A 72089-nucleotide genomic window follows, 5' to 3' on the forward strand; every position below is an offset into this window, starting at 1 on the left:
TAAAGCAGGAGTTTTTTTTTCTGTCCTTTCTTTTTCCTTTTATTCAGGAAGAAAGTTTGACATCGCTTGAATATACTGTTGCAACGGGAGTGGGCATGGGGGATAACGTGAAGGCTCCCTCCAAATAAGTAGTGGGGAGGGGATGACAGGCACACTGCACTGTTGGGGAGGAGGGTAGTTCTAAGCCCATCATGAAAGGAGGCAGGGAGGGGGGAGGGAAGGAGGGTACGTAGATATAGGAATTGTATTAGTAGTTATAGTAGTTGGACGCAGATAGCAGTAGAACACAACATGCATCATGCATCACTTGGCAGAACAGCTCCGGAATCCCGACAAATGCATAACCACTGAGAAAGTAGGCGGCAATGACAATCACAATTAGATCTCATGTCTCCCACAACCATGCAACACCCACCAGGTAACATACACCTTCAGCTCCTTTCATGGAATGCGAACGGGGTGAAGGACAAACTGAAGAGAAGGCTGGTATTACAATATGTCAAATGACAAATACCAGATGTGGTCCTACTCCAGGAGACTCACATAGTGGGCACCTCCTGTAAAGCTCTTGACAGGTGGGGCTTTAAATTAGTGGTACACTCCAGTTTCACCTCGGACTTTAGATGGGTAGGGATCCTCATTAGTAATGCGCATGCGCGGGCGGCCGCGCATGCGCATTACTATCAAAGACGGCGGCGTGAAACGCGCGATGACGAGAGAGAGCCCCGGGGATACGGCCGCGGGGTAGGCGTAGTGTTGCCTGCTACACCTACTTCGCAAATGGCAAAGTAGGCAACACTACGTCCACTCCGTGGGCGTAGCAAAGTGCTACGCCCAGGGTTAGTTCTAAATTGTTTTCTCTTGCTTTTCATGTATCGTATCCTTTGGGCCTGGGAGGTGCTTACTACTCCATCCTGAAAGTCCATACTGCGCAAGTCACGTTGCGGAGGGAAAAGAACTCTGCAGCAGTGGAACCCAGCCAGCTGGCAGCCACAGCCAAGATGCTCCTGGGAACCTGACCTGCGACCTAGCTGAACGAAGTTGAACTGTACTAAAGTCGCAACAAATGTATACGAATATTGTATTCACCATTGTTAGCTGAACGGCATATGTCATGAGAACCTGGAATTTAAGGGGTGGGTACGGAAACTGAATATTAAGCCTGAGAAAGTCTAAAAATTAGGTGGTGTGATGTCCTAACCTTCTCCTTTGTCCAATCAAAATTGGGGATCCTTACACTTGCAACATTGGGGGGTGGTACACTGACCCCAAAACAGTATAACTAGCGTAGGTTTAGCTAGAGAAATTGTCCGACTTGTCCGACTGACCTGTCACTGACCCAACGCACTCTATAGGTGACTGAAACAGAGAGCTGCAGAGCACTCTGTTGGGAGGTTCCAGAAACCCATTCCGGGTTTTGCAAAATTGAAAGTGCTGGCGAAGCACTTTGCTGGGAGGTTCGAGAACCCAATCTGGGTTTTGGCAGATTCCTTGCACAGAGGGATTAGCGCAGGTGTTGCAACCGAAGCTGCGGGTGTTGGTCGTACCCTTTGGTGAACCCGATCCTGATCCAAATTCTGGGGTTATCCTGTCCTGACTGTCCATGAGCTGCACCTGCTCGCCTATTGGCACCTAAGTCCTTGGGGTTCTACCCGTCTTTTCCAACTGACCCGTGGCCAGGGTTGGTCTTCATTCTATCCTAGGTAAAATATAAAGTCTGTGTGGGTGATTTGCTTTTCTATAGTTGCATTCCTAAATTCTCAATTATTGCAAAATGTAATTGCATATGTTCCTTCTCTCCCCTATCCCTTGATAAATGAGATATTTTCATGTATTTCTGACCTTAGTATGTTCCATTTTTCAACCCTCCTTTAGTCAATGCTAAATTGTTTTCTATTTTACTATATGTTCCTTTTCTCCCCCTCCCTTTTAGGAGATAAGCTGAATTAATAGCATGTTCCTAATCTTACCTTCCCTGTAGTAATAGGTTTTCTTTAAACTGCTGTCTTTAATTGCGAAAGTCTTTGGGTTTAGTATGTTCCCTTTTTTTACCCTCCTTTAATCAATGTTGCGAAAGATTGTTATCTAAATATAGCATGTTCCTTGTTCTTACCTTACTTTTATTCAAAAGTTATTAAATGCTTAGCATAATCTATCTCTTGCATAGTTATACGTTACTTATGATTTTGATCATAGATAGTTTGATTTGCTTCAATTTGATGCTCATGACATATGATGATGATGATTAGATAAAGTTTTGAACCTACCCAGAGTCTGAGGTTATTTTCTTATATTGAAATGTTTAGAAATGTTTTGACTATGTAATTTACAACTCAACTCCCTGATCCCATTTGTTTAGCTTCCTAGTATCTATTTTGCTAGGTTATAGATATAGGAATTATAGTGAAGAATCTCAAGTCATACTGATAGTAGAGCGTGAGTTACCAAAGAGTTTGTTAAGGGATGTTAAGGTGTATTTGAAATTATGGGCCCAGGTGAGTATTAGTAAAATTGTCCTAGTTGGGTGACCTGCGCGCTCTTATCAGTATGACGTGGAGGAACTAAAATCTTTTAGAAGTCCAACCAAGGTTAATAAAACTAAAATAGAACTCAATTTAGCGCTTATCAACGCCAGGTCTCTGATTAGCATAAATATGAGATTTCGGATTTTATTATTGACAACAAGTTGGATATTTTGGACCAGATGTAGGAAGCCTAATACCGGTCGGTAACGGTCGAAATTACTGAATTTTGGCCGTTACCGACCGGTATTAGGCATTTGAGATGTAGGGGCCTAATTTAAGGATTAGGTAATTTATTGAATCAGTAATTTAAGGAATCGGTAAAGTACCGAATTCTTAAATACCGATTGGGTAAATTACCGAATCCTTAGACCCCCGGGACCACGCACACAATTCAGCAAAGACATCGCCGACTTCATCAGCCCGCAAGCCCTCCCCTCCGCTGACTACATCCTCCTCGGGGACCTCAACTTCCACCTGGAGAACAACAACGACCACAACACCACCACCCTGCTGGACAACCTCGCCAACCTCGGTCTCAAGCAGCTGGTGACCACCCCCACCCACTACGCCGGACACACACTCGACCCCGTCTTCTCATCCAGCAAAGACATCACCTTCAGCCACGCCACCGGACTCCACTGGACGGATCACAGCTGCGTCCACTTCAGCTTCAGAAGAACAACAATCCACCACCACCAGCAACAGGTTGCTCGCAGAAGCTGGAACAAGATCACAGCCGACCAGCTCGCCGCATCCCTGAGCCAGCACCTTCCAACCAGCTCAGCGAATCCCAGCCAGGCCGCCAACAACCTTACGAAGTGGATCAGCAACTGCGCAGACGACCTCGCCCCACTGAGTACCCCGCCTAACAGACCCGGCAGCAAGAAAGCCCCATGGTTCACCGACGAACTCAAGAGCTCCAAGAAGAATTGCCGAGCCCTCGAGAGAGCCTGGCGAAGAGACCCAACTCCGGACAACATGATCACCCTCAAACTCGCCACCAGAAAGCACCATCAACTAATCCACGCCACCAAGAAAACCGCATTCAAGGAACGACTGGACAACAACGCACACAACTGCAAGGAACTCTTCAACATCGTGAAAGAGCTCTCCAACCCCAACACCGGAAACAACGACATCACCCCATCTCAAGACCTCTGCAACTCCCTCGCCTCCTACTTCCACAACAAGATCGCTGACATACACAACAGCTTCAGCACGCAACCAACGCTCCCCACGACCGCACCAATGCCCCCCACCACCACCCTCCGCGCCTGGACCCCAATCAGCACCGAAGACACCATCCGCACGATGAACTCCATCCACTCCGGATCTCCTACCGACCCCTGCCCTCACCACGTCTTCAACAAGGCAGACGCTGTCATCGCACCCCACCTGCGGGACATCATCAACACCTCCTTCGACACCGCCACCTTCCCGGAGAGCTGGAAGCACGCCGAACTCAGCGCTCTACTGAAGAAACCAACAGCGGACCCCACCGAACTCAAAAACTACCGCCCCATCTCGCTCCTCCCGTTTCCAGCCAAAGTCACCGAGAAGACCGTCCACAAGCAACTGGCCGCCTTCCTCGAGACGAATGGATCCCTCGACCTCTCACAGTCTGGCTTCCGGGCCAACCACAGCACCGAGACGCCCTCATCGCAGCCACCGATGACATCCGAGCCCTGCTCGACAACGGAGAAACAGCGGCCCTCATCCTCCTAGATCTCTCCGCGGCATTCAACACTGTCTGCCACCGCACCCTAGTGCAGCGCCTCAGCAACGCCGGAATCCAGGAGAAGGCACTGGAGTGGATCATCTCCTTCCTCGCTGGAAGGACACAGAGAGTCCGCCTACCCCCGTTCAGATCAGAGGCCACCGAAGTCATCTGCGGCGTTCCTCAGGGCTCCTCGCTCAGCCCCACCCTCTTCAATGTCTACATGAGCCCCCTTGCGGCCATCGTTCGCCAACACAACCTCAACATCATCTCCTACGCCGACGACACCCAGCTGATTCTCTCCCTCACCAACGACCCCGCCACCGCCAGAGCCAACCTACACGAAGGGATGAAAGACGTAGCCGAGTGGATGATGACCAGCCGCCTGAAACTGAACTCAGACAAGACGGAAGTCCTCATCCTGGGCTCCTCGCCCTCTGCCTGGGACGACTCCTGGTGGCCCCCCGCCCTGGGCACCGCACCCAAACCGACAGACCACGCACGCAACCTGGGCTTCATCCTGGACCCCTCCCTCTCCATGACCAGACAAGTCAACGCCGTCTCCTCGTCCTGCTTCAATATCCTGCGCATGCTACGTAAGATCTTCCGGTGGATCCCCACTGAGACCAGGAAGATGGTCACCCAGGCCCTCGTCACCAGCCGACTGGACTACGGCAACGCCCTCTACGCTTGAACCACCGCCAAGCTCCAGAAGAGACTCCAGCGAATCCAGAACGCTTCAGCGAGACTCATCCTCAACATCCCCCGTCACAGCCACATCTCCGGACACCTGAGAGACCTGCACTGGCTCCCGGTCAACAAGAGAATCACCTTCCGGCTCCTCACCCACGTACACAAAGCCCTACACAACCAAGGCCCGAGTTACCTCAACAGCCGCCTCAACTTCTACGCTCCCACACGCCAGCTCCGATCGACCAGCCACGCCCTCGCCGCCGTCCCCCGCATCCGAAGAGCCACCACAGGAGGAAGGTTCTTCTCCTACTTGGCCGCCAAGACCTGGAACTCCCTCCCGACCCACATCCGCCTGACCCAAGACCACCTCGCCTTCAGGAAGCAGCTCAAGACCTGGCTGTTCGAGCAGTAGCGGACCCCCCCTCCCAAAGCGCCTTGAGACCCTCCGGGTGAGTAGTGCGCTATATAAATTCTATGATTGATTGATTGATTAATGTAGGAAGTTGGTGGTAAATAACAAAAACCGTTAAAAAAGCAGTTTTGTGCTTTTTTAACAGTGCCATGTGGCAGAAATACATGCCCTTAGGGCATGTATGTGTGCCACATGTGCACCCATGCACTATTCAGGGGTGCAACACGGTGTCAATGTGACACCCTGCCACCCTTGTAGGTCTTCACCCTTTTACCAATTCGGTATTTACCGAATCGGTAACTCCAATTCATTCCTATGGGCCTCCATTGGTAAAATTCGATATTTTAGAACCGGTAAATAGTATTTACCTACATCTGGCCCTTTGTTTGTTACGGAAACTTGGGGTGAGGAAACATCCGACCCAGATTTTAATATTGCGTTGCCGTGTGGGTGTAAAGCGCCAGATGTAGGAAGCCTAATACCGGTTGGTAACTGCCGAAATTAGGCATTTGAGATGTAGGGGCCTAATTTAAGGATTCTGTAATTTAATGAATCGGTAATTTAAGGAATCTGTAAAATACCAAATTCTTAAATACCGATTCGGTAAATTACCGAATCCTTAATGCAGGAAGCACTCAAGTGAGTGCTTTTCACTTGTAAGGATTCGTTATTTACCACCAACTACAAGTTGGTGGTAAATAACGAAAACCGTTAAAAAAGCAATTTTGTGCTTTTTTAACAGTGCCATGTAGGTGTGCCACATGTGCACCCATGCACTATTCAGGGGTGCAACAGGGTGTCAATGTGACCCCCTGCCAACCTTGAATGCGTTCCCTATTTTACCGAATCGGTATTTACCGATTCGGTAATTCCCATTCATTCCTATGGGCCTGGAGGCCCATAGGGATGAATGGGAAATACCAAATCAGTAAATACAGATTCTGAATTTACCGAATCTTACTGATTCAGTAAAAAATACCAAATGTATACCTACATTCCATTTACCAATTCTATAATACCAAATCGGTAAAATTCGGTATTTTAGAATCGTTAAATCTGGATTACCTACATCTGGCCCAAAGTCTTTAGGCACGACAGACCCATAAAAAAGGTGGTGGACTTCCAATTATTCACAAAAGTGAACTCATAATGCATTGCTCAACTTCTCCCTCTCCAGATTGCGAGGCCCTTTACTTTAATATTAGCTCCACTGAACAAGAAAGCCTCCAAGGATTATTAATTTATCGCCCACCTGGCTCTAAATTTGTTTTTTTTAACAATACTGTCTTCCTTGCTAGAACCAGGTATTCTATCCAGATGCTTTACCATGCTGGGGGATTTGAACTTTCACCTGGATATACTAGCGGATAAAGAAACTCAGGAACTTTTAGCTATCACATCGGATGTAGGCCTCCAAAGGCTTGTCGAAGGCTCCACACATCAAAGCAGGTCACACCTTGGATGGTGTGTTCACAAACAATCCAGCCATAGCTATTACATCCATTCTCCCCCTCACGTGGTCCAATCACTACGCTGTCTTATTTCATTGGGTCCTGCCTGGTTCCATAACTACTAACACGGCTAGCAACAAGCCTGCCAGGAGAGCCTGGCACGATATCGATTCAGTTGTACTAGAAACACACATAATACAAAGTATTCCGGTCTCAGAGTTGGAAGCAGAGGGATCAGCTAGAAGTTACACTTCCTGGCTAGACTCTAACTTTGCCAAACTAGCTCCTGTGACCGAGGCAAATAGAAATAGAAAACTTCCATCTGCTCCATGGTTTTCCGAAGCCCTAAGACTAGACAAAATAGCCTGCAGGAGACAAGAGAGAACATGCCGGAAAAACTATGATGCAGCTGAAAAAGAGCAGTATAAGCTCTTGTAGCAGACTATAAGAAAAAAAAAATACTGAGAAAAGCCAATATTATATGCTGAGAATAGAGATGGCGGGCAATTCTAGTTAGGAACTTTTTAAAGTCATAAATAATTTGACAACTGCTAAAAAGGACGGTACTGTGAATTGCACTCAAGATTTCTGCAATACATTGGCTCAGACGTTCAAAGCAAAGGTAGATCAAATCGGTGATCAATTTGCCTCACATATCCCTCACAGCACTGACACAACACCTTTTTTAAATGTTACTTCTACTTCCCCAGAGCAGATTGCTACCCTTCTCTTAAAGACTAATTCTGGCTCTTCTGATGACCCCTGTCCCCGAGGCTACTGCATAATATTAGTCACATTATCAGTCCACAGCTATCTAGCATTTTCAACCAAAAACTCTCACAAGGAACCTTCCCAACACTGTGGAAACAGGCCTGCATATTACCATCACTAAAAAAGCCCAATCTTGATGTAACGGATCCGGCCAATTATAGGCCTATCACAAGACTCCTGTTGCCTGCAGAAATATTTGAGAAAATTGTTAATATGGAACTTTCCACATACATTCTAGATAACAACGTTTTAGACCACAGTCAATTTGGTTTCCGTTCATGCCACAGTACCAAGACAGCCTTAATTAAGACTACGGAGGAGATTCGCACCGCACTAGATGGTGGGGGATCAGCAGCTCTGATCCTCCTTGATCTGTCCGTGGCATTTAAAACTGTGGACCCCAACTCACTGGTAGAACGGTTGAAAACTATCGGGCTAGGAGGAAAGGCCTTTTCTAGCTTTTAACATTCTGCTTAGCAGATAGATCACAGACAGTGCAATTGGGCGATTTTAAATCCAAACCTTTTATTTTGCGTTGTGGCGTGCCACAGGGCTCTTCCTTGAGCCTACACTTTTTAACATATACGTGTCCAATTTAGCACCTTTGATCAGAGGTTTTGATCTAATTCTGACCTCGTATGCCGAAGATACCCAATTGATTATTTCAACCATAGACAAGGATGTTGACCCCTCTAACAAACTGCATGATTGCATGGTATCCCCGAGCATCTGGATGATTTGTACAGAAGTAAGTCCTTCTTTGTTTGGTGGAGCTGCTATCTTATTCCTAGGCATCATGACCACTTCTACAAAACCGGCGGGAACATGCTTGGGAGCCTTTTTTGTAAGCTGTCCATCATCCTGGGAAAAAGGTGGGAAGATGTTGGATACCGCTAATTTATATGGAGCGGGAACAAATGGGCGGGGATTCTAGGCAAGTTTGTATACTACTAGTTTTTAAATATATAGAACACGATCTCTGGTCTCAGCAGCAGATGACAAGAAAGAACCCCCTCATCACAGACACTACATGAGACATTGCGCTCGAGAAAAGCAAGGATGCAGACACCTCCATCACTTAATACAGACAACTTGTTAGTGAAAATGCAGAGAAAGCACACTTGGATGATTTGCACTTTACAGAAGTAAGTGCTTCTTTGTTTTATTATGGGGAGGGGGCCGTGGGCCTCCCCTTACGTGACTGATTTTGGCCCCAAGAAACCTTATTATCTGGGGCCCAGCCATGTCACCTGGTTGCCCCCAAAAAAGAAAAATGCACTTCTCTGGACCAATATCTACCTTTATGCCAAATTGTGTGTAAATTCTGTTCAGCTGTATCTACAACTGTGTCTAAAATCTTTATTGTAAACAGCATTGGAAAATGCGTTTTAGGACCCCCCTTTTAACACGGTCCCCGCTTGACAGATCACCCGGTAACGCAGCTGAAATGAGTGGCAAACTATTTTTGAAACGTTTGTGAGGATTCGTCAAACGGCGCCAACGTTATTGGCAAAAAAACGCTTTTCCAATGGAAACTAGGTCCTGCCTATAACTACATACTGGTGGCCGCCAGTTGTTGATATATATATATATATATATATATATATATATATATATATATATATATATATATATATATATATATATATATATATATATATATATATGTATATATCTATATATCTATGGATTGGATTGGATATATGAACATATATATATATATATATATTACCTACTGGCGGTCGCCAGTAGGTATATATAGTTAGGATTTTTTCCCTATGGGATTTCTGAAAATTCTATGCCTAATAACTTTTGCGTTTGTGGACGGAATTGGCTGAAATTTTCAGGAAAATGGCACATTTTGTTTCTGAGCAGCCCTTGAAAATTTGGGGGGGTTTTGTGGAGGGGGGGCCGAGAAAAAAGGGGGGTCCCAAAACGCCTTTTTCCCATGTTAATTTCCATAGGGCGGTTGGACTCACTTTTAGCCCGAACGGCTGAATGGATTTTCACGAAACTTGGCAAAATTGTAGGGACTGTTAGCCCGATGTGCCTTTGCTAGGTCTCAATATATGTGCTTCAGTGGATTTTGAGAAATTAACGTTTAAATCAAGATATATATCTGTAACAGCGCTCCGGGCAGCGATCCGGTTCGCGAACCTTTCGCGTATCGGAACTTTGCGATGCGAAGCTGATTGGCCCTCCGGTGTCTGTCAACATTCTAAACAGTCCGGAGCGGCCGCCATCTTGTCTCTCGGTAGGATCGAGAGACAAGAGGAGGCCAAAACAAAGGGGGAAATTACCATAAGGGGGCATAGTAGATCCTCGTTGACCCCCTAGGTTTTATGTGGAGGTTTTAAAAGGGCCTAGGAGGGTCCAAAAAAAAAAAAAAAAAATTTTTTTTTGCGTGGTAAGCGCCAAGTTCGCGAACCGGAAAGCGTTCTGGGCAGCGAACTTTATGGATAAAAGAATGAAAGACTTTTCTAATACTGTATGTTAATTGTTTGTTGTTTTTCTTGTTTTTTTTTGTTTTCTTTTTTTTAAAGTGTTTTTTTTATTTTGATTCTTTTTCATAATTTATTAAACTTTCTAACATTTCAGTGTCTGAAATGTCATTATTTTCTTGAAATATTGTTTGCAATCTGTGAGGTTGCAAAATGTCCTCATTTGCAAGGAGGACATCTACTGCTTGGACACATTGCAGCAGTTCATTATCCAAGCTTTCATCCATAAATTCCATGTCAATTTGTTCAATTAATTCCTGGCTGCTCTCTTGCAGGTCCATCTCAAAAGAAACTTGCTGCTCGCCTTCCATTTTGCCTGAAATTTGGATTAAAAAAATATATATTAGTAGAGATAGGGCACTGTTGGGATTAATTTTAGATAGGCAGTTTTTATCAGTGAATTTATCTTTTGGCAGTGTATAGTATGAGAGTGGAAATAGGACTATAAAAAAGTGTATGTGATTTAACCAAGACAAGCCTTACTCCATTCATAACTATAACAGAGAAGTCTATCTAAATACATTACTACTACAGAGGGATAGTGTATATCTAGCAGAAAAAGTCTACTATATTAAGTTATAGTGCACAATATATTAAATTATAACTTACCTTCACAAAGAAGTTGAAGTTTTTTGAAGCTATTGAAATAGGAGGTACAACAAGAAGTAGTAGTCAAAATGGCTGTGTTTCCTTCTCTCCCTTTATATATATACAGGTATATAACCAATCAAATGTCAGGTAATAAATGTAGAAAATGAAAGTAACATTTTCATTGGTTGTCAATTCCAACAATTCAGATGTGTTTTGTGAAGTAATTTACCTCACGGTATTTGGAGAGGTCTACAGGCTAAATGGCTAAATGAAATTTCAATGAAATTTGTGAGAATGGAAGGGATTGTTATGTAGTATGAGCTAATCTATATTTGGTGAGAGTGTCTCTAGTCGTTTTTCTGTAAATTACTTTCCCACCTTTTTTTTTGGACCGCTTTCCGGGAAGCGGCCCGGTTCGCGAACCTTAAGCGTCACGGGAGTCCACCATTTTGTGTTTCGGTCGCATTAAGATACAAGATGGAGGGCAAATAATGTTTAGAATGGGTAGAAGGGGTCATGGTAGACTTATCTTGACCCTCTAGGTTTTCTGAGGGTGGCTGAGGAGGCTTATATGTGCGGAAAAAAACATTTTTTTTAAAAATTCCTCGAGGTTAGCTTTCGGTTCGCGAACCGGGTAGCGCCCCGGGGAGCGAATTTTGTGGAAAATTAATGAAAAAAGTTAGAAAAAAATAATAATTGTGAGTGATCAGATGAAGGGTAGCTCTGAGAAGAGCTTTTGGGTTTATGGTACATTTAGGTACTTATAAGTAGGTACCAATGCACAGTCTTAAATTCAGAATGAAAATTCTGTTGCCCTCATCTGAGAAGTGAACTCCATCTCCTCTGTAGATATCTTGCATGTAGTAACGCAAGTTATTGTTGTACAGAGAGCCCATTCCATGGTCTCTCATGAAAGCTGAAACAGATTTGTTTACATGCTTCCTCGCTTTCTCAATTTGTGGACAAAATTGGTTGGACCACTTCCATTTCTGTCTTTGGCATATATTGGAATATACCAAGGCAGTTTGAGGAAAAAGTGCCATTAATTGCTCAAAGGTGTCCTTTAAAAGCATTTCCAGACCTACCCCTGTCAAAGTGCCCAAATCATTACCTCCACAGTGCACAATTAACAGGTCAGGTTTTGGCAAATGCATAAAGGTTTTCACCAATGGTATCAATTGGTGACATTTTAATCCTCTTTGGCCCAACCACTTAATTTCCACATCTTGTAAATTGAGGTTAGGTAAATTTCTGTTCTCAGCATACCTTTGAGCCCAGTGGATGTAACTATGTCCAACAATCCAGACCTTAAACATGGTGGGAGAAGGTTGTTCTGCAGTCAGATGAAGTGTGGTAATGAAAGGGCAGTTGAAACAGTAGGAGTTTCTAAAGAAAAAAAACTGTGGATTTACAATGCTAATGATTCATTAGCAGTGATTGGTGCATTTCCATTTCTGAAAACAGAAAGTTAGGGTGCATGGATGTGTTCTTTGAAACATGTAATTTGAATGGTCAAGGAAGAAACATTTAATGAAAGATTGCACTGGATACGCAGGTGCACTGAGAGTTCAGAGTTCAATTGAAACATTGTTGTGTGAATTTGCAAACATGAGAGGTCTTCCAGGAGGTGGTTGCTATGGAAACAAGGCAGACAGGGCAGAGGGGGAAGGGTTTTGATTTGAAAAAAGTGAGGGAAGAGGTATGATTGGCTAATATGAGAGATATGTGAAATGAATATCTGTATTTCTGTGCTTTCAATAGCTGCAGCCTTTGGAGTGCATCCTTTTTCTTCTGCTGAAGACAATTTGGTGTATTTCTTAGACTGTTTTCAAAACTCAAAAAATATTTGCTAAGGTGAGAAAAGATTTATTTAATTTAGATAGAGAATAGTATGATTTAAGGAGAAAATGATGAAGAAAGCTGTGTTTTTAAAATGTGGTTTTGTCTCTAGTGATATAGTAATAGAATTAGTTTCATAGAGAAATTGTAATTGCATATTTGGTGTAACATTCTGGCATGCAGTAACACAAGTTATTGTGGTACATGGAGCCCATTCCATGGTCTGTTATGTAAGCTGAAACAGATATGTTGCTTTTAAAAACGATTTAAGAAATCAATTACATTTCTGGATATGTACTGCTAGAGCTTCATAGGTTGTTTTGAGCCATATTTATAAGGTATTTGAGTGTCTAAGATGTTATGTTTTTCTTTTAAAATGTAAAGTGTTCCTCATGGGGCAAGTGTCTTGTAAATACGCTCCCAGTTGTGCTTGGCAAATTTAGATTTTGATTATGGGAGTTACCTAGCCATGTTAATAGTGTCCCAAAAATGGTGCTAGGGAATTGCAGAAAACACTTTCATGTGTCTCAAGGACATTTTTAGTCATTTCTTCATGAATGCAGGTATACAATTGATTTATATGCTGTGTTTAAAAACGAATTTTGAAATCAATTAAATTTCAGGATATGTACTGTTAGAGCTTCATAGGTTGTTTGGGGTCATATTTAGAAGGCATTTTAGTGTCTTTGATGTTATTTTTCCCTTTTTAAATGGAAAGCGTTCCTCATGGGGCCCTGAGCAGTTCTTAGCCATGTTATTTAATAGGAAGTGGATAACATGGCTAAGAGCATTTGCTGGAAAATGCATGAATATCGCTGACTTTTCTGCGATGTTATGTTTACCTTTTTAAATGGAAAGCGTTCCTCTTGGGGCAAGTGTCTTGTAAATACGCTCCCACTTGCGCTTGGCAAATTTAGATTTTGATTATGGGAGTTACCTAGCCATGTTAATAGTGTCCCAAAAATGGTGCAAGGGCATTCCAGAAAACACTTTCATGTGTCTCAAGGACATTTTTAGTCATTTCTTCATGAATGCAGGTATACAATTGATTTATATGCTGTGTTTAAAAACGAATTTTGAAATCAATTAAATTTCAGGATATGTACTGTTAGAGCTTCATAGGTTGTTTGGGGTCATATTTAGAAGGCATTTTAGTGTCTTTGATGTTATTTTTCCCTTTTTAAATGGAAAGCGTTCCTCATGGGGCCCTGAGCAGTTCTTAGCCATGTTATTTAATAGGAAGTGGATAACATGGCTAAGAGCATTTGCTGGAAAATGCATGAATATCGCTGACTTTTCTGCGATATTCATGCATTGCGGCCGTTTTTTTTCGCATTTGCGAGCAGTTCTTAGCCATGTTATCCAATGGGAGGTGGATAACATGGCTAAGAGCATTTGCTGGATAATGCATGAATATCGTTGACTTTTCAGCGATATTCATGCATTGCGGCTGTTTTTAATCGCATTTGTGATAAACAATTACATTTCTTGATATGTACTTATAGAGCTTCATAGGTTGTTTGGGGTCATATTTAGAAGGCATTTTAGTGTCTTTGATGTTATGTTTACCTTTTTAAATGGAAAGCGTTCCTCTTGGGGCAAGTGTCTTGTAAATACGCTCCCACTTGCGCTTGGCAAATTTAGATTTTGATTATGGCAGTTACCTAGCCATGTTAATAGTGTCCCAAAAATGGTGCTAGGGCATTCCAGAAAACACTTTCATGTGTCTCAAGGACATTTTTAGTCATTTCTTCATGAATGCAGGTATACAATTGATTTATATGCTGTGTTTAAAAACGAATTTTGAAATCAATTAAATTTCAGGATATGTACTGTTAGAGCTTCATAGGTTGTTTGGGGTCATATTTAGAAGGCATTTTAGTGTCTTTGATGTTATTTTTCCCTTTTTAAATGGAAAGCGTTCCTCATGGGGCCCTGAGCAGTTCTTAGCCATGTTATTTAATAGGAAGTGGATAACATGGCTAAGAGCATTTGCTGGAAAATGCATGAATATCGCTGACTTTTCTGTGATATTCATGCATTGCGGCCGTTTTTTTTCGCATTTGCGAGCAGTTCTTAGCCATGTTATCCAATGGGAGGTGGATAACATGGCTAAGAGCATTTGCTGGATAATGCATGAATATCGTTGACTTTTCAGCGATATTCATGCATTGCGGCTGTTTTTAATCGCATTTGTGATAAACAATTACATTTCTTGATATGTACTTTTAGAGCTTCATAGGTTGTTTGGGGTCATATTTAGAAGGCATTTTAGTGTCTTTGATGTTATGTTTACCTTTTTAAATGGAAAGCGTTCCTCTTGGGGCAAGTGTCTTGTAAATACGCTCCCACTTGCGCTTGGCAAATTTAGATTTTGATTATGGGAGTTACCTAGCCATGTTAATAGTGTCTCAAAAATGGTGCTAGGGCATTCCAGAAAACACTTTCATGTGTCTCAAGGACATTTTTAGTCATTTCTTCATGAATGCAGGTATACAATTGATTTATATGCTGTGTTTAAAAACGAATTTTGAAATCAATTAAATTTCAGGATATGTACTGTTAGAGCTTCATAGGTTGTTTGGGGTCATATTTAGAAGGCATTTTAGTGTCTTTGATGTTATTTTTCCCTTTTTAAATGGAAAGTGTTCCTCATGGGGCCCTGAGCAGTTCTTAGCCATGGTATTTAATAGGAAGTGGATAACATGGCTAAGAGCATTTGCTGGAAAATGCATGAATATCGCTGATTTTTCTGCGATATTCATGCATTGCGGCCGTTTTTTTTCACATTTGCAAGCACTTCTTAGCCATGTTATCCAATGGGAGGTGAATAACATGGCTAAGAGCATTTGCTTCAAAGGTTGTTTGGGGTTATACACCATTTTTGGGAAATTATTAACATGCCTATCTAACTCCCATAATCAAAATCTAAATTTGCCAACCGCAGGTGGGAGCGTATTTACAATAAATTTGCACCATGAAGAACGTAAAATAGCATACTAGACACTCAAATGCCTTATAAATATGACTCAAAACATCTTATGAAGCACTAGTAGTGCATATTTCCAGAAATGTATTGGTTTTCATTTAATGATTTACTTCATTGGTAGGCCTTCACATGTTTTTTTACCTTGGTTTTTTTCACTGAAAATCTTATCTTCAACCATGTGTTGGCCTCACCTCAAATAAACAAAACAGGTGATGGACTGAATGTGGATCAATGACACACATTCACCCCAGTCTAAAGATCTGGGCCTAAACAAATCTTTAGATAGGCTACATCTTATCGTCATCCTGAATTAATGATTTAAAATATTATGGAGTGATTTATGAGTGTTGTATGCCTGTTTTGTACCATTGAGTGTCATTTTTGTGATGCAGTGCTGGTGGAAAATATTTGCTATGTTAAATAATTAGTACGGCATTAAGTTTTAGATGACTGTTATTTATTTACTGTTTGGTAATAGTGGTTAATAACATTTTATATTATATTTTTCCACAGATTCAACTGCAGATTCTTTCATAGTTTGGAAAATGCCTTCAAAAAGAAGAATAAGAAAGGCTAGAAAACGTCAAAGACAGCAGGATGATGTTTTATTGCAGCAGTCCTCTTCCCCAAATACTTGTCAAAACACCAAGAAAGGTCCGGGTAAGAGCACGAAATCATTCTTAAGAAATATTTGTAGTAAAAAAAGTTTTGCTCAAAAAAATGTTTCAGTTCACAAAAAGAAAAGTAATTTAAATGGAAAGGAGAGACCCATCACAAATGTTACTGGTAGAGGAAGAGATAACTCTGTGCATGATAGTAGAAGGAAACAACAGTTTAGGGACATTCGAAATCGAATGTTCCGTAATAGGATATTAGTTAATTTATTGAAAAATATTAAAAAGAAAGGCCAACAGAAAGCGGCATTTTATAAGAAGAAGAAAAATGTAGAGAAAATTATTGATCATGCTTTTGAAATTAAGCGAAAGTTGTTTATTTTGGTAATCAATAGAATTAGGAAACTAAGCAAGGTAATTTCTGATTTCAAAACAAAAAGTAGATGGAAGAGAGTAGTAAATCGTACTAACTTTTGTGAAGTTTTTTCCGGAGAATGGATGCATAGTTCAAGTTGTGAGGCATTTTTTAATGAGGAGACTTATTTTCAGGATAATGATTTGGTGCATGCAGTTGACATCAGTGGTCGAGCTTATGAAGTGAAGGATGGTTGTCCAGTTGAAAAAGAACAACTTGTGACAACAGAGACAGAAGAGGCGCTAAGTGATGAGGTTTTAGGAAGACGTCCTAAGGGTCCTGTGTACATTTGGAAGTGTAGTTCTATTTGCAGTGTGCGACAGGTTTCCATCAATTTGCTTTGTGATTTTATACGGACATTTAATAAGAAAAGTTTGAAGCAGAAAATGAAGTTGTTGCAAGATTTAGATCCTTGCAGAGTGAGACAAATGACAGGTTTGCGTGGTCATTCACTGGCTTGTCTTTCCAGGAGAGTATGCCAGAGTGTTTTTCATCATTTCAGGATGCTAGCAGTGCATCATAATAAAGTGAGAAAATTAGTGAGAATGTTGTATTATGCTAAGAGTCCAGCAATTATGCTTAAACAATTATGTGCTGCTCTTTTGCATGGTTCTGAAATAGATGTGAAGAATATTTGTGAAGAAATTGAGTTTTGTTACTTTGGTAGTAAAGATGAGAATGTTCAAATTGACCCTGAAGTAGAGGGTAATGTGGAAGATAATGTACAGGTTTCCAGTACAGATAATTTTCAGAAGGAAATTGCCACGTTTCAGATGAAATCAAGTGAGAGGCCTAATTTCACTTGTGTATGTTGTCGACGCACTTATTATAAGAATCAGACTAAGGTAGTGGATTTATATGCAAAAAGTGAAAGGGAAAATAATAGTGAATGGAAGGATTTTGCCACATACTTGATGGTAGAAAATTATTTTGATTTGGGATCGGATCAACGTGTGTGTACTTATTGTTGTAATAAATTAAACCAAAACCAGATGCCTGCTAGGGCGGTTCATAATAATCTGGAATTGGTTGAGATTCCTTCTGAATTGAAGGATTTAAATACTTATGAATCTATTTTGATTCAAAGTATCCATCCCTTTCAGGCTATTGTAAGAATGGAGCCAAAGACAGGGAAGTTGCCTCCAGCAGATTTACAGAGAGGATTAAAGGGAAGAGTTGTTTATTTGCCTCTAGATTTGAACAAAAACATTAACACAATTGGAATAGAAAAAGTGGAAGAGGAACCTCTGGTTATCTTGGTTAATGGGGTTCCGACAAAGAATAAGAAAATATGGCAAGATTTAGTGGATGTTAGGAAAGTCAAAAAGGCAACAGTGTATTTGAAGAAAAATAATAAGTACTATAAGAATGTATATGTTGCAGAAGAGGAAGTAAGTGATGAAGAGGATAGCGATTTGTGTGCTGGCCAAATTGAGAAAGTAGAGGCCTCTAAAAGTGAAGAAATATATGAACATTATAGTGTTCATCCTTTGCATTCCAAGGAAGTCATGGGGAATGCTATTGAGTTGTTTCAAATGAAACAAGCCAAATGGAGTCCCATTAGTGTTTGGGAGGAAAGTTTGGAAGCTCGGTGTTTCCCACAGCTATTTCCCACAGGTCAAGGAGGAAGATATGATGAGCGACCTCATCAAATTCCTGCGTCTGAATACCGGACTTTACGATTGTATGCAGAAGATCCTAGGTTTCGGCAATGCATTCCCTATTTGTTTCATCTCCTGTTTGAAAGCGATCTGTCTGGACTGTCATATGCAGTGAACCACATCTTAAAAAGTGGTATACAGATGCGAAACATCTCGGCAAGTGACTTTATGCATAAAGTCAATGTCCAAGACAGTATTTTGGATTCTCACTTAATTAATCTCATGGCGTGTCAGCGTGGTACTAATGAGTACTGGTACCGTCGTCATGGTGATTTAAAATGTATGCTGAGGAACTTAGGAACTCCAACATGGTTCCTCACTCTGAGCTGTGCTGAGTATGGCTGGGAAGACTTACTTGAATTTCTACGAGAGGCAAATGGAAATATTGAAAACATTGAATTCAAGACACCTGGAGAACTGTGTTCTTTGGATCCAGTGAATGTATGCAGGTACTTCAATCATAGATTTGAAGCTATGATGTCTTTCATCACAAATAAAAAGAATCCACCTCTTGGAGAGGTGTTGGATTTCTTCTGGAGAAAGGAGTACCAAGCAAGAGGTGCCCCTCATATACATATGTTGTTGTGGATCAAGGATGCACCTAAATTTGGAACAGATCCGGATGACTTAGTGATGAATTTCATAGAACAGTATTCTACGTGTGCTGTTCCAAACGCAACGGAGAAGAAAAGTCTAAGAGAACAAGTTCTACCTTTCCAAAGCCATCGTTGGGGAAAGTACTGTCGTCGTAAATTCAGAAACAAGGACAAGTTCTACACCAAATGTCGTTTCAACTTTCCACGACCGGTGATTTCTAAAGGAAGAGTGAACAGTTTGATGTCTTCGCTGCGACATAATGTGACGAGGAAATCACCCAAGAATACATACAATTTGAAAAGGAACGAAGAGTCCAAGTACATCAATGACTACAACCCAGTGATTTTGTCCATGTGGAATGCTAACATGGATATACAGTTTGTGGCTGACAACTGTATGGCTGTGGCTCGGTATGTGACATCTTACATCACCAAAAAAGAAAAGACCGAACTGAAGGATATGTGGGAGGACATTTCCCATGAAAAGAGCCTCAGCAAGAAGTTGTACAGTTTCAGTCTGAAGATGTTGTCGCATCGAGAAATCGGAGCTTACGAATGTTCTGATCGATTGTCTTCAGCAAGTCTCTATGCCAAATCCAGGAGTCTCGTTTGGGCGAGTCTTGGTCTTGCTGCAACGCGAAATCGAGTTCTAAAACCTGTCCGGGAAATTGAGTATTTGGCAGAAAAGGAACCAAACAGTACCGACATTTTGAAGACCAACATGTTGGATACATATTATCCAAATCGAAGCAGTCACCTTGAGAATGTTTGTCTATATGAGGTTCTCCAAAATTATATATTCAAGAGGAACATCAAAGAAGATATTGAGAAAGGAGTGTATGCTGTAATTGGAAGTGAGGGATGCCTGGTCAAGCAAAGAAAATGCCAATTAGTAAACCATCGAAAATTGAGTTGGTAAATCTCCAGAAAAAAAGGAGTTTTTTTATTTAGCACTTTTGCAACTTTTCAAGCCTTGGCGTGCAGAAGAGGAACTGCTTGGAGATTTCCTCTGTTACGAAGACTCTTTCAATGCAGCCAAGGAGTCCATAGAATGTCCTGCTTTTTCTAAATATCAAGAAATGCTAACTTTGGAAATTGAGCAGGAAGCAACGATTGCAGCCGAGATTGCCAGAGACAGTTCTCAGGACAGTCAGAGTTCTGTTTCATTGAGTCAAGATCCACTTGGAGGACCTATTATCGAAAATGAAGCTGCCACTGCTATGAATGAAGTAGAAAGAGCCATGGCACATGCTCAGGAGGATTCAGTTAACTTAGAAGACTTGGAAAAACAACTCAACGTTGAGCAGAGGAAAATATATGATGAAGTTACCAAGGAAATTGAGCACGGATTAAGTCATGAGAAGAACAAGTGCTCATGTACATCGTTGAAGCCTGTCCGACTGTACGTGAGTGGAGAAGCGGGAACTGGAAAAAGTTTCCTCATTAAAGCAATCTCTTGTTATTTGCAGGAAAGGACTGAGTCATCGCTGTCTTGTGTTGTCACCGCTCCTACTGGACTGGCAGCACATAACATTAAAGGTATTACTTTGCATCGTCTACTGATGCTGCCGGTGGAGCATGACAACAAATTACAATACAACAAGTTATCTGGAGATGCTTGCTGTGAAGTTTCAAGAGTCTTGAGGAAAATGAAACTACTTATCATTGACGAAGTAAGCATGGTTTCCAATGTCATGCTTGCCTTTGTGCATTTGAGAATGCAAGAAGTACTTAAAACTGAGTATGATGTGTTATTTGGTGGGAAACACATCATTGTTTTCGGAGATCTTCTGCAGCTGACACCAGTAAAAGGTCAACCTGTGTTCAAAATACTCACGCATGAAGATACCAGGAAGTGCCTAGGGAGCATTGGCAACGTCAATATATGGTTAAACTTCAATTATGCAGAACTGCATCAAAATATGCGTCAGGCAAAGGATGAAGATTACAAGAATATTCTACAAGATATTAGAATTGGAAAAGTGACTGAGCATGGGAAAGAAGCTTTAAATGCACGATTACTGTCAAATTTATATCCCAAACAAGAGATTGTGCCTGAGAATATTTTTCAGAAAATTACTGAGAAGAAATCCGGGATATGTCTCATGCCAACTCTTGCAGAATGTGCCATCTTCAACAACAAAATGTTGAATTTAGAAAAGCAAGAGATTGTGAAACTTGAAGCTATCGACAAATTAGAGCATATGGGATCAACAATTATTTTGTCAGACAATTTGAAATCAAAATTGGATTCATTAGAGAAGACTATATCTAAAACAGCGGGTTTTGAAAGGACTTTGAATGTGTGTTTAAATTGCCGAATCATTTTGAGAAGGAATTTACATGTAGAAAGAGGTCTGGTAAATGGATCAATGGGTAATGTTGTTGATTTTGAGAAATACAGAAATAGAGATGGAATAGAATTTTTAAGAATTAAATTTGATGGCATTGAGGAAGTACAGCAAATTGGTCGTTGTTCTGCTAGGTTTTTGCTTGTTAAAGACTTATATGTTCGCCGTAAACAGTTTCCTGTTTGCTTGGCATATGCGGTGACAATCCATAAATTGCAAGGTTTAAGTGTAGACTGTGCATTGGTGAATATTGGCAGTTCTGTGTTCAAGGAGGGTATGGCATATGTGGCATTGTCACGAGTTAGAACTTTATCGGGATTGTACTTAATTGACTGTGATGTCAGAAACATTTGTGCGGATCTAGATTGTGTTAAGGAATACAATAGGTTAAGAAGAGAGTATGCGCCACATTTGCCTCAATATCCTTTGTTTGAGAAACGTGTGGTAGGCCGGAAACGTAGAAATAGCAGTAATAGTAGGGAGGTTGTTGCAAAAAGACTAAAAGTCAATGAACCGAAAATTGTTAGCAGAAAGAAAGTGGATTCTGTTGAAGATGTTGTTGGTTTTCAATTTGAAAACAGTTCTGGTGTCAACTGCTATGCAAATGTAGTGGTTAATGTTCTCTTTTCACTAGAGAGTTTAAAAGAACAGATTCTGTTGAATTCAGAACAAATTTTATGCTGTTTGTTGAATTCTGTTTTCGAGAAATGTAGCACTGATCGAACAAAAGTAGAAAGTGTGTCTGAAGTTCGTTATCTGTTAGATGAATGTTCAGGTCAAACAGACTTCTCTGAAAATAATCAGCAAGATTGTCAGGAGTTTTTAATGTATATGCTTGATATATTGCAAGATGAGGGTGTAGATGTAGATCAACTGTTTGGGCTTTCTTATCAATGGCAGCATGACTGCGAGAATTGTAGGGTATCAAGTACTACTAGTGTAGACTCAGAAAGATTTATATATTTAACTTTGCCAGACAGTAAATCAGTCTCCTTTAATAAGCTAGTAAATGCAGCTGATCACAACATGGAGTGTAGCCAATGTAAATCTGAAATGATGTCAACATTACTTATACGTAGATATGGCCAGTATGTCATTTTAATGATGCAACGATGTAGGCCTGATGGATCAAAATTGTCAACTTTAATAAAAAATGTTGTGGCTTCTCAGCTTTCAATATCAGGAAGGACTTTTGTAACTGTAGCAATTATCTATCACGATGGTCCTTCAACAACTTCAGGACATTATACAGCTTATTTAAAGTCTCGAAACGGCTGGTCATTCTGCAATGATTCCGTTGTAACTTTCAAAAAAAAAAAAAACGTTTGACCTTAAAAATTCTTACCTGGTGTTTTTAAAACCAAAATTTTAAAGAAAGAATCTCGAGATTTCCTGTGAAGAATTGGAAAAGGTTCATCAAGTTGAGGGAATGTAAGTCTGCAATGCTGTCTAGATTATTGGTCCAAAACTTTTAATTATAATGTTATTTTGTAAAATCCGACTATATAAACCTGATGCAAGTAAGTCTGCTTCATAGTAAGCAGTATCAGTGTCATAGGAAAAGGAGAACATGAGTGACAAAGAAGGGTAAGATATTAGTAGTCCAGGATTGTGAAAATTATCTTAAATGTTTTCTTTTTGAAAGTTGCGAATATAGAAAATGACGGGATTTGATTGGAAGAATTACAAGACTTGTGAATAGCTGCAACATGATTTGGCCAAGTGGAAACATGTGGTAGAATGTGAGAAGTCTTTTCTTGTATGTAGCATATTTTTCGAATCGTTGGAGGTTTTCTTTCAGAAAGTGGCGGGCTGACAATATTTATAGCACAACACAGTGGACGCTGTTCATAGGACATCCTTCGACGTCATTGAAAGTAAGTTAATTTTAAGGAGTTTTGAATTCAGATTTCTTATGTTGAATGGGTTTATTAAAACACAATCATTTTGATTGTGTTTTTTTTTCCCCGCTGTTACATGATGAATACCTTCAAGTCACTGATTTAAGTGAAATTTGATACATTCTGAGAACAGCAAAAATAAACCATTTAACATGTATAATTAATGTTTTGCTTTTTGTACTTATGATATACATTTAGAAATGTGAAGTAGATATGGAGAAACTGAGTCTTCTGTAAGTGTCAATTTTAATGCTTACAGTGCTGTACTTCTGGGTACTGTTTTTTTTAAAAAAAAAATGAATAGGCCTCACCTCAAAGAAAGCTGTTGAAAGCACACATCTTATTTGCATCCTGAAACAATCATTTAAAATGTTACACACAATTTTATGATGGCTTTACATCTTTTTTGCGCTGCAATTGCATCACTATTGTGAGACATTAGCAGTGCAAAAAAAGCACCATGTTCCAAAATAGGCCTCAGTTCATCAACATCAAGATACAGTTTCTTTAAAATATATATTTTTAGGATTGTGTAGGGGACGTAGAGAAGCAGAGACTTCTGTAAATGTCAAAGTTGTTGAAAAACTGTTTGTTCTTGAACCTTTTCCCTTGTCTTTTCTAATTTTTAAATACATGTTTTAATATTTTTGGAAATGTTTGTTCTCTGTTTTACAGATTGAAAGTATGAAAAAATATTTTAAAAAGGTAACAAGAATTATAAGGTAAATGTTTTCTACTCTTTTTACCCGCAATGCACTGCTGATGATGTCACTGACACTATCTCTCATTTACTCTCTATAGCTGTCTTTCTTTTTACATTATTCTCTGTTTACTTCCCTTATACTAACTCTTCTTTTTTTTAAAAAAATATTTTTTTTGGTTCGCTTCCAGTTCGCGAACCGGTCAGCGAACTTGAAGCGAACCAAAAGAAATAGAGCTTGCCAGAGTGATAAACATTCTAGCAATTTTATTTGAAAGGGGAGGTAGTTCTGAAAAGAACTTTTTTTTTTGTTTTTGTTGTTTTATATATATTTTTTTTTTTTTCTGAACATTTTTTGATTTTTTTGTATTTTTAGAACAGTTTTATGTTTTTTTGTGTTTTTTATGGAGGGGAAACAACAAAAAAGACAGGTATTGAAAACGGCTCAACAGGAGCAAAAAAAAAATTACTGCTTGGGTGCATTAGGGCACTTATGGTTTTCGAACACCATATTAATCAAGTTGACACTCATGTTCCCATACGAAAGCATTGCACCACAGTATATACAAGTAAACCTCATATGTTTAAAATTTGGTTGAATGTTTGGCACAGTTTCCTGTGCCTCTCTTCCTGTCAAAGACATTGTTGAGGTAGATCTGGCCACAGGAGTTGTTGGGGGATTGTCTTGTAGGTCCCTTAACTCAGCCCGGCTGTAGTTTAAGGGATGCCACCTGGTCATATGTCGATGCATAGTATAGTTGCCCATACTATATTTCTTCTCTGTGCCTCTAGACAATCTGTAATCACAGATGAGGCAGGTGGCATATTTCGCATTCACCTTCTTCTCCCCTGGAGGGATGGAAAAAAACTGCCAGATGAAACTTGTTTTTCTCTTAGAAACACGGGGCAACTCCGGGATAAATTGTGGTTGATCTGTATCCTCTTCTTCTTCTTCCTCCTCTTCCTGCTCTCTGTTGGAGGTAAATTGACTTGGTGGTCCTCTCTTCTTATGAGGAGGTGGAGGTGGTGGTGGGGGTGCACCAGCTGCAGCAAGTATGGAAGCCATTGTTGAACTCCAGGTAAATGGTCTTTCTCTCACCAAGATGAAAGTCAGAGTGAGGAAAGAAGGAGGGGTTTACATGATTTTGGAAAAGCAAAAGTTCTGAACCAATGAAAAGTGTTATTTTTAGGTCAACTAACTATATATGGAATTTCAATGGTTTTATGCGAGTAAAATAAGGTTTTGTAAATGCTAATCCCTAACTATATATGGTCTATAACCTATGGTTTTTTCAGTGAATTTTCAAGGTTTTGTAAATGCTAATTCCTAACTATATATGGTCTATAACCTATGGTTTTTTCAGTGAATTTCAATGGTTTTTTAATAGCAAGTATCAAAAGCTGTAAAATGTATTCTTCTTTCAAAGGAAAAATATATTTTATATGTTTTTAATATAATTTTTTTATGCATCTGCCAAACCCTGACCTCTTAATAGTGCACTGTGGTGGAAATGATTTTGGCACTATGACTGGGGTTGGTCTGGAAATGCTTTTAAAGGACACCTTTCATCAATTGATGACACTTTTTCCCCAAACTGCCTTGGTATATTCCAATATATGCCAAAGACAGAAATGGAACTGTTCCAACCAATTTTCTCCACAATTTGAGAAAGCACGGAAACATGTGAATAAATCTGTTTCTGCTTACATGAGAGACTTTAGAATGTGTTCAATATACAACAATAACTTGCGTTACAACATGCAAGACATCTACAGAGGAGATGGTGTGCACTTCTCCCATGAGGGGAATAGAATTTTCCTCCTAAATTTAAGACTGTGCATTGGAACCTACTTGTAGGTACCTAAATCAGCCACAGAACCCAATAGCTATTTTCAGAACTACCCTACCTCTGATCATTCAAAACATTTATCTTTTTCTAACTTTTTTCACTATTTTTCACCAAAGTATGCTCCCCGGTACGCTTGCCGGTGCGCGTACCGGGCGCTCCCCACGCAATGTTTTTTTTTTTGCCTATATGAGCGTCCTAAGCCCCCTTCAGAAAACCTAGAGGGTCAGGAAGTGTCTACCGTGCCCCCTTCTACCCATTCCGAACATTGTTTGCACTCCATCTTGTGTCTCAATTCTACCGAAACACAAAATGGAGGACTCCCGTAACGCTGCCGGTACGCGTACCGGGGCGCGCACCGGTAAGCGCTCGCTAAAAAAAGGTGGGAAAGAAATTTACAGAAAAACCACTGGAGACACTTTCATCAAATATAGAATAAGCCCTACTACATAGCAGTCCCTACCATTTACCCAAATCTGATGGAATTCCATTGAGACATTTATGCTGTAGGCCTGACTAAATATCCTGAGGTAAATTACATGACAAAAACACATATGAAGTGTTAGAATTGACAACCAATTAAAATGTTACTTTCATTTCCTACTATTATTTCATGACATTTGATTGGTTATGTACCTGAATATATATAAAGAAAGAGAGAGAAACACAGCCATTTTGACTACTACTTCCTGAAGTACATTTCAAGAGCATTTTCACTGACAACTTAAACTTCTTTTTGAAAGGTAAGATGTTATTTTAAAAATTTGAAAGGAGAACTATGTTTTGCACTTTAAATTAATTTAGGAAAACGTTTTCAGATAGTTATATACTGTCCCTCTATAAGAATTAGTCATTGAGAAAGGCTTAATTATTTAAATTATTGATTGAGTTAGGCTTCTGTGGTATAATTATGAATTTACTTAGGCTTCATCACAGGCAATTTTTAATAGTTCTACTTCCTGCCTGAAACCATACAGTGCCCAAAGATAACTTCACTGTTAAAAACTCACAAGTACCTGTAGGAAATTAAACCCAACAGTGCCCTATCTCTACTGATATATTAATTTGTTATGCAATTTACAGCAAGAAAATGGAATCACAGCAAAAAGAAAATAAAATTTCATTTCAAATTAAGATTGAAAACAATCCTAACGAAGAAAAAGAAGAAATAGACTTTTTGGATGACACTGTAGACCAAGAATTAATTAAATGTGTTGAAGAATGTGAATCGTGGAATGAAAAGGAGGACATACCAGATGAATTAATGTTACAAATTCTTTTAGATTTGGAAAAATCAGAACAATAAATTTAAATTTTAAAAGTTAAAATTGTTTGAGACATTATTCTTTTTTACATGAAAATTATGAAATAGTACCCAAAAAGATATAATATAAAGTGAGACTTAAAATATACTGTGCAACTTTTTTGTGTTACATAGTAAGTTTGCTCATAGTTACTTCCTTTCTCCAACTATATTATCTCCAATGTGTATTTAACATCTCGTTATCATCTCCTGCCTCCATATTGTTTCTGCTTTCCTGACAGACTATGGTATAAATTCCATATACCACAATAACTTCTGAAACAACATGCAAGATATCTACAAAGGAGACGGTGTATTTTAATTTTTAGACTCTGCATTGGTACCTACATGTTGCTACTTAAATAAAAAATAAAAAAAAACAACAAAAAGAACAATCAATAAACATACAATATTTGAAAAGTCTATCATTCTTTTTTCCCCATAGTACGCTCCCCGGACCGCTTCCCGGTGCGCGTACAGGGCGCTCCCCCCGCAAAAAAAACGAAAACATTTTTTTTTGTTTTGCCCCGCGGGGCCCTTTTAAAGCCCCCAGATCAAACCTAGGGGGTCAGGGAGGATCTACTCTACCCCCTTATGGTCATTTCCCCCTTTGTTTTGGCCACCTCTTGTGTCTCGATCCTACCGAGACACAAGATGGCGGCCGCTCCGGACTGTTTAGAATGTTTACAGACACCCGAGAGCCAATCAGCTTTCAGCGCGCAAGTCGCGTAGCGCGCCTGGAGCACTCTCCGGTGCGCGTACCGGGGCGCGCTTACATATATATATTTTTTTTTTAACCTTACTTACTCAAAATCCACTAGAGCACATATCTTGAGACCTAGCAAAGGCACATCGGACTACCAGTCCCTACAATTTTGCCAAGTTTCATAGAAATCCATTCTGCCGTTCGAGCTAAAAGTGAGTCCAACCGCCCTATGGAATATATATATATATATATATATATATATATTAAGTTCCACAAAGCACCCCAGTGCAAGGCGCACTCCCAGACAGCTCACTCCAGGTAGGGGAGAAATCAAGTGCAACCTGCGCCAGCAGAGTCTGATGCGTTTCGGGCTACGCCCTTCCTCAAAGACTCTCTGCTGCTGAATAACTGCCACCAAGGAGACATCCGGTAAATTACCCTGTATTTATTCACAACCACACTCCGATGAGTAATGTTATACCAAATGCATTGTGGGGCCGGTAGTCTCAAATAATGCCCCAGTGGGCTGGAAGGCAGTCAATTCAGTAAAATCCCCAACATTTCTCAAGGGAACACTCTTACATTGTCTCTCCGTTCAAGTTCTGAGCCAGAATGTTCCATACCGCCGATATTTTCACCAGCAGTGGATCCGCTCGATAACGCGGTGGTGCGCCTCCCGGCCGGGTCGGCCGTACAAATTAAGTTCCACAAAGCACCCCAGTGCAAGGCGCACTCCCAGACAGCTCACTCCAGGTAGGGGAGAAATCAAGTGCAACCTGCGCCAGCAGAGTCTGACGCGTTTCGGGCTACGCCCTTCCTCAAAGACTCTCTGCTGCTGAATAACTGCCACCAAGGAGACATCCGGTAAATTACCCTGTATTTATTCACAACCACACTCCGGTGAGTAATGTTATACCAAATGCATTGTGGGGCCGGTAGTCTCAAATAATGCCCCAGTGGGCTGGAAGGCAGTCAATTCAGTAAAATCCCCAACATTTCTCAAGGGAACACTCTTACATTGTCTCTCCGTTCAAGTTCTGAGCCAGAATGTTCCATACCGCCGATATTTTCACCAGCAGTGGATCCGCTCGATAACGCGGTGGTGCGCCTCCCGGCCGGGTCGGCCGTACAAATTAAGTTCCACAAAGCACCCCAGTGCAAGGCGCACTCCCAGACAGCTCACTCCAGGTAGGGGAGAAATCAAGTGCAACCTGCGCCAGCAGAGTCTGACGCGTTTCGGGCTACGCCCTTCCTCAAAGACTCTCTGCTGCTGAATAACTGCCACCAAGGAGACATCCGGTAAATTACCCTGTATTTATTCACAACCACACTCCGGTGAGTAATGTTATACCAAATGCATTGTGGGGCTGGTAGTCTCAAATAATGCCCCAGTGGGCTGGAAGGCAGTCAATTCAGTAAAATCCCCAACATTTCTCAAGGGAACACTCTTACATTGTCTCTCCGTTCAAGTTCTGAGCCAGAATGTTCCATACCGCCGATATTTTCACCAGCAGTGGATCCGCTCGATAACGCGGTGGTGCGCCTCCCGGCCGGGTCGGCCATACAAATTAAGTTCCACAAAGCACCCCAGTGCAAGGCGCACTCCCAGACAGCTCACTCCAGGTAGGGGAGAAATCAAGTGCAACCTGCGCCAGCAGAGTCTGACGCGTTTCGGGCTACGCCCTTCCTCAAAGACTCTCTGCTGCTGAATAACTGCCACCAAGGAGACATCCGGTAAATTACCCTGTATTTATTCACAACCACACTCCGGTGAGTAATGTTATACCAAATGCATTGTGGGGCCGGTAGTCTCAAATAATGCCCCAGTGGGCTGGAAGGCAGTCAATTCAGTAAAATCCCCAACATTTCTCAAGGGAACACTCTTACATTGTCTCTCCGTTCAAGTTCTGAGCCAGAATGTTCCATACCGCCGATATTTTCACCAGCAGTGGATCCGCTCGATAACGCGGTGGTGCGCCTCCCGGCTGGGGTGCTTTGTGGAACTTAATTTGTACGGCCGACCCGGCCGGGAGGCGCACCACCGCGTTATCGAGCGGATCCACTGCTGGTGAAAATATCGGCGGTATGGAACATTCTGGCTCAGAACTTGAACGGAGAGACAATGTAAGAGTGTTCCCTTGAGAAATGTTGGGGATTTTACTGAATTGACTGCCTTCCAGCCCACTGGGGCATTATTTGAGACTACCGGCCCCACAATGCATTTGGTATAACATTACTCACCGGAGTGTGGTTGTGAATAAATACAGGGTAATTTACCGGATGTCTCCTTGGTGGCAGTTATTCAGCAGCAGAGAGTCTTTGAGGAAGGGCGTAGCCCGAAACGCGTCAGACTCTGCTGGCGCAGGTTGCACTTGATTTCTCCCCTACCTGGAGTGAGCTGTCTGGGAGTGCGCCTTGCACTGGGGTGCTTTGTGGAACTTAATTTGTACGGCCGACCCGGCCGGGAGGCGCACCACCGCGTTATCGAGCGGATCCACTGCTGGTGAAAATATCGGCGGTATGGAACATTCTGGCTCAGAACTTGAACGGAGAGACAATGTAAGAGTGTTCCCTTGAGAAATGTTGGGGATTTTACTGAATTGACTGCCTTCCAGCCCACTGGGGCATTATTTGAGACTACCGGCCCCACAATGCATTTGGTATAACATTACTCACCGGAGTGTGGTTGTGAATAAATACAGGGTAATTTACCGGATGTCTCCTTGGTGGCAGTTATTCAGCAGCAGAGAGTCTTTGAGGAAGGGCGTAGCCTGAAACGCGTCAGACTCTGCTGGCGCAGGTTGCACTTGATTTCTCCCCTACCTGGAGTGAGCTGTCTGGGAGTGCGCCTTGCACTGGGGTGCTTTGTGGAACTTAATTTGTACGGCCGACCCGGCCGGGAGGCGCACCACCGCGTTATCGAGCGGATCCACTGCTGGTGAAAATATCGGCGGTATGGAACATTCTGGCTCAGAACTTGAACGGAGAGACAATGTAAGAGTGTTCCCTTGAGAAATGTTGGGGATTTTACTGAATTGACTGCCTTCCAGCCCACTGGGGCATTATTTGAGACTACCGGCCCCACAATGCATTTGGTATAACATTACTCACCGGAGTGTGGTTGTGAATAAATACAGGGTAATTTACCGGATGTCTCCTTGGTGGCAGTTATTCAGCAGCAGAGAGTCTTTGAGGACGGGCGTAGCCCGAAACGCGTCAGACTCTGCTGGCGCAGGTTGCACTTGATTTCTCCCCTACCTGGAGTGAGCTGTCTGGGAGTGCGCCTTGCACTGGGGTGCTTTGTGGAACTTAATTTGTACGGCCGACCCGGCCGGGAGGCGCACCACCGCGTTATCGAGCGGATCCACTGCTGGTGAAAATATCGGCGGTATGGAACATTCTGGCTCAGAACTTGAACGGAGAGACAATGTAAGAGTGTTCCCTTGAGAAATGTTGGGGATTTTACTGAATTGACTGCCTTCCAGCCCACTGGGGCATTATTTGAGACTACCGGCCCCACAATGCATTTGGTATAACATTACTCACCGGAGTGTGGTTGTGAATAAATACAGGGTAATTTACCGGATGTCTCCTTGGTGGCAGTTATTCAGCAGCAGAGAGTCTTTGAGGAAGGGCGTAGCCCGAAACGCGTCAGACTCTGCTGGCGCAGGTTGCACTTGATTTCTCCCCTACCTGGAGTGAGCTGTCTGGGAGTGCGCCTTGCACTGGGGTGCTTTGTGGAACTTAATTTGTACGGCTGACCCGGCCGGGAGGCGCACCACCGCGTTATCGAGCGGATCCACTGCTGGTGAAAATATCGGCGGTATGGAACATTCTGGCTCAGAACTTGAACGGAGAGACAATGTAAGAGTGTTCCCTTGAGAAATGTTGGGGATTTTACTGAATTGACTGCCTTCCAGCCCACTGGGGCATTATTTGAGACTACCGGCCCCACAATGCATTTGGTATAACATTACTCACCGGAGTGTGGTTGTGAATAAATACAGGGTAATTTACCGGATGTCTCCTTGGTGGCAGTTATTCAGCAGCAGAGAGTCTTTGAGGAAGGGCGTAGCCCGAAACGCGTCAGACTCTGCTGGTGCAGGTTGCACTTGATTTCTCCCCTACCTGGAGTGAGCTGTCTGGGAGTGCGCCTTGCACTGGGGTGCTTTGTGGAACTTAATTTGTACGGCCGACCCGGCCGGGAGGCGCACCACCGCGTTATCGAGCGGATCCACTGCTGGTGAAAATATCGGCGGTATGGAACATTCTGGCTCAGAACTTGAACGGAGAGACAATGTAAGAGTGTTCCCTTGAGAAATGTTGGGGATTTTACTGAATTGACTGCCTTCCAGCCCACTGGGGCATTATTTGAGACTACCGGCCCCACAATGCATTTGGTATAACATTACTCACCGGAGTGTGGTTGTGAATAAATACAGGGTAATTTACCGGATGTCTCCTTGGTGGCAGTTATTCAGCAGCAGAGAGTCTTTGAGGAAGGGCGTAGCCCGAAACGCGTCAGACTCTGCTGGCGCAGGTTGCACTTGATTTCTCCCCTACCTGGAGTGAGCTGTCTGGGAGTGCGCCTTGCACTGGGGTGCTTTGTGGAACTTAATTTGTACGGCCGACCCGGCCGGGAGGCGCACCACCGCGTTATCGAGCGGATCCACTGCTGGTGAAAATATCGGCGGTATGGAACATTCTGGCTCAGAACTTGAACGGAGAGACAATGTAAGAGTGTTCCCTTGAGAAATGTTGGGGATTTTACTGAATTGACTGCCTTCCAGCCCACTGGGGCATTATTTGAGACTACCGGCCCCACAATGCATTTGGTATAACATTACTCACCGGAGTGTGGTTGTGAATAAATACAGGGTAATTTACCGGATGTCTCCTTGGTGGCAGTTATTCAGCAGCAGAGAGTCTTTGAGGAAGGGCGTAGCCCGAAACGCGTCAGACTCTGCTGGCGCAGGTTGCACTTGATTTCTCCCCTACCTGGAGTGAGCTGTCTGGGAGTGCGCCTTGCACTGGGGTGCTTTGTGGAACTTAATTTGTACGGCCGACCCGGCCGGGAGGCGCACCACCGCGTTATCGAGCGGATCCACTGCTGGTGAAAATATCGGCGGTATGGAACATTCTGGCTCAGAACTTGAACGGAGAGACAATGTAAGAGTGTTCCCTTGAGAAATGTTGGGGATTTTACTGAATTGACTGCCTTCCAGCCCACTGGGGCATTATTTGAGACTACCGGCCCCACAATGCATTTGGTATAACATTACTCACCGGAGTGTGGTTGTGAATAAATACAGGGTAATTTACCGGATGTCTCCTTGGTGGCAGTTATTCAGCAGCAGAGAGTCTTTGAGGAAGGGCGTAGCCCGAAACGCATCAGACTCTGCTGGCGCAGGTTGCACTTGATTTCTCCCCTACCTGGAGTGAGCTGTCTGGGAGTGCGCCTTGCACTAGGGTGCTTTGTGGAACTTAATATATATATCTATATCTATATATATCTATATCTTGATCTGTGAGCAAGGGCGGATGCCCGAAACGCGTCAGATTGCTTGGTTCAGCTTTTAAATAAAAATCTGTGCTTTATAATTACTGGATCCGCGTGATTTCCTGGGTCGCTGTGGTCGGAGCCTGGGAGATTGCACTTGTTCGATATATATATATATATATATATATATATATATATATATATATATATATATATATATATTCTCCCAGTCCTGGCAGCAACAAATGATAGGCGCTGACTCCGTGAGGATTTGGCAAAGAAAAGTTTATTCCAACAAAGGCCTAGACCACCTTGGTCACTACATCTGGTAGACCGTGATTTTTTCAATATATGCTCCACACTTTTATTTGGTTGTCATTGCAACCAATCTTCAGCTATGGACAAAGAAGTTTGTTATGGGCAGCCACATCATGACATTGCATAACACTTTTCATTGTTCAAGAAAAATTGAACACAAAAAATATTAGCGTTAATAGAACATCTCTAAGTCAACACAATAACAATTGAACACAATTACATATCCTGTATAACGAGTGGAAGGACAAAATAAATAAACATTTTCCCAGAGGTAACAATAGACATAGAAAAACATGTTCTATGGTTGGGCATCTCATAAAGTCAACAGTGAGATAGTTGATGCAACAGTGTCTCTCATCCATTTAGCCAGCTATCCCTTTAAAAAGTATTTGTGAAGAATTATCCAAACATTATTGCACTCGCTCCTAAGTTTATTCACCAAATAGCTAAAACAAAGGGGGGCCCTCCATTAATATGGAGGTGCGAATTGGACTCACTGTGTATCGAAACAATAGATAAGTATCTATGACAATTCTATAATTTGGCTTGGTTACTAATGTGCATGGAGGGATACGTTGGGAGAGAGACGCTACAGCAATTTTTCCCAAGTGGGCATTGGTCCTACCAAAGTATTTTGGTTAGATGATTTTAGCCAAAAGTATGTTAGTATTCAAGTGCCCTATTTAACAATTGTTAACTAAATCGAATGTGAGTGCTTAAAATCTCAAAAGAATGTGGAAATTACTAAAAAATTTAGAAATAAGGAAAAAAGGTGACCTGACGCAACGGAGAGTGGTCAGAGGCGGGATAAGCGGCAATATCATTATAAATGTAAATTAAGTGCCTCATTTGCATTCATCCCATTGGGGATTTTAGAATTGAGTAGGATAATGTACCTTGATTCTAATCCTCTCAGTGTCAACTATCTATTTCCACCTCTTGGATTTCTAGGTACAGTGTTGATCACAAAAAACTATAGATCTTGTTATCTACCTCCATGGCATGAGTTTATGTGCCTGGCAACTGGATAGGTTTGGTCATTATTAGTGATTGCCCTGAGGTGCTGCAATATGTGCACATGTATGGGGTGAATGGTACTGCCCACATACTTTTTTCCACAGGTGCATTGTAAAACATAAACCTCAAAGTCAGATTTATAGTTATAGCTGCCACGGATCTCGAATGGGGACTGTCAAAATGGCATTTTTTAGTGTTAACTCCGTGTTTACATGCTTTGCATCTGATACATTTTAGGAACCCTGTCTGTTTTTGGAGCCAATTATGGCTCTTTGTAACTGCTGGTGCATTACAGACTACTTTCTGGCGCATTGATTTAGCTCTCCTAAAGGTTATAGGTGGAGCTTTGGTGCATGTAGGATCACTACATACTGAATTCCAGTGTCTATGCAAGATCTTACGTAGATTGGCATGATAGGTGTTAAATCCTGTGATTAATCTAGGTGTGTCAGTTTTACTGTTGAAGCATTTCTTCTGACTTTTAGTATTAAAAAGCAGATCTTCGGGGAGGAGCCACTCACGGGATCAAGATGGCCACGTGAGGGCTCGGTTCCGACGACCCCTTCCTCCTACTGAAACATCCTGATACCGATCCTGGTGCCGGTCTCCACCAACTGCTGGCTGACCTTTAGCGATGCTGGTGGCAGTGCTCCCGGACTCCCAGTGATGTCGGGAATCAGAGTTATGCCGTCCGGTAGCTTGCGGCCTGTCTACCCCGAACCGGGGACTAGAGTGGAAGCTGTAGCTGCTCCCGAGTTGGTCAACACCGGGGCCGTAAACCGGAAGTCACCGGTCCGCCCCGGAACTACGGTGCGGGAGTAGAAGTGACAGGAGCCGCTGTGATTGGAGCACAGAGGGGCTTGACTGCCTCGGAGAGGACTCCGGCTCCGTGTGGGGGACCCGGCCCAGCTGGGCATCGAGTGGCCGAGGTGCGGAGGAGCAGCCATTTACCGGGTTGTGCCGGCACACTAGTGGGCCACTGGGTCATCAGGGAGGGGCCACGCCCAGGCCCCCAATCCCCTGCCTGCGTGGGACTTGGATTTGTAGCAGCCAGCTGCGGAAGACATTGGGGGCAAAAGACTGTGAGCTACGTGGTCCCGTATTGAGAGAGGGGCCCGTGCTCACTACGATTGTGGCTGGCATACGCGCCCGGGCCCGATCATTTATCCATGGCAAGCCTGAGGTGGGAGCAGCCGATAGCGAGAGATGCCTCGTGCAGGGGACAATAAGCCAAGTGGTCCCTGGTCAGGAAAGGGGCCCGTGCACATAATGATTGTTGCCTGCGGGGGCTGGAGTGTTGGGGTCCCTGAAGGTCAGTCAAGGATTTGAGTGGAGAGCGGCTGGCAGTGGCTGGAGCGCAAGATTGTGGGGGAGGGCCTGCGCTGCATTTGAGTCAGGAGACCCAGAGAAGACCTCGGCCAGAGGAGCCTGCACCTAGTATCGGGGCCTCGAGAGTGGAGGAAGTAATGGAGCGCAGCACTCATGCAGGTGGTCTGAAGGTGCCGGCTGGACTGTTCGCTGACCCCCGTGCGCTGCACCACAGATCTGACAGGTAGGGTGCCATGGGTGCAATACCAGAACGGAGCGGTGGCTGTGTGACCTGGCTGCTTGATTGCAGACATTGACCCCTCGCACTGCTGAATATTGGAGGTGCGGCGCGGGTTTTCTCCCGAGGCTGAGACTGGGGGCCTATGTGATGGCGAGGTATTGGCGGTCCTATTGATAGATCTACTTTGCCATTGGAATCACCGGAGTGACTGGAGGTGTTTCTGCCGCCCCCCCGGGGGGTGAATGCCTCCACAGATATCAGGTATTAGTTTTGTGGCGTAACCGTTATCAATCACGGACAGCAGGGGAGCGCGTGGTTTGCATCGGAACTCTAGACCCTGGTGCGACTCTCATGCATTGAGTGCTTGGACAGTGCTTGTGTGGCACCCTGATGGCCGCTAAGCCTGACGCAGATAAGGCTCTGCCCCGCTCCTCCCTCTACGCCGGTACTACCGCTAAACTCCAGAAAAAACTCCAACGACTCCAGAACGCTTCAGCCAGGCTCATATTAGACATCCCGCGCAAAGAACACATCTCTGGTCACCTGAAAAACCTCCACTGGCTCCCCGTCAATAAGAGGATCACTTTCCGGCTCCTAACCCACGCACACAAAGCACTCTACGAAATCGGACCAGAATGCCTCAACACACGACTGTCCTTCTACACCCCCTCACGCCAGCTACGATCATCCAACCAAGCCCTGGCCACTGTACCTCGCATCAACAAAACCACCATGGGAGGTAGATCCTTTTCCTACCTGGCAGCTAAAACCTGGAACTCACTTCCCACTCACCTTCGCCTTACTCAGAACCACCTAGCATTCAGAAAGCAACTTAAAACGTGGATATTTGACCAGTAATTCCCCACCCCTCTTCAAGCGCCTTGAGACCCTCTCGGTATGTAGCGCGCTATATAAATTTTCTGACTTGACTTGACTTGACTCCTCTAGAGGGCCGAAACATATCCAGTCCAACAAAGGTTCTCCCACGGATTTGAGTCGGACCCAATCGGAGGGAGGAAACTCCTCGGGCTCCCCTGCGGAGCCCCTACTCACAGTCGTCATAACAGCAAATCCTCCTTGGGTTCAAAAATGGAAGCGCTGGATAATAACTTGACACTGTTATGATTGAAGTTAATTTGACTCGAGCGGATCTTACAAAAGCCAGTGAAAAAGTTAAATCGCTTGACATTAAGACTGCTAGCCTACTCGACGATGTGGCTTTGCTGCAGCAAGAAGTACGTGACCTTAAGGCTTCTCGAGATCTGATGGACCGGAAGTTTGACAAATACGAAGGTAGGGCCAGGCGTAATAATATACGCATTCTTGGGGTGCCCGAGAAATCGGACGTCCCGGCGCCTGACCTGTTCGTGGAAGACATCATCCTCAACCATCTCAAGCCCATGGGGCTTCACGATTGAGAGGGCCCATAGAGTACCGAGGGGGAGGCCCAGGCCTGGGGCTCCCCCTCGTCCGATGATTGCGAGAGTTCTGAATTTCCACGACAGAGATGCGATCCTGCAGGCGGCTCGCGGGTGGCCCCCTGCGCTACGCGAATGCCACACTTTCTTTCTTTCCAGTCTTCACTCAGATGGTGCAGAAACAAAGGCAGAGCTTTCTTCAGGTGAAGAAGAAACTTAGAGATAAGAGACTCAAATACACCATGATGTACCCGGCTCCCCTACATGTAGAAGTCAACGGGAAGGCCTGGTTTTTCGAAAACCTGTAGGTGGCATCAGACTGGGTTGACACTAGACACTTGAATGAGCAGGAGGGGCACGACCGAGGTGGAAGAGAGGACAGGACAGAAGCAGGAGCAGGAGTGATGGATATCGCCGGAACACTTATCCTGTTTTGGATTGTTGGGTGGTGGGGTGGCCCGCTGCCAGTTCTTCGGGACCCTGGGGGGGGGGTCATAGGTTCTCCTCCCCTTTACTACTTTTAGTTAGTTTGTAGGTTAGATATTAGGCAACTGCTAGTTGAGGATGGGCATTAGCCGTATGCAGGGGTGCAGGGAGGGGGTGTGGGAGAAGGGACCAACAGGGTTTCTTAGTTTTGTTGTATCATTATACGCAGACTTGTTGGCACAATGTTTTTTCTTTTTGGTTTCTTTTTTTGCATCATGGAACAATGTTATGACAATGTGGATTCCATACCAACATAATGTCGAATGATAGACGAGGAATGGGGATAAAGGTGTTTAGCTGGAAGGTAAATGGCCTTGGCAATAAAATTAAGAGGGGAATGGTTAGCCAATTGATTAGACGTAACTCTCCAGATGTAGTGCTGCTACAAGAGACTCATCTCATTGGTACTCGTTGCATGGCCCTACACAAAGGGGGCTATAAGTTGGTTGCACACGCTGGGGTCACTCCGGGGTCCAGGGGAGTGAGTCGGTGTATTGGTGAAAAAATTCCTTTCCCCTACATGTTCAAGCTACTTGTTCTGACCAGCGAGGTCGACACATCGGGGTGTCAGGGCAGTGGGAGGGGAGGACGGTCACCTTCGTATCAGTATATGCCCCGCCTGGCCTACAATCCGACACGTTCCGGGACCAGGGAGCAATCTTCCTGACTTTGCCATTGGGTCTCCTTGTAATAGGGGGAGATTTTAATGCGGTGGTAGACGGAGAGGTGGACAGGCACCCGGCCCGAGCTTTGCGGTTGGCGCAGAATTGGCTTCCCAACTTTTCAGAAACAACAGGGTTGGTGGATGGGTGGAGAGTACGCAATCCGTATGTAATGCACTACACACATGTATCGGCCGCTCACCACAGCCTCTCTAGAATAGATTACATACTGGTACCAGCGGCGCAGGCCACCATGGTTCGGGAGGCGCGCCACCTGGGAAGAGGGATCTCTGATCACTCTCCAATTTGGCTTTGATTGGAGGTCGGGCAGATGGATGCAGGCAGAGTAGCCCGTATTAACGCATGGCATTTGAAAGATCTCGCCACCAAGAAAGAGATTGTCAAGATTACGAAGAGCTACTTCCAAGAAAATGAGGGAACGGTGGCATCGGCTCAGACTCTGTGGGAGGCATACAAAACTGTTATCCGAGGGGAGGTTATATCCCTGGTTGCCGGGAAAAAAAAGAAAAAACAGGCAGACATAGAAAGAGCAGAGGCTGAATTGAGGAGGTTGGAGGAAGAGATGTCCAGAGCAATAACCCCTGAGGGTGTACATCCTTAAAACTGAGGCAGGATGAATATGAAGGTCTAGCGAGGGACAAGGCTAGAGAGCAACATGAGGAGACCCAAAGTAGAGTGTACGAGCATGGTGAAAAAAACGGTAAACTGATAGAGTGGCTTGAGAAGGGGGAATGGGCCTCAAGGCTGGTGCCAGAATTGCAGGGTGAACACTCCAGTACCATCATAGAACCACAAGCAGTAACAGACAAATTCTCAAAATACTATGATGAGGTGTATACCTCGGCTGGGGTGTACATGGAGGCGGAGAACAGTGCTATGATAAAGGACATTCAGATGCCCGTGCTGTCGGATGATAATCGGGAATACTTAGACTCTCCCCTTACAAATGACGAGGTGGCGATGGCTATCAGAGGAGTGCATTCCGGGAAGGCCGCGGGCCCGAATGGATTTCCCATTGAGTTGTATAAACTAAGTGCCAATAAACTTGCTCCATTTGTATGATCTATGTTTGAGGAAAGAATGGAGAAGGGCCAGCTCCCCTACGATCAGCGAGTGGCCAATATAGTGGTCATCCACAAAGTGGGGAAGCCCAAGAATCTCTGTTCATCGTATAGGCCCATCTCGTTGCTGAATTCAGAGCCTAAAGTGTTGGCGAAGCTGTAAGCGACAAGGTTAGTCAAAGTCATCGCCACGTTGGTACACCCGGACCAGTCCAGCTTCATGCCACGTCGTAATATAGCCCTTAATCTAAGTAGATTGCATGGGATATTGTGCAAGGCTCCGACGATACAGGAGCCGGCAGTATTGGTGTAATTGGACGCCACCATGGCTGTCGATAGGGTCGAGTGGCCATACCTGTTCGCAGTTTTGGGGAAGAAGGGTTTTGGACCGGAGTTTATTAATTGAGTACGCCTCTTGTATGCAGCTCCCCTGGCCAGAGTCGTGGTGAATAATCGAAAGTCAACCAATTTTCTCCTTGGCAGAGGCACAAGGCAGGGATGTACCAATACATTTTTTTTAAAAAAAAAAAAGCAGATCTCCCCTCTGTATATTAGCGCTTTTGGCTCTGGCTGTGGATAGTGTTTCCTTGTTATAACCTCTACTTTCTAGTCTCAAAAATAGGTCATCTGTGGATTGTTCTAACCCTGTATTGGTACTGCAATTACGCTTCCAACGCAGGCATTCTGCAAATGGGATGCTTTTTTTTAGACTGGTGGCGTGAAAGCTACTGACGTGCAGGATTGCATTGCCTGCAGTAGGCTTTCTATAGGCCCTGGACTGGATTTTGTCATTTTCCACATATATCTTCAGGTCTAAAAATTGTATGGATTTTTTGCTCGTGTTGCATTTAAATGAGAGATTAAGATTGTTACAGTTTAAATTTTCAGCAAATGTCCTAGCACATTCTTCATTTCCCCTCCAAAGGATGAATATGTCATCAATATATCTGACATATAAACTGGCATACTTAGTCATTGATTTGCTTGTGATGTCATGAGTACTTGCTCCTCTCACCAGCCCATATGCAAATTAGCATAGCTGGGGCGAAGTAAGTACCCATAGCTGTGCCCGGCAATTGTTTGTAAAACAGTTTATTAAAGATAAATATATCATTGTCCAAACACCATTCTACCATTTGCAAGAGCATTAGATTGAGCTCATGTAGAAGTAGGGCTCTTTTGCCAAGGAAATGGTTAAAAGCATTCAATCCATCTTTATGTATGATACTGGTATACAGTGTATTAACATCCAAATATCAACAATACACAATCAACATTCCATCATATATGTCATAGATTTTGGTCAGAAAATCCCCAGTGTCCCTGATGTGGGAAGGAAGTTTACAAACAGCAGGTTGTAGAAAATGATCTATAAATCTAGAGGTGTTCTCGAAAAGTCCACCATTGGCCGATATAATGGGTCTTCCCGGGGGCTTCATGGCATTCTTATGTATTTTAGGGATTAAATACAGTTGCGGTGTCATAGGATAGTCATTTTTCAAATATTCCAGTTCATGCTTGGAAATTAGCCCCTTCCCCCCCCCATTCATAGAGAGATTTATGATATTTTATTTTATACCAATGATGCTCGTAGGGCTCATGCGACTGTAGCATTGTTTGTCTTGTTGTTTCTGTACCTCCATATTATATTTGTCCAATGGCCAAAGCACAAAATTTTCGCTTTTATCAGGCCATCGGACAACTATTTCTTGGCGTTGCTTGATTTTTTGTATGAGGTTACTGTACTGAATCCTTTGGTTATGATTGTTTTTGATAAAATCTGTGCTGCTTTTTTTAGCTAGTTCCTTTAGATTTCTCACCATATTTTCTGCAAAGATGTCTAGTCCATCCTTTGGCATCATTGGGATGAAAACTGACTTAGGTCGGAACGGTGTGCGCACACTGTCATTGAAATCAAGGTCTGTCACTATGGCCAAATCAGCAGATGTTTCCAGGCAGTCAGATTCTACACATTCAAGTATTGCCAGATTGCGTAGAAGGGACATGTCTTCTACATTAATTGTAATGTTTGTATCATAGATTGTTTCAGGGTCATCAGTTTTACGTGTTGTGTTAAAAAAAGTGCTTTTGCAATTTCAATTTGCGTACGAACTGAAAGAGGTCCACTCTGGTCTGTATGTGATCAAAGTTTGTTTTTGTACAGAAAGTGAGGCCCAAGGAAAGGATACTTTGTTCTTCATCTGTGAGAGCATGTTAGTCAGGTTGATTACTGTGTTGTCAAATGTTTTATCCTTCATTGCCTCAGTCAGTTCCTTCTGTATGGTTGTTTGTTTGTTTTTTGAGGTTTGTTTGCCCCATTGTCTGCCTTTTCTTTTCCTTCGGTTTGACCTCTGCCCATGTTTTTGTTTTCTGGTTGTGGGGGCTGTGGTCGCAAACTCATTATTCTTTCCATTCGTAAAAAAACAAATTCTTGTACCACAGTGGGTGCCTTGCTTTTCTGTGAGCCGCTGCTTGTGGATTCCAAACTCGACTCTACCTCCGAACTTAATTCAGATCCGCTCGGTTCTGCTGGTCTAGTCTGCATCTCAGAGGTAGTAGATAGTTGCTGTCAGCGGATATTCTCGAATTTCTTGGAGAACGAGTATATTTTACCGTTCATGTAATCATTTCTGTCTCGTTGGAATTTTATCGCCTTCCTGTCTTTGATTGATGATTTGTACTTGTAAGCATCTTTTTTATTTCCTCCTGGTTTTCAAATTTCTCCATGTCTTTGAACAATGGCTCTATTTTTATTAGAATGATTTCTCGATTGCTCGAGGCATACTTGATGAGTATTTGTAGCATTCTTCCCGATAACTTGGCGCTGTTGTCTGCCCATTCTTTCAGCATTTCTGGGTTTGGGTTTTCGTACGTAGGCGCCACGAGGATTCTGAGACCTCTTGGGATGCGCTCTACATCAAGATACCTCTGTAAGGATTTACATTCCCAGCACTTTACGATCTTGTTTTTGCGTAGTGTTTCCAGAACATGCATTGTTTTTGTTATGTCGTTTGCTGCCGATTAGTTCGTTGTTCTGGTTGTTGAAGACGCAAGCGGTGTATTAGTGTCCGCATCACAAAAAATGTCTAATGCCGCTTCTTCCCGCTCCCTGACCCACTCTTCGGCCATTGTTGGAAAGTTTCAATTTTCTGTGTCACTCACTGCCCATTCAGAATACACGGGAATACTTCTCCCATCAGCCACCATGCAGTACACGCGAACACCTTACAGTCACCAACGGCGAGCCTACCTTAACCTCGGATCACCCTCCAGCCACCTTGAGGATCAGGGCACTCTTCCGCTGGACCGACGTTCGGGTGATATCTTTTTAGAGATACTTTTACATGTCGTATCGAGCCTCTTTCTCTGCCCTCAGATACATTCGAAGCTCTGCATTTTACTTTAAATTTTCTTCCCTCAGCTTCCTTCACTGGTATTCTCTGCTACAGACCTCCCGGCCCGAGAAACAACTTTTCCTCAGGATATTCTTAAACTCATAGAGCCTTTTGTTGACAAGCCCCACTTTAGTATCTTAGGCGATTTTAACTTTCATTTAGAGTCTACAGATGCCAAGGACTCTATGGCATTAATAGATGGTTTAGCCGCATGTGGGCTGGGCCAATTGGTTGCGGACCCCACGCACTCTGCTGGCCACACGTTGGACGGCTCACAGCACCGAATATGCCCTAACGGTTGTGATTAACAACATCCGTATGGAGGTTGATTTGGGACATCTTACTCTGCTAGTGTTATTAGATCTCACAGCAGCGTTTGACACCTTGTCCCCGTCAATCCTGATCTCCAGGCTCATGGAAATTGGAGTAGAGGGTGCTGCCCTTAGTTTACTCTCCTCCTTTTTACATCACAGGAAGCAGAGAGTCACAATGGGCAATTTTCTCTCTGCCTCTCAAGAAGTGCAATGTGGGGTACCACAGGGCTCCTCGTTGAGCCCATTATTATTCAACATCTATGTTACCCCACTTGCCAAGGTGTTGAGATCCTTTGGTCTTGAGGTATTGTCATACGCCGACGATACCCAGATCTTGGTATCTATTACCCAGTCAGCTAGTGACTCTGCGTCCAATTTTAGAGCATGCATGGAGGCAGTCTCCCAGTGGATGGTGTGTAATTTTTTTAAACTGAACGGTGAAAAGACTGTAATTATGGTCTTTGGAGGCAGCCAAGATCTGTGGTCAAAGGACTGGTGGCCTTCTTCACTGGGGGACTGCCCTCTTCCCACTCTTTCCGCCAGGAACCTTGGTGTCCTAATGACCCCGTTCTCTCATTTGATTCTCAGGTAAACAGAACGGTGTCTACCTGTTGTGCCATCATTAGAACACTGAGGAAGATTGCCCCGTATCTATCCCAGGCTGCCCGGAAACAATCTACTGTTGCCTTAGTTTCCTCTAGGCTAGACTATTGTAATGCCCTTTACAGTGGCATTAACAAAAGCTCCATCCACCGCCTCCAAATGGTGGAGAATGCCGCGGCCAGGATGGTTTTGAATCTCCCTAGGCTTGCCTCTGTAACCATGGCCAGAAGGGATCTTCATTAGCTTCCGATTTCCTCTCGGATTTCCTTCAAACTTCTTTGTCTGGCCCATGGTGCAATTCATGGCTCAGGCTCAGAGGGTATTAGGTCCCTCTTATGCATTTACACCCCCCAAAGAACTCTCTGCTCAGCATCTAAGAACATGCTTTCGGTTCCCAGATTTGTGAAGGCAAAATGGGGAGGTAGAGCATTTTCCACCCTGGTTCCAAAACTTTCGAACTCCCTACCTTTGGAGCTCTCCAGTCAGTCTTCGTTTGGTGGTTTTTAGGAAACACCTGAAGACTTGGCTCTTCTCTCAGGCATATTAGCGGCTCCTAGTGGTAATTTGATTTTGCAGTTGGTAGTTTTTGACTTTTGTCTGTTTTTGCGCCTTGATGCCCCTTGGGGCTAAGTTTTGCGCGTTATAAAATGCCTTTCATTTATTCATTCATTCAAGCCCTAAGTCTTCATTGCCCTCCAGGCGCTACCCAGATGGAGAGACTTCCTGGGCCCAGAAGCTGCCTCTGACTTAGTCTATGATTTCGTCAGAGTTTGAGATTAGCTGCCCATCCACTGTACACTGTCTAGTCCCTTTGAAGGCACTTACTCCTATACAGATTTTGTCTTAGTTTTCACTGCTACTTCAGAAAGAAGATCAAAACAAAAAAGCCTTAGAATATTACTAAAGGACTTAGGAAGGTTTTTCACCCTTTCATCTACACAGTGATGTGGAGGACTAAATTATACAGGAAGGTGAATCTGCCGTAGACTAAGGAAAATGAGGCAGCAACTCTTAATATTATGAAAGGCTCTGCAGAACAGTACAGTGTAATTCATATTTATTATGTACGTTTCACCAGGATGTACTTTAGTATTTAAGACTTGGTAACATAAAAAAGAGGCAAAATATTTATGAATCTTCTAAAGTCTGACTGAGACTATATGCTGAAAGTGAAACAATCATGACACATTGAATTGTTCTTTCCTCCCAGTTTGAATTAAATGTAAGTATTTTACTTTTTTGTGTGATACTCCGCATAAATTCCTTCTTTCAATTAATCAAATAAGTAGGTTTATTCTATCTGGACTACACTATGTATGCAATAAGTTCTGTAACGTCTGTTCTATTTGAGCTAGAAGCATTTTTTTGTTACATTTTGCAAATTATGCAGCACATTGTTAGAAATGGTGGTCTCTAGTTGGCAGAGGTAAACACTTTGTGAAAGTAGGGACCCTTGGTAACTTGGCACAACCAGACAGGATTATCCCAAAGGCAATGTGTAAAGTATTTGCACCGAGAGACCCAATAACACAGTGAAAACACTACAATTGTACACCACACCTGTTTAAAAAAAATAAAGTATCTATATCTAAATCAAATAAGACTAAAATGACAAAAATCCAACATACACAATTCAAAGCAAGACTTTTAAAAGGTTTCAACCAATTCTGTCCATAGAAAACTATGGGCTCGTGACTTTTACACAAAGTACCTAAAATGCGTCAAAATTCACAAGGCAAAACAGCTGAACAGAAGGGAATCTAGGAAAACACAGTAAATGTGTCAGTTCCTGAGTCCCTAATGATGCGATGCAACAGTTCCACTGTATGCAGGAGAAGTGATGCGTTGAATCTGGACTGTAGGGTGAAGTGATACGTCAATTCCAAATTCTGGTCTGCTGGTGATGCGTCTGAAAACTTGCCGCATTGCAGTGCGTGGAAATCCTGGATGCGCTGGAGGTCGATGTGGCGGCGGCAAACAGGCACTGAATTTGTTTCTTCAGCCTCGGTTCCACGATGTGTTGATTCTTTCAGTTGCACAGAAGGGCCTGTGTTGGAGTCGGTGCGGTGATCTCAGACTTTGGAGATTGGTGCACAGGACTTGGTGTGTGCAAACACAACAGGTGATGGACCGAATGTGGATCAATGTCACACACTCATCCCAGTCCAAAGATCTGGGCCCAAATCCATCGTTTTTTTGCACTCCACACCACCCTGGGTTAGACAATGGCGATATGCAAATCAGCTCTGACCCTGTGCCCCATGGGAACAGTCCAGTCCGAACTACAAAAGCCATGCCCTTCCCAGAACGGAATCAAGCATCCGAGGACTGGACCGGTTTCGAGGTAACACCTCTCATCAGCCCGGCTAGCTTGACTCCAGTGGTGTGGAGTGCCTGGGACCCACGTCTGGGCATCCCCAGCGCACTTAGGGTGGAATATGCAAACACAACAGGTGATGGACCGAATGTGGATCAATGTCACACACTCATCCCAGTCCAAAGATCTGGGCCCAAATCCATCGTTTTTTTGCACTCCACACCACCCTGGGTTAGACAATGGCGATATGCAAATCAGCTCTGACCCTGTGCCCCATGGGACCAGTCCAGTCCGAACTACAAAAGCCATGCCCTTCCCAGAACGGAATCAAGCATCCGAGGACCGGACCGGTTTCGAGGTAACACCTCTCATCAGCCCGGCTAGCTTGACTCCAGTGGTGTGGAGTGCCTGGGACCCACGTCTGGGCATCCCCAGTGTAGTTCGGACTGGACTGTTCCCATGGGGCACAGGGTCAGAGCTGATTTGCATAAAGCCATTATCTAACCCAGGGTGGTGTGGAGTGCAAAAAACGATGGATTTAGGCCCAGATCCTTGTACTGGGGTGAATGTAAGACATTGATCTACATTCTGTCCATCAAATTGTTTTTTGTAATTTTCCCCCAGGACTTGGTGTGTGGCAGATTTTTCAGCCGCTAGCAGGTGCTGCGGCGATTCTTTGGCTGCACGGTGACGGAGCCTGCAAATTTCTACCGCTCAGCGGTGCTGCTTCAGGAAAACATAAATGAGACCAATTAATCATAACAACACAAACAAAGACCATCGGTGGTTTTATAAGAGCTTTTATAAATGGCATCATTCATAAATACCCAAAATACTTTTTCGGAAGGCTGTCAAAACAACATATTAAGGAATAGAGTTGCAACATGGTGACATTTCCCCATGAACCGAATTGCAACATACCTGAACCTAGCCCCACATGGAAGGTTGATCTCAAACAAGGTGACCTTCAATCTAATTTTGGATGCAAGCCCCACCATTCTGAAGATTTCTCTCTGGTGCTACACCCTGTGAGCCACTCTGGGCTTCTCTAGGCAGTCTTTTCACTACCCCAGTCCTAATGAAGATTCGCACTGGCCATACAGTAGTGCAGAACTAGAGTTAAAATGTCGACAAGTATCCCATGGACCAGTCTAAAGATTCTGCGATGAAACTTACGTATTCAGTCCGCAGCTCTACTTGAAAAACTTGCTTTTCTGGCCGTAACCTATTCCCCTCAACCCAATCACTTTGTATATATCTGACACCACCACCTAATCACTGAGCACAAAATGTCACCATGATGCACACTATATTCCTTAGTATGTTGTTTTGACAGCCTTACGAAAAAATATTGTAGGTATTTATGAATGATGCAATTTATAAAAGCTCGGGGGCAGGAAGGGCGATCCATCGATTTTCTTTGTTTCTTCAAGCTTTTATAGCTTTTTATAGCTCTGAGCAACAGGAACAACCTTCAGAGGCTCAGAACTGGAATAGGCATCTCCTGGCAGGCCAGAACTCCCAGCAGTGGAGTTCAAGGAAGCTGGTGGTGAAGTCTTTGTGCCCCTGAGACTTCAGAACACAAGGCAAGCACACACCAGCCTTTGGAGATTCTTCAGAAGCAGGTTCACAGCAAAGTTCCAATCTTTGTTCTGTTCTTAGCAGAAGCACCAACTGCAGGCCAACCCAGCAAAGCTGCACACGGCAAAGGGGCAATACGTCTCCTTACAGCTTTTCAGCTCATCTCCTTGACAAAGGTTCCTCTTGTTCCCCGAAGTGATCTAACGTTTTGGGGTTTTAAGTCTAATATTTATACACCATTTTCTCTTTGTAGTCTTTGTAGTAAGAGTCTCTGAGCTCACGAAAACCCACTTCTGTCCTCCTTGGTCCAGCTTCACTACAGGAGGTGGAGACAGCATTGTGCAGAGTAGTCAGAGCCTGTGCAGGTGCTAGTGAGAACTGCTCCCACCAATGAAGAAAGATCTTTTCAGCTTGGCTATGAGTCACCTAGGAAAGGCAGGGCACACCTCAACCACCATTGTGACTGTCTTGAGTGAATGCACATCCCCAGCTCCTAGCACTCCAAAACCAGACAGTGAATACACAAACAGGCAGAGGCACACAGGAAGGTTAAACAAGAAAATGGCCTCTTTCTGAAAGTGGTATTTTCAAACTTTCTAAAAGTGGCATTTTCAAGCACACAATTTAAAAACCACCTTTAATAAAATATGTGTTAGGAAATTCTGAGTTCAGAGAGCCTAAACTCTGGTTCTCTATCTTGTCTAAATGGAAAGTTACACTTGTAAGATGTTACAGTGCAGCTCCCATGATAGTCTATAGGACAGACAGCCTTTCAACACTAAAAAACGAAATATACAGTATTTCACTATCAGGACATGTAAAACACACCAGTACATGTCCCACCTTTCACATACACTGCACCCTACCCATGGGGTTGCCTCTGGCCTGATTGAGGGGCGCTTTACATGTAAAAAAAGGAAAGGGAAGGTCCTGACAAGTGGGTGCAATTGCCCGATCAACACAGTAGCGCACAGACACTGCAGTGGCAGGTCTAAGACGAATTTGCAGGGCTATTCATGTGGATGGCACAACCAGTGCTGCAAGCTTACTAGTAGAGTTTTATTTGCAGGCCCTGGGCACACACAGTGCACTTTGCAAGGGACTTACCAGTAAATCAAATATGCCAATCATGGATAACCAATCATAATCACAATTTACACAGGGAGAACTTGCACTTTGACAATGATCAGCAGTGGGATTTGAGATTTGGGATTGGGATAAAGAATCACAATCAAGGAATAATTATTCTGTTGCAAAGAATTTTTTTCTTTTTTTTCTTTTGTCATCTTTGATTTTCTTTCTCTTGTTCACTTCCTCTTGCATTTTGCAAACTGGAGGGGGGGGGGGAGATCTCAGTACAGAAAAGATAGAAGAGCAGATTTGGAGATCTCCGACCAGAGGTTTGTGAGTTGTGAGTTCCATCCGACCATACATATGTACCACTTGTAAGATATTGTTCTTTCACCGTAAAGATAGCTACACACAAATGTAGGTGTGGTCCTCTACAAACATTTGCGCGCAGCCCACTCTGCAGCAAAAGTACAACTTCTTTCAAGTGGTAGTATCTTTGACAAGGTTCCCATAAGCCTTTGTGTGCAACTAACCCCATGTTGCAAACCCAGATATAGGTGCATGTCTAGGGCCAAACACGGAATCTATAGCTATTGCTGTTGCCAAATTGTAACACTGGATGTGGGCAATCCGTGTATATAAGCTAAGCCTGATATAAAGGCTTCTTAACATAACTATTAACCTAGCTATGTCAACTATGTGGTACTCACTGCACTATGGGTAGGGATTTTGTACGCTTTTTACAGTTTCTATCTTGCTTTTTAGACTAAATTAATGTGTATATGGATGGAGTAACTTTTTGATTCACTTTCCTACTGTGCTAGTCTTGTTATTTTTATGAAAATGGAATGTCCAATATGTTTTAATGTATTGTCTTTTATGATATGTGCATCTAAATAAAGACTTTAGAATCAAATCGATTTTCTTTCTCTTGTTCACTTCCTCTTGCATTTTGCAAACTGAGGGAGGGGGGTCTAAGTAGAGAAAAGATAGATGGAGCAGATTTGGAGATCTCCGACCAGAGGTTTATGAGTTGTGAGTTCCATCCGACCATACACGTGTACCACTTGTAAGATATTGTTCTTTCACCATAAAGAAAGCTGCACACAAATGTAGGTGGGGTCCTCTACAAACATTTGCACGCAGCCAACTCTGCAGCAAAAGTACAACTTCCTTCAAGTGGTAGTATCTTTGACTAGATTCCCATAAGCCTTTGTGTGCAGCTAACCCCATGTTGCAAAGGCCAGACATAGGTGCATGTCTATGGCCAAACATCTGTGTGCCACCACAGGAATGTAAGTTCCCCCTTTGTTGCTTATGAGTGACCAGACTGCCTGAGCATTTGTTCATAGCTGCAATAATGGAGCAGACTCTGCTTGCATGTGTGTGACAAAACCTCTATAAGCTTCTTTGTGCAGTATCTTTCAGGTTTCAGGCTCATCTTTAAGCTCCCATGTCATATCATAGCTCCACAAGCTTGTCTGTACATCCACTTCCATAGTACATGTTCGTCCTCCTGGACATCTGTATTGCTCCCAAACACATTTTTCGGATTCACTCCTGTATTGCATGTAAAAATATCTAATTTAACAGTAGATTTTCATAAAATCTTTGTGAGGTGTTAATTTGTGCCGATTGTGAGAGTTTTTCAAGTACTGTTCTTTATGTATTGGACACTATGCTCTGTGTTTTTTTTTTACCTACAAAAGCAATAGGCCTCCGACTCCAAGAGTGGACCATCCAGAGTTGAATCCAACTAGCCCCATAATTCACTACTTCCCCCTGCTATTGCTGGCAGTCAATCATGGTTCTCAGTCACAATGTCTTCCACACAGAACAGACTAGTCTCACAATTTAAAAGCGACTTCCCCCTAGTCAGACGTGCAGTTTACTGACAAGGTTTCAGATTTGGCACTTTGGTCATATTTGAAAGGCATATTCAAATCTCTCCAAATAATTTTGCTTAATTACTCTGCGATCCTTGCCTTAGTGCAGTTTAGGATAATGAGATCCACTTAGTAGCTTAATTAGTCAAACAGTGAGCAAACAAGCCAATTAGTCAGACACGAACAGTGTCAGGAGTGGATTCAGAAAACAAGAAAACTCAAACAAATGGAAAGAGCAATACCACTTATTCCCTGAAACTAATGGTGAAGTTGAGGCATTATATTCACACTGCCTGGGACCTTTACCCATTCCTGGAGAACACTCAGTGGAAGGCCTTCATTAATCTCTGCAAACATTATGTATTTATTCAATATTGCTTCCTTGAAAAGTGTTATCCTTCATATTGCAAGTTGAATCGAAACAAAGAATTACTTCACGTAATTGTATGAATGAATAACAAAAATAGTATTAGCTTACAGTTTATTACCCATTCATACATACCTCAAAAACAACTATGCCAAATAGCTGGTAAAGCCAAGGTTCATAATATTGTAAGCCTTTTTATACACTTGGCTCCAGCCATTTCTTGGACAATGTGGAAGGCATGTAATGTACGTTCCTGCAAATAGCTTGTCATTCATTACTGCCAATATCTTTACCCCTTGTGATGTGAGCACTGACTTGAACTGTTTTGTGGTTACGGTCATTCTTCACTATGTTAATTATGATGTTTAAACTTCACAGGCAACATGCAGATTTCCCTGCTTCGATACGTCCACTTTAGCCTAATATAGGAAATTAATCCTCCAGTCTTCCTAATGCAGGCATAATCTTACTCAATTTCTTCTCCAGGAAAGTGATTCCCAGCCTCACAAACTTGAAACCTTATTTTTTCTGCAGTATGTTTAATTAATAAGTTCTGTGCAAATGAGGATTTCTGAAGTTGGACATAAGATCATTGATCACTGATTTGAACATTGCTTGTAAGAGATGTCTGCCCAACAAATAATTTTGTCAAACAGACATTTTAGTAAATAGCTGACATTGTTGGAATCACACATCTTAATGCCCTTGCTGTTTTTATAATATTACATTATCATACCTTTTATGACTGACTGTAATTTGCACATCTTATTTAGAGATATATTTTATTTCTCAAATTGATCGGTTGTGACAATTTCTGGAAATTTGCTGAAGCGAATATGGAGTTATGCAACTAACCAGCTATAGTTTTTGTTTCTACTTAAATTCAAACAATTAACAGATCTTCTACATTAATCTGGAGAGAGTCGTTAGGTGATTCCGAGATTAATGTAGAAGATCTGTTAATCTTGTCTAAGGAAGGGCTCATGTCGGCAAATTTGAAAGCTCAGTTTTTCAAATCATTATACGATTTATATTATACACCCAAGAGAATGGCGAAATGGGTAGTGGGAAGTCAGGGTAAATGTTTTCGCTGTGGTGAGGAGGATGCCTGAACGGTACATGTTTTTCATAATTGCCTTAAGTTAAAGGGATTTATTAAGCACCTGGAAAAGTTCATTTCTTCAGTGATTAAAACTACAATAGTTATTTCTCCAGCAATGATGCTGTTAGTTAGGAAAAATACAGAAAGACAATAATTTGGACATACTTTTTCAACACCGGCATTTTATTTTTTTTGCAATGACAGTGGCACGCCTTTGTATTGCCAGGGAATGGCTACAGGAAAAACCACCAGACTTTCTGCAATGGCGTGCTAAAATGCTGAGCTTATATAATTTGGAGTGGAGTTTATTCTCAATCAAAGGATCAAGGAAAAAAAGACTGGGCATCAAAATTTGGGGCTCCTTCCGAGACTATTATGAGTCATGAATTTATCTCTCTTGAAAGCTAAAATATAATAACTTGGACTTTATTTGGACTTTATTATTGCATGATGTATAGGCTGAAAGTCAACTTGAGATGTGTTTGTTAGTTTGCTGTGCTAAGAACAATAAAAAATATTTAAAAAAAAGTCAAACAATTAAGAAAAACAGAAATAAAATGTCCATTGCAGGTTTAGAAAGGAATGATCAAAAACACATGCACTCAAAATAACTCTACATATAACAAATACGTACTTATGCTGAGGCCATGTAAACCACATAAAGGCACTTTTTAGGTCAAGCAATTGAGACCTCTTGTTTATACTTTAGTATATAATTATATGTGTACGTACTTTGTGGGCTCTCGAGATCAGCCCTAGGACTTGTCTGCTTCCGCTTAGGGACTACTCTTCTGTTCAACTGCCTCTATTTAACTGTCTTGATAGAAAACGACCAGTAGAGGTCAGTAAAATACCATCATTGCTTTCTGCGTGTTCAACTGCCTCTATTTAACTGTCTTGATGGAAAACGACCAGTAGAGGTCAGTAAAATACCAGAATTGTTTTCTGCTGAGGGACGTTCTTTTTAAAATTCATCTGGCAACTACCTCTGTTTAACTTTCTTGATAGAAAAGGATCAGCAAAGGTCAGTAAAATACCAGAATCACTTTAGCATTCTCCAGATTCCAGTGCATAGAAATTTTCTTCCACGAGCACCCGTAGACAATAATATTGTTTTCAAATCTTGTACTGTCAATGATATGACCACGAAGGCCCTGATTTTATATTAAAAACAGAAGCAATATTTCTCTCCATGTGTTCCGATAACTGGCGTGTCACACAGTTTGATGCTTACTTTCCCTCCATGTTAAAGAACAGTAGGGGCCAGATGTAGGTAATCCCCGATTACCGATTCTTAAATACCGAATCATACCGATTCGGTATTTAAGAACTGGCAATCGGGATGTAGGTATAATTACTGAATCAATTACCGAATCGGTAAGATTCGGTAATTATCGAATCGGTATTTACTGATTCGGTAATTGCCATTGATTCCTATGGGCCTTGAGGCCCATAGGAATCAATGTCAATTACCGAATCGGTAAATACCAATTCGGTAAAATTACAGAATTCACAAGGGGGACAGGGTGTCACTTTGACACCCTGTTGCACCCCTGATTCTGGCTTGTGTGCAATGTGACACACATAGCACAGGTGTACATGCACAGATGTGCATGTACACAGGAATTCGTTATTTACCATGAGATAGTATTTCATGTTAAATAACGAATTCTTAAGGGCCTGTGGCACTATTTTAAGTGCCACCTACATCTGGGATTACCGATTCGGTAAATATACCGAGTCGGTATTTTACTGAATCTGTAAATTTACCGAATCTGTAAATTTACAGATTCTGTAAAATTCGGGCCCCCTACATCTTAAAAACCAATAACCGGTCGGTAACGGCCGAAATCGGCCGTTACTGACCGGTAAATGGCGACCTACATCTGGCCCTAGATGCTTCAGCACCCAGGCTAATGTGCTGCATAGCTAAATACATATAAGGTCCCAAAGGAGAGACCGATTGCATTGCAAATAAATGTTTGTAGCGTGCCCTGCATAGTCATAGTCAACCTGGCAGGATAGGAGGAACATGTACTCCTAATAAGCAGTCGAGAATTGATTAATTGAGAGGCTCATGGCCAATGAAAGCTGGTGTAGTATTTTGTTCCAAGGTTTCAATGTTTGTCTTTCTGTTTCTCCTTTTTTGGTTTAGAAAGTTCTACCCTCAGTAACTGGAACATTCTAATTGAATTATAGCCAGGGAGACTGGAACTATGCAATTTAACTTTTTTCACATGGTGATGTGTTTGCACATGTTGAAAGACCCCTTGCAAAGGTTAATTGTTCATCTTTCAGTAGTTTATTTATGTATTTGGTTGTTAAACTGGTACTAATGAGGTGAAATATTTGCCCAGACAACATCACAATGTGTAAAAATTACAAAATAATGAACTAATACTATCACAAAATGTGCAGCATTATGCAACATAATTTGCATTTTCTTGCTGCATAATTTAGTCAACCCCTGTCGCATAATTCCAGAGGCCTCAATTGTAGGCCTCTGCCCTAAGGTATAGTGGTTGTTAAAGGCGTCAGCCTTCAGATAAGCACTTGCCTGTGGCTCAGGCATTTAACTCAGGTACAGGGTCTTTTAAAAGGGTTATTGCTCTCGGCAACGGAGTATACTGCAATAATATCTTACCATGATGCAATACATTTTACTCCTTTGAGTGGTTGTAATTATACCAGTTGCAACTGGAGAAAATGAAATATTTGGTAAAAAGACAAAGACGATTATTTTTACCCTTGTGCAAATCACGTCTAGAAAAAAAATCATTTGAATTTGTTTTGTTTTAGCAACGAAATTCTTTAGCAGTTAGGAGGCAATGATCCTAATTTCTTATTCCAAAATAGGACAACTATGTTTAAATATCTGTGACTTTAAAAAACCTGCTAGCAAACATTTTTAGCATCTCTGCACGTTAGTAAAACGTCCACATCATCATGGCCCTTTTACACTCTCCTGGGCCCAGCTAGTTACCTAAATGCCCTATTTTCAGATAAACACATGTAAACAGACATCTGCATAGCAAATGGAATGCAGAGGTTTGTACAATCGACTTTTCCTTCACCTGCTGTGATTTCACTGTCTTTGGACATGCACCAAATGCTTTGAAAAGCAGCACACTTTAAGAGACCTCTTTATGACCCATTGATTTGCTGCACTCTACCCAGGACATATGTGGGTGCTGAAGTTCTTGCCACAGCCCTAGTTCCATTGCCAATGCCTGCTTACCTGTCGTTTTCTCTCTCATTTCCCTCTTGTCTTTTCCCCTTGATCTTGCATCAGCTCTTTCATTTTTTATTCTCGCCATCATTCTTGTTCCCTCTTTCCACAACTCCTATGTGTCCCCACCCCCTTAGGTTTTTCACTCTTTCATCCTCTCTCTTGTGACATTGATCCTGTCTCGTTTTGTCTTTCCCAATTGTTAGTCCTACTAACCTTTTTAGGTCTTGCCTGACCCAGTGCATGCGCTGGTCTGGCAAGACATTTAGTGAGGGCTCAAAGAATGCTACCATGGCCAGCCTGTCCAGCCTAGAGCTACAATTCATGTGCATGGGCGCTCGCTTAGGAGCCGAGGCGCCAAATGGCAAACCTCGTCATACTCATTAAGCGCCCGAGATCACTTTCGCCCGCGATCACTGTAGCAGCGCCCCTTTGATGTTCTCGTTCAAAGAACATCAAACATCAAAGAACATGTTGTTGTGTTAATGCTTTGCTGCTGTTTGACTTACAATGCGCTTTCTCTTTCCACAAACTCAATGTTTGTGTTCCTTTATTTTGAGATGCTTTTAGTATTACTGTCACACACACAACCACAACCACACACACAACCACAACCACACACAACCACACACACAACCACACACACACAACCACACAAACACAACGGCAACCACACACACACAACCACACATACAACTACACATACAAAACCACAAAGACACAACCATTCACAACCACACACATGCATACAACCACACAACCACATACACACAGCCACACACACACACAACAACCACACAACCACACAAAACCACAACCACACACACACACAACCACACACACACACCACCACAACTACACACACAACCACACATACAACCACACACACACAAACACACACACACAACCACACACACACACACACACAATTACACACACAAAACTATGCACACATTCACACAACCACACACATAAGCACACAACCACACACACAACCACACACACACAACCACAAACACACAACCACACACACACACACATAACCACACACACACACACACAACCACACACACAAACACACACACAACCACACATACAACCACACACACACACACCCACACAACCACGTACACAAACACAACCACACCCACCCACACACAAACACACACACAACCACACAAACACACACACAACCACAACTACACACACACAACCACAACCACACACACAACCACACATATAACCACACACACACACACACAACCACACACACAATCACACAACCACACACACAATCACACAACCACACACACAACTATACACACAACCACACATGCACACAACCACATGCACAACCACACACACATAACCACACACACTACCACACACACACAACCAAAAGCACACACACAAGCACACACACAAGCACACACAACCACACAACCAGACATACAACCACAAACACAACACACACAACCACAACCACACAACAACACACACACTGAACCACACCCACCCACAACCACAACCACACACACAACCACAACGACACCCACAACCACACACACAATCACACACACAACCACACACCCACCCACACACACAACCACACAGATACAACCACACACACCTAACCACACCCATACAGACAACCACACACACAACCACTTACAACCACACACACACACAACCACAGACACACACACAACCACATACACAACCACCCACACAACCACACACACAACCACACACACTACCACACATACAAAACCACACACACTACCACACACACACAACCACACACACAACCACAAGCACACACACAAGCACACACACAAGCACACACACACACAACCACACAACCAGACGCACAACCACAAACACAACACACAACCACCCACACAACCACACACACTACCACACATACACAACCACACACACACAACCACACACACAACCACAAGCACACATACACGCACGCACACAAGCACACACACCACACAACTAGACACACAACCACAAACACAACACACACAACCACAACCACACACACAACCACACACAACCACACACACACACACAAACACACAATCACACACACACACACACACAACCACACACACACAACCACACACACAATCACACACACACAAACCACACACACTCACACAAAACCACGCACACATAACCACACACACAACCACCCCCAACCATACATCCACACAAACACCCACAACCGCACCCACAACTGCACCCACACACAACCACAACCACACACACATGACCACACACACTACACACACAACCACACACACAATCACACACAACCATACACAACCACACACAACCACACACACCACCACACACACAACCACACACACACACAACTACACACACAACCACACACACAACCGTACGCACAACCACACACAACCACACACACAACCACACACAGTACCACACACACAACCACACACTCTACCAGACACACAAGCACACACACAAGCACACACACACAAGCACCACACACACAACCACTCACACAAGCACACACAACCACACAACACCACACACACAACCACACACACACAACCACACACAAAACCACACCCAACCAGACATCCACACACAGACCCACAACCACACACAACCACACAAACAACCACACACACAGAACCACACAAACCCCCAACCACACACAACCACAACCACACACACAACCACACACACACAACCACAACCACAACCACACACACACAATCACACACACAACCACACATATAACCACACACGCACAACCACAAACACAACCACAAGCACACACCCAACATCACACACAACCATGCACACAACCACGCACACAACCACACAGACACAACCACACACACCTAACCACACCCATACAGACAACCACACACAACCACACACACACACAACCATGGACACACACACAACCACACACACACAATCACACAATCACACAACCACACACACAACTATACACACAACCACACATGCACACAACCACATACACACAACCACAACACAACCACACACACACAACCACACACACTAACACACACACACACACAACCACACATACAACCACAAGCACACACACAAACACACACACAACTACACATACAACCACACACACACAAACCCACACGACCACGTACACAAGCACAACCACACCCACCCACACACAAACACACACACAACCACAACTACACACACACACAACCACAACCACACACACAACCACACATATAACCACACACACACACACACAACCACACACACACACAATCACACAACCACACACACAATCACACAACCACACACACAACTATACACACAACCACACACGCACACAACCACATGCACAACCACACGCACATAACCACACACACTACCACACACACACAACCAAAAGCACACACACAAGCAAACACAAGCACACACACACACAACCACACACAACCACACAACCAGACATACAACCACAAACACAACACACACAACCACAACCACACAACAACACACACACTGAACCACACCCACCCTCAACCACAACCACAAACACAACCAAACACACACAACCACAACGACACCCACAACCACACACACAATCACACACACAACCACAGACCCAACCACACACACAACCACACACACAACCACACAGATACAACCACACACACCTAACCACACCCATACAGACAACCACACACACAACCACTTACAACCACACACACACACAACCACAGACACACACACAACCACATACACAACCACCCACACAACCACCCACACAACCACACACACTACCACACATACAAAACCACACACACTACCACACACACACAACCACACACACAACCACAAGCACACACACAAGCACACACACAAGCACACACAACCACACAACCAGACGCACAACCACAAACACAACACACAACCACCCACACAACCACACACACAACCACACACACTACCACACATACACAACCACACACACACAACCACACACACAACCACAAGCACACATACACGCATGCACACAAGCACACACAACACACAACTAGACACACAACCACAAACACAACACACACAACAACAACCACACACACAACCACACACAACCACACACACACACACAAACACACAATCACACACACACACACACAACCACACACACACAACCACACACACAATCACACACACACAAACCACACACACTCACACAAAACCACGCACACATAACCAAACACACAACCACCCCCAACCATACATCCACACAAACACCCACAACCGCACCCACAACTGCACCCACACACAACCACAACCACACACACACAACCACACACACTACACACACAACCACACAACCACACACACAATCACACACAACCATACACAACCACACACAACCACACACACCACCACACACACAACCACACACAAATACACACACAACCACACACACAACCGTATGCACAACCACACACAACCACACACACAACCACACACAGTACCACACACACAACCACACACTCTACCAGACACACAAGCACACACACAAGCACACACACACAAGCACCACACACACAACCACTCACACAAGCACACACAACCACACAACATCACACACACAACCACACACACACAACCAGACACAAAACCACACCCAACTAGACATCCACACACAGACCCACAACCACACACAACCACACAAACAACCACACACACAGAACCACACAAACCCCCAACCACACACAACCACAACCACACACACAACCACACACACACAACCACAACCACGCACACACAATCGCACACACAACCACACATATAACCACACACGCACAACCACAAACACAACCACAAGCACACACCCAACCACACACACAACCATGCACACAACCACGCACACAACCACACAGACACAACCACACACACCTAACCACACCCATACAGACAACCACACACAACCACACACACACAGAACCATGGACACACACACAACCACACACACACAATCACACAATGACACAACCACACACACAACTATACACACAACCGCACACAACCACATGCACACAACCACAACACAACCACACACACACACAACCACACACACTAACACACACACACAACCACACATACAACCACAAGCGCACACACAAACACACACACAACCACACACACACAACCACACACAACCACACAACCAGACATACAACCACAAACACAACATACACAACCACAACCACACAACAACACACACACAGAACCACACCCACCCACAACCACACACACAACCACAACCACACACACAACCACACGCACTACCAGAACCACACACACAACCACAACCACACACACACACACAACCAACCACACACACCTAACCACACCCATACAGACAACCACACACAACCACTTACAACCACACACACACACAACCACAGACACACACACAACCACATACACAACCACCCACACAACCACACACACAACCATACACACTACCACACATACACAACCACACACTACCACACATACACAACCACACACACAACCACACACAACCAACCACACACACCTAACCACACCCATACAGACAACCACACACACAACCACTTACAACCACACACACACACACAACCACAGACACACACACAACCACATACACAACCACCCACACAACCACACACACAACCACACACACTACCACACATACACAACCACACACACTACCACACATACACAACCACACACACAACCACAAGCACACACACAGGCCCACACACAAGCACACACCCACACAACCACACAACCAGAATCACAACCACAAACCCAGCACACAACCACATACACAACCACCCACACAACCACACACACTACGACACATACACAACCACACACACTACCGCACACACACACAACCACACACACAACCACAAGCACACATACATGCACACACACAAGCACACACACACAACCAAACAACTAGACACACAACCAAAAACACAACACACACAACCACAACCACACACAACCACACACACACACAAACACACAATCACACACACACACACAACCACACACAACCACACACACAACCACACACACACAAACCACACACACTCACAAAAAAACACGCACACATAACCACACACACAACCACCCCCAACCATACATCCACACAAACACCGGCAATCACACCCACAACTGCACCCACACACAACCACAACCACACACACACAACCACACACACCACACACACTACACACACAACCACACAACCAAACACACAACCACACACTATCATACGCAACCGCACACAACCACACACACCACCACACACACAACCACACACACACACAACTACACACACAACCACACACACAACCATACACACAACCACACACACAACCACACACACTACCACACACACAAGCACACACTCTACCACACACACAAGCACACACACAAGCACACACACACAACCACTCACACAAGCATACACAACCACACACACAACCACACACACACAACCACACACACAACCACACACAGACCCACAACCACACACAACCACACACAACCACACACACAACCACACACACAGAACCACACAAACCCCCAACCAAACACAACCACAACCACACACACAACTGCACACACACAACCACAACCACACACACAACCACAACCACACACACAATCACACACACAACCACACATATAACCACACACACACAACCACAAGCACACACACAACCTCACACACAACCACACACCCAACCACACACACAACCATGCACACAACCACGCACACAACCACACAGACACAACCACACACACCTAACCACACCCATACAGACAACCACACACACACACACACACAACCACAAACACATACAACCACACACACACACACACAACCACATACACAGGCTCATATCTATCCAGTAACTCTTAGTGGCTCACCGTTTTTTCTCCTTGTCTCTGACCTCGGACCTCGGACCTGTATGGGCATTCCGCTCCCCCTCCGCCACTGCAGACCAACAGCAACCACCGAGTGAGGGAGAGCGAGAGGGAAAAAGACTACATTTCCCAGCTGCCCTTGCCCCGGGACCGGAAGGGAAATCCACAAACAGCGCACCAGGCGGCACTTAAAACCAAGGCTCCACATCGGTGGAGCGAGGCTCATATCTATCCAGTAACTCTTAGTGGCTCACCGTTTTTTCTCCTTGTATCTGACCTCGGGCCTCGGACCTGTGTTGACATTCCGCTCCCCCTCCGCCGCTGCAGACCAACTGCAGTCGCCGAGTGCGGGAGAGCGAGAGGACAAAAGACTACATTTCCCAGCTGCCCTTGCCCCGGGACCGGAAGGGAGATCCACAAACAGCGCGCCAGGCGGAGCTTAAAACCAAGGCTCCACATCGGTGGAGCGAGGCTCATATCTATCCAGTAACTCTTAGTGGCTCACCATTTTTTCTCCTTGTCTCTGACCTCTGACCTCGGACCTGTGTGGGCATTCCGCTCCCCCTCCGCCGCTGCAGACCAACAGCAGCCGCCGAGTGAGGGAGAGCGAGAGGGCAAAAGACTACATTTCCCAGCTGCCCTTGCCCCGGGACCGTAAGGGAGATCCACAAACAGCGCGCCAGGCAGCGCTTAAAACCAAGGCACCACACCTGCGTCCCGGGAGCGAGCGGGAGCGCCGGGCTAAGCCCGGGCAAAGGGCAGGCCCTCTACGGCCCTCCGAGGCCAGAGGAGGCTGGCCTGGGCCACCCCCCTAACTTCACTCTTGCATTGTAGAAGGTACTCATATATTTTTACAATCATCTCATGCCCCGATTTCCTCTTACCCTATGTGAGTGGACTATCTCCAGTACCATCTAAGAACAGATGATCATTGTCACTTATACATTTCTGAATTCGAGTAGCATGAGGAAGGTAACCAAAACCACTAGGATGCCCACCCTAAGGTCAAATACCAAACAGAAGGTGGTTACCCCTCAACCGGTTCCCACACTTACAGCGATTGATATAATGCTGCAACAGACTATAGGGGCAGTATCTACTGCAATAGCGAACACAGAAAGAAGGATGTCCTTACCACCAACAACATTTGTCCAAGACTCACAAGATGTAGTAGATGATCCCCTAGTAGCCACCATAGACGTTACTGATGATTTAGATTTAAGTCTCGGTGTTACCTCCTCTTTCGCCGAGCTTCCATGTGTTCAGGCCCCCACTGAGTCAATAGGGGATATAGAAAATACTCAGCCCAATTTAAGCACTTCGCGGGGTGGGGAGAAGGTGAACTCAAGCAACATAGAGCCAAAAAGAGCCAGTGAAGCTCGCGCATACAAGAAAAAAAGGGCCAAAATAGCACGCTAAATCACAACTTAGTGGCTCCAATCACCAATTCTACACCAGGAATACCTTGCTGAGTGGCAAATATGGTAGCCGATCTCAAGGCAGACCTTGAAGATACGATCATCACCCACATCAAACCACTTATGTAAAAAATCGACAGACTGACATCCCTAATAAATATCAAAGGGATGGGTTCCACTAGGCAAGTGGGAAATGATGGCACATTAATTAAAGGGGGGTCAAAAGGGGGTACTACTACTAACAACACATTAAAAGATAAGGTCACATCAGTCAACCAGTCCACAGCTAATAGACCTAAGGAAGCTATGCAAAATAACACTCCGACTGTGAAGAAAGCCCCTGCATCCCTGAACCCTAGTGCACCTAGTACAATCCCACAGGTCCAATTGAAGCAAGGAAATGGAAACCCCTCAGCCTCAGACGATAAAGCCGGCCAAAATTCTAAAAAAAGTATAAGCACAGACACTCCCCAACTAATAAATCCAGCTGAAAAGGCAAGGTTGGCACGCTTCAAGACAATCAATCTTCCGCCGAAAGCTTTGCCTTTTGTGGTTGTATTGACAGGAGTGCCACCCCTGAAGGAGGGAAAAAAGGAAACACAAATTGAACTAAAAAATAAATGTGTGCAATGGTTACAGTTAAATGGACCTTTACCTCCAAATATCTCTGGGGAAATACTCACGGTCAGAAGAGGAGAATGGATTGGCAGAAGTATAAAAACAATAGCAGGGGACATTATAACTATCAACTTTAGAGACACGGCTGCAGTGAACTACATATATAATGCACCCCCTAGTGGAACTAATACACAAATCCACCCTTTACATCTTTCATATTTCTACCCGACCATACCCCAAAGACAAATGCAGAGAAATAGAATACCCATGAGCAGGGCTTATCAGCAAGCACCCCAGCATGGATTTCAACAATGGCAAACGCCCTGGCAAGGTACCCTAGATTTCGATTCTTTTCTACCCCAGTACGTGCACTGGAATAGGTTCTGTGCACTGGACGAGGTGGATTGACTTACACTTGAGGAAACAAGCACTCTGCTATCTGACACGAGACTAGATGAGGAAGGGCACATAATGACGGAAATTCCAACTTTATGCCCCCACCCTACCTCTGTATTAGTGTCTAGTAATGTTCAGTCCATACCTTTAACTGTGCCTATGCCCTCAATTGAATGTCCGGGGCCTCAAGATAGTAATGGTTATGATCCCAAAGGTCTATTAATGATTCTTAGTTGGAACCTAGCAGGTATTCACAGGAAACTGGGCTCACCCGAGTGGAATGCTCTGGTGGAGGCGCACAAGATCTGTTTGTTCCAGGAGACTTGGAGCCTAGAACCACTCCATCGTGTTTGCTATGTCACATATTTTGTGCCCGCAGTAAAACCTAGAAATGGGAAGGGACGCCCTTCGGGGGGCCTGCTCATTTGGGTAAGCATTTCCCTTAATTGCCGCATAATATCTAAGCAGATCAATAGCCCAGATATTCTAGGAATTTCCTTGAGAGGTCCCCGTAGGGGGTTAACCCTTGATTTGTTTAATATATATGTCAGAGGTACTAAACATGGGTCTATGTCCCCAATAGTAACCACTCTTGAAGCAGAACTCAGAGAAAATGTTGAGGGTGCCCAAATCTTAGTTGCAGGAGATTTTAATTGCACCTATGAGCCACTCTCCAGAGATGACATTCTGGACCTGGGTGAGGATGACATTAAAAGGGGTATTCCAGCCCTAACTATTCCCCCGATCAAAAGATGGTCCCAAACTGCGATCCAATTAAATGCTCTGACATTGGAGTTTGGCTTATGAGCCACAAATGGTCGTAGAACCTCAGACCCCATGGGTGCTACCACATTCAATAGAACCAATCACACTTCGAGGATTGATTACATTCTGCTAGATTTTACACTATGGGGATTAGTGCAGGACATGGTAGTTTTACCTACTGTAGAAAGCGATCATAATTCACTTTCTTTATCTCTTACAAATCCTTGGCCTAACAATTCAGCTGAAATGTCCCTTAAACAAGCTCATAAAATTTCTGTTTCCTCCTGTGGGAGACGCCTGAAGTGGAATAAAATATCAGCCGATGAAGCTAAACTTAATACTATTAACAAATTGCTTATGGCTTCACAAACGGAATTGGATACTATCAATCCGGCCTTGTTAACTGGAAGGGTAACACCTATCTTTGAGGACACACTTAAGTCTATAGGGGACATATTCCTGAAAAAGGTGCATGTGGGCAGGAATATGGCAACCCGGAACTCTAGGGGCAAGCATGATTGGTACACATCCGCATGCAGACATGCAAAATCTCTTCTGATTGAGGCTGTTAAAGGCAAATCACAAGCCCTGATACAGGGAGCTAGGAAAGAGCACAAGCGAATATTGGCAAGTGCAAAAAAGGAGTGGGAAGAAGAGTATTGGCGTATTTTAAAAGAGGCAAGCACTAAGAAACACTCAAGGCGTTTCTGGGACACAATCAGAACCAGAAAAAGACCAGATAGTGACCTCATAACGTGCAACATCACTAGCCAAGTGTGGGTTAACCACTTTTCCAAATTATACACTCGCCAATCCGGACATAATATCATAGATATACACAAGGACCTCAGGGCTGGGAGGTGGCCCCAATAAACCCCGACCTTCCGACAAAAAGAGTTGAGCACGCTGCTGGTACTACTATGACCCAAAAGGATTGGGAGGCCGACCTAGTAGATCCTGACTTCTCAATAAAAGAAGTAGAGTATGCCATTAGTACCATCATGCCCCAAAAGGCGGCCGGTCCGGATGGTATTCCCGGGGACCTGCTGCGTTCCGACATCCCGAAATGGGGGAAATTTATTCACTGCCTGCTCACTGCTATCTGTAGGGGTGCACCGATTCCCACATCTTGGAAAGGGACGGAGGTAGTCCCTATTTTTAAAAAAGGTGCTAGGGACGACCTGTTGAACTATAGACCTATAAGCTTGTTGGACATAACCCAAAAGGTAGTTGGAAAGGTATTGCTGGTTAGAATATTGGAATGGATTGACGATAATAACATCCTCTCTGATTACCAGGCAGGATTTAGAGTAGGTACCGGCACAATAGAACAAGCTTTCAGACTGATGTTAGTGTACTGGAAGGTGGTGGTCATAGGCAAAGGCAGTCTTTATCTCGCATTTATCGATTTAAAGACTGCCTTTGGCCTTGTACCTAGGGAGACTCTCTGGAGAGTCCTTACTGATATGGGGATACCACACTACATTCTATTGTTGATCGTAAGGCTCCATGAAAATAGTTTTGCCCAGATAAGATGGGGTACAGAGGGAGAGAAAACCAGCAGTATCCCGGTGGAGAGAGGGGTTCGCCAGGGATGTGTTTTAGCTCCCACCCTTTTCTCCCTGTATATCAACGGAGTGGTCGAGCATCTGCTGAAAGATCCTTCAGATGAGCCATCCCTGGCAGAGGAGCACATCCCCACCCTTCTCTTTGCCGATGATACGCTCTTGCTATCTAAATCCCCAATGGGTCTTCAAAAACTCCTCAACAACTTTCAGACCTTTTGTGCAGAACGGGGCCTGGTAATCAATACCGACAAAACAAAATATCTTGTGATGAATCCCCCTAAAAAACCTGTACGTCCACCAAAGTTGAACGCTGTACCTTTGGGGAGGGTAGATGTATTTGATTACCTAGGCATCCGTTTGTCGCACAATATGCAGTGGGCTCCTCACTTAGACAAAATGCTGCTAGCCCACAAGAGGGTAACAGGGGCTCTCCTGAAGGAGCAGCGCTCTTGTGCTATTAGACCCATAGCCCCTGTTATTGAAATTTATACAGCAAGGGGAGTTAGCTCTGCTCTCTATGAAGCAGAGCTATGGGGCTCATGTAATATCAGTGAATTGTCAAGATCTGAGAGGAAGTTCTGTAGGGCCATTATTTCACTTCCCCAAGGTACTCCTATGGCCCCATTAATGCTTGACTTAGGTTGCCGACCTATTGGAGATTTAGCAAAGTTCCAGCCCTTACTTTTATGGGCCCGGCTGTGGCGAGTGCTGGAGCTTGCCAAATATGCGAAAGGGCTCTCTGAAATAATGTCATCACCAGGGTGGCACAGAATAAAATGGTTGAGAGACATGAAATCCCTCTTGTGCAACTTGGGCCTAAGTGAAGCCTGGGCAAATAGGTCTTCTCCACCAAAGGCAACTCTCAAGAGTCTGTACTGGAATTGGATTTTGACTCAACGGAGTACAAACCGCACATTGGGTAGACTTACGGAGGATTTTTTGAAATTTAAGGACTTACCAATTCGGGAACTCTATTTAGATATCATTGAGAAACCATTTGATAGGACCCTTTATTTTAAATTCAGAACAGGGACTCTTCCTCTGCATGCTTTTACATCTCGGTGGAAACCGCCAGCACAGACCACAGAGTTTTGCCCTACTTGCACATCTAGACAAGAGTCGGTGGCACATATTATGTTTGAGTGCCAGGAGTATGCACGACCAAGAAGAAAATGGCTTAAGCAATTGTGCCGCTTGTTAGATACTAGGCACCACATTGAGGCATTACGCATTTTAATGTCGGACTCTCGCCCACTGTAAGTCTGTACCCTTTCTAAATTTTTATCATCGGCCTGGTGCATTAGCAGCAAAAGGCTTAAAGAAAATGTTTAATTCTTTTTTAATCAGTCACTTATGATATGCTTCTTTTAATTGAAAATCAAGACTTTTAAAGTGGAATGTAATTAAATTGCTGTATCTTCCTTTCTCTCTTTCAAAACAAATGAACTTGTGTATTTTTACTGTGAAGCTTTTATGATAATTTTTATCGAAATAAAGCCTTTTTGACTTGACTTGACATACACAACCACACACACAAGCACACACACAACCACACACAACTACACACACAACCACAAGCACACACACAACCACACACACACACAACCACACACAACCACACAACCAGACATACAACCACAACCACAACACACACAACCACACAACAACACACACACACAACCACACACACAACCACATACACAACCACACACACAACCACACACACAACCACACACACTACCACACACAACCACACACACAACCACAAGCACGCACACAACCACACACACAACCACACACACACACACAACCACACACAACCAAACAACCAGACATACAACAACAAACACAACACACGCAACCACAACCACACAACACACACACAGAACCACACCCACCCACAACCACACACACACACAACCACAACCACACACACACCCACACACACTCATGCACAACCACAACCACACACACAACCACAACCACACACAATCACACACACAACCACACACCCAACCACACACACAACCACACACACAACCACACAGACACAACCACACACACCTAACGACACCCATACAGACAACCAGACACACAACCACTTACAACCACACACAACCACGGACACGCACACAACCACCCACACAACCACACAATCTACCACACATACACAACCACACACACTACCACACACACAAGCACACAGACAACCACAAGCACACGCACACACACACAACCACACAACCAGACACGCAACCACAAACACAAAACAAACAACCACTTTCAACCACACACACACACAACCACGGACACACACACAACCACATACACAACCACCCACACAACCACACACACAACCACACACACTACCACACATACACAACCACACACACTACCACACACACAACCACAAGCACACATACAAGCACACACACAAGCACACATGCACAACCACACAACCACACAAACTACCACACATACACAACCACACACACTACCACAAACACACAAGCACACACACAACCACAAGCACACACACAAGCACAAGCACACACACAACCACACAACCAGACACACAACCACAAACACAAAACACACAACCACTTTCAACCACACACACACACAACCACGGACACACACACAACCACATACACAACCACCCACACAACCACACACACAACCACACACACTACCACACATACACAACCACACACACTACCACACACACAACCACAAGCACACATACAAGCACACACACAAACACACATGCACAACCACACAACCAGACACACAACCACAAACACAACACACACACCCACAACCACACACACAACCACACACAACCACACACACACACACACAAACACACAATCACACACACACACAACCACACACACAACCACACGCAACCACACACACACAACCACATACACAACCACACACACACAAACCACATACACACAAACCACACACACTAACACAAAACCACGCACACACAACCACACACACAAACACACCCAACCATACATCCACACCCACACCCACAACTGCACCCACACACAACCACAACCACACACACACAACCACACACACTACACACACAACCACATACACTACCACACATACACAACCACACACACTACCACACACACACAACCACACACACAACCACACACACACACAACCACGGACACACACACAACCACATACACAACCACCCACACAACCACACACACAACCACACACTACCACATATACACAACCACACACACTACCACACACACAACAACACACAACCACAAGCACACATACAAGCACAGACACAAACACACACACACACAAAACCAGACACACAACCACAAACACAACACAGACAACCACAACCACACACACAACCACACACACAAACACACAAACACACACACACACGACCACACAAAACCACACACACACAAACCACACACACTAACACAAAACCATGCACACACAACCACACACACAAACACACCCAACCATACATCCACACCCACACCCACAACTGCACCCACAACTGCACTACACTACCACACATACACAACCACACACACTACCACACACACACAACCACACACACAAGCACACACACACAACCACACAACCAGACACACAACCACAAACACAACACAGACAACCACAACCACACACACAACCACACAAAACCACACACACACAACCACACACACAACCACTGTTAGAAGGGGCGATCCCAGAGGCCAGGTTATGTCTACCAGACTCCTCCGTGACCCGCCTCTCCCACCAATAATGCCGAGTCTTATGAGAGCTCTCCACCGGGGAAGACCTCAAGTAGTGAATCGTACACACGAGGACCACACCACACTTATGAACAGACACCACACCGTGGGTTTCGTTATCAACTTCTTTATAATCACATAAAAAGTATTATCACTCTTATATACAATGATCGAGGGATCGCAGAAAGTCTCAAGTCTTTAGGGAGGGGGTAGCGGGACAGTCTTAGTCTCATAGGCCAGTACGTAGCGTACCCTGCGCACAGCTCTCAATCCTCGAGCCTGGGGGATACGGAAGATGGTAGCCGCACTGGTGATCCTACTCACTTGAGGATGATTCAACTCGTGTTGGTAGCGTCAATAGTCCAGCCGGACTAGAAGGTTCCTCGAGCCGCGACGACGTCAGCAGGGCTTGCTCTGGAGGAAGTTCTGGAGAAGCTGCGACCACGTCAGTAGGGCTCAGAAGGTTTGGTAGGAGTCTTCAAGATTCAAGCTCGAGCCGCGACGAGGTCAGCAGGGCTCCGATGTTTCAGTTCCAAGAACGAGCCGCGACAGCATCAGCAGGGCTCAAAGAGTTACGAGGTTCAGTTCAGCCGCGATCAGATCAGCAGGGCTTCCTTGTCCAAGATACAACTGCCCGCTAGTTCAGGGGTGGGACTTGATATAGTCCAGTGGCCCTTTGATGTCCGGACCCACAAAGGCGGAGGTCCGAGGCTCTGGGGCGGCCCGTGGGTGAGGTCCGGCGGTTGGTTCTTTGATCCCTTTGAGGATGCGTCCTGGAATTCCCAGACGCCCAGCAGGTCTGGAGCTAGCACTCGGGGCGGCCAGAGGTGCACTCGAAACTGGCCCCCAGGGGGAAGACCAGAGGTGTGCCAGAAACCAGTCTCTCACGGGAGGCCGGAGGTGCCATCGAAACTCCTTGTCTTCTCTCACTAGGGTAGCCCTCACCCTCCCAACGGGGGCTGGCGCGTCTGGAGCCTACGCTGCGCTGGGGCTGGGGTCATGCTAGGCCCACGTAGTCAGGGGTCTCGGGAAGGGAAAATGGCTGCCGGTGGGCCTA

This window comes from Lissotriton vulgaris, chromosome 10 (genome assembly GCF_964263255.1).
Source record: "Lissotriton vulgaris chromosome 10, aLisVul1.2, whole genome shotgun sequence".
NCBI lineage: Eukaryota > Metazoa > Chordata > Amphibia > Caudata > Salamandridae > Lissotriton > Lissotriton vulgaris.